This window comes from Chironomus tepperi, unplaced genomic scaffold (assembly GCF_022539635.2).
Source record: "Chironomus tepperi strain 1889 unplaced genomic scaffold, CSIRO-AGI_Ctep_v1 contig_130, whole genome shotgun sequence".
NCBI lineage: Eukaryota > Metazoa > Arthropoda > Insecta > Diptera > Chironomidae > Chironomus > Chironomus tepperi.
In genome coordinates this window covers 1-57,946 of record NW_027226252.1, presented here as the reverse complement: position 1 = coordinate 57,946, position 57,946 = coordinate 1, and the positions used below count along the sequence as shown (strand labels likewise).

At 31.9% G+C, this 57,946-nt stretch overlaps 3 protein-coding genes across 3 annotated transcripts; 1 reads left to right on the top strand and 2 right to left on the bottom strand.

The window, feature by feature from the left end:
- Positions 1–12,019: 12,019 nt before the first annotated feature.
- On the bottom strand, positions 12,020–14,137 carry LOC139087703 (dynein axonemal assembly factor 4-like). The gene is made up of 2 exons (XM_070636595.1): positions 13,724–14,137; positions 12,020–12,751 (listed from the first exon to the last, which is right to left on the bottom strand). Exons 1-2 carry the CDS (start codon positions 14,135–14,137, stop codon positions 12,020–12,022), a joined length of 1,146 nt encoding a protein of 381 aa, XP_070492696.1.
- An 11,481-nt stretch (positions 14,138–25,618) lies between these two features.
- Positions 25,619–26,770, top strand: LOC139087702 (MAPK/MAK/MRK overlapping kinase-like). The gene has a single exon (XM_070636594.1). It carries the CDS (start codon positions 25,619–25,621, stop codon positions 26,768–26,770), a length of 1,152 nt encoding a protein of 383 aa, XP_070492695.1.
- Positions 26,771–33,898: 7,128 nt separating this feature from the next.
- LOC139087694 (uncharacterized) lies at positions 33,899–45,760 on the bottom strand. The gene is made up of 12 exons (XM_070636584.1): positions 45,617–45,760; positions 43,335–43,618; positions 43,009–43,156; positions 39,708–40,389; positions 39,515–39,621; positions 38,338–38,460; positions 38,079–38,241; positions 36,967–37,004; positions 36,695–36,757; positions 36,493–36,606; positions 34,854–35,229; positions 33,899–34,029 (listed from the first exon to the last, which is right to left on the bottom strand). The coding sequence occupies exons 1-12, from the start codon at positions 45,758–45,760 to the stop codon at positions 33,899–33,901; spliced, it is 2,373 nt and encodes a 790-aa protein (XP_070492685.1).
- Between the last annotated feature and the right edge of the window lie 12,186 nt (positions 45,761–57,946).

Sequence of the window (57,946 nt, the reverse complement as noted above, 5' to 3'; positions counted from 1 at the left end):
CAAACGATGTCATACAGATTAAATTATAATTCTAAACGTTCTATCTACATTTGAGAGATTAAATACCAAATATTTTCATTTTAAAACCTATAAAATTTCCAAATGACGTATTTGCGAATTTGTTTAAGAATTAAATCAAATTTTTTAAGGCCTTGACACTGCTGAATATTTTTTATCTGATTTCATTTGGCTAATAAATGCTTTTTATTGGTTATCATTAGCGACATAACTGAAGACGGCTCTGTCAGGAACTTAAAAGGCTCCTCTTAACATTAATTGGAAGTCTCCTTAATATGGCAGCCATACAGACGCCTCGGCACAGCCTTTTTTCATTTGTGACTTTAAGATATCCATTTGAAACGCGTGTCAACGCCTTGAAATTTTTTTCTATTTTAAAAAATAATCCTTTCATTTTAAATAAATCTCAAAATTCATACATAAAAGCTCACAAATTTAAATGCAATTCAATTTATGATAAAAAAAAAGCATTTTCAATTTTCCTCCTCAAATAATCTCGAAAATTTCAATAGAAATATTTTAAATACAATTCATTGACATAACTTTGATTGCTATACATCAACGTATATCAAATATTTGTTAAGGGTTTGTTCATTTATGATGTAGGAGGTCTAGTTTTGGGTCTATTCTCAACAATTGTGTTGCATATTTTGAATTACGTCATAAGACAAGGCTCCCTAAATAGAATATAAATTAAATTATTATTTATTATTTTTTTTCTTCTTTTCTAAGGAAAAAGCCTTCTTATAAGGTACCTAAACTTTATAAGCAGGCATAAAAAACCTTATTCAATTACATATACATATAATAAGTTAATTAGAAGAGTTTCAATGTCAATGACCTTTAAGAAATCCCTTCGTTGATTTAAGTACTTAAAAAAGAAATCCTCCTTACTTTCTAACGGCTATTCACAATTTGAATTAATACAGTAATTAAGTCTCTACAATAAACAAATCTATACAAAACAACAACAAAAAAAAAAAAAAAATGTGTCTTCTCGGTAGTTTTTTTTTTTTTTACAAACATAAGACATTTTTAGTGAGAAATTAATGTTATTACTGAGTGATTTTCTGTAGTGAAGTGAGTTACTTAAGGTTCTATTTGGATAACTTGCTGCACATAACATCATCATTATCAATTTTCCGGTAAGTCATTCTCTTTTTTTTCATTTCTAACAATTTTTTCTATTTATGTTTTTCACATAAAAAAAACCATATGCTTTTTTCTCTTTTCAGCTATTCTTAAGTATATCTCGCCAGAAAATCTCCGCTAAAGCATGTTTCAACCAATTTTTCTTGACAACAATGTTGAATATAGGAAAGTGAATTGATATATTTCCCCCTCTAAATTTATCATCAATAAAATCAATTTATTTACATGATATAGACAGGCTGTTATATACATTTGTCATCATTCCTCCACTCTGCCACGAGTACGCTTTATAATACAAATGATATTGCTTCTAAAGCAATTACTTTATAAAATATGCAGGCACAATCGTATTCACTTGTTGTTTTGAGATGTAAGATTTACTTTTTAAGCAATCGACGTCAAGATTTAAGGCATAAAGAAGTTCTCAATGCTGTTTTCTTTCTGTCAAAAAATTATTTTAATCAGCATTGAATAAAGTAATGTAATCAAATTAAAGAGGCATGAATATTTACTTGGCAAACATTTTGTGCCACGTGCAACCAAGCTACAATGAAAATTTGCAGTCACAATATCCATAATTATGACAATTTACATAATATATTGGCAATATCCGCAGGCAGGCGAGAAAACATAATTTTTTGTTGGCACTCATCCAATGACATTTGGGAAGCATTGCAAGCTCTTCTTTAAGACTCTACTGATTATCAAATTATATTAAGCCACAAGATATGGCACTAATCCATTGAAAGTTAAAAGCCTCTGTAATAATTTGTTGTTGTTTTCTTTTCTTGGCAGAGTATTCATGTTGGTGTCTCACATCTCAACTGGCAGCACGCATATTGGCATCAAAAAATGTTTATGCTTTCATCCTCTCACTGTGTGTACAATATATATGGCACAAAATTGTGGAAGAATGAAAATTGATGAGCTTATGATAAAACAGCAATTGACACAATATTTTTGTATTGAGGAAGGGATGAAGGAGAATGAGGACTAGATTTATGACAGTTATTGTCATTTATTTTCGATGCCAAGGAGCATTACCGAGGAGGATATGATGATTTTTGGACTCCTTTGATATTTTCTGAATTGGTCGGTGATGAGAGAGGTAAAAAGAGGATAACATAGGTACAGGGCATGCCCTATTGTCCTAGAGCTCATTTGTCTGTAAGTGCCTCAAGTGTCCCTTCTCTCAAATTTCACTATAAATTCCTTGAAAGCTTCAAATAGTCTTCAATTCCAAAATTCCACCAACTTCAAGAAAATCAACATCCAGCCATCAATTTGCTTCTCGGTACGTCATTGGAAACAAGATAGAGTACAGATCCATACTGACGTTATCCAAATACACAACACACTGCCTTCTGTCGTAAATAAATATGGCATCAACTCATGTACATTATAAACATTTCAATGCATAAATTACTAAGCAATTGATATTGTGTGCTGTACAGCTATCAAAATATTCAACTAAATGCAATTTTAAGTGTTGCAAAATGTCTAATGTTCGCAATCACCAAATGCATTCAAATGTTTATGCTTTCATCTTTTGTGTCTGAAAATCTATCAATTGAGTTTATGAGGAAATGATGAATAGTTCCACCATCAGTATATATGTGTCTGCTTATTGATTTAATGCTAAATGTTGATGCCAAAACGGAACTCAATAATGTTCTTGTACAGTTTGAGCTTAAACGTCATTTTACAATTTAGGATTTTAATGCTGTTGGGATTGAAGTTTATTATTTGGTATTTGCTAGATGTGTGTTTTTGGATGTTTGATGATATTCGTACTGATGAAAGCAGAATGGTTTATTAAATATTGATGAATTCAGCGCAATTTTAATGAAAAGGATCTGTTTATTTCAATGCTTTGCTCTTTTTGTAGCATAGAATAACACGACATAACATTACAAATCCAGAAATTCCAAATAACAAGAAGTCATACAATATTTTAGGTTAAGAAGTAACAATTCCAGCAACAGGACCAATACTTATACACACAGATATATTCAAAGAAGAGCTTTTATGCAGCAGATTTTCAGATAGCATCAATTTCTTAAAAAAAAGACAAAATTCAATATTAGTTTCAAAATATGAAAGAGTTTTTATGTTACTTCACTTTATAAGATGATATGTAGATAAATTATTTTTACATCAAGCTTCAAAACGTTACGTAATATGTGAAAACTCCATAGAGTGTTATATTTTCAATTGACATAGTTTTTCCATAACATAACATTTCATTTCCATAACACAAGTTATACACTCATACTTTGAAAACTACCGACAAATTGAACAAAGTAGCTTCAAAACTTGATAAGTGGAATTTCCGTTTTCTTTGATTAATGCTTTTTATTGATTTATGAATATCTCTTTAATTTAATTGACATTTGTTATATAAATTTAATATAAATTGTGTCATGTTGAATTTTTATTAGTTTTCAATTTATTGTTTTGAATGATTTGAAAAAGTTCCCAAGTATTCATAGTCCCTGTAACAAAATTTATGATCTCATCCTAAATACGTATCTGTCATGAATGCTTTATATATATTAATTTTTTTCGTATTCTTTAGTCATTTGTGTCTCGACGATAAGACGATGAGGTCTTAAAAAATGTGATTTAAAAGTTTTAAGTTCAAACATTCAATTTCTATTTTTTTTAAAGAAATAAGAGTTGTGAGTTTTTTTATTAACAAAAAAGTCTAAGTGGTAGGTTGAATTAAATTTTTTTTTATCAAATATTCTATTTGATTAGTGAATTTGTACAATAATCTTCATAAAGAAAATTTATATTTTTTTGAGAACATTTATCTCAATAATTGTGAAATCACTGCATTTATAAGTTATTCGTTTTGGCCAGAAATGATTCTTTTAAATTGAAGGATCTTTACTAATTATTTTAATTTTTTTCATCACAAATTCTAGTTCAGGGAGTGCCCGACTGAAATTTTTATTTTAAATCTTACACTGTCCTAGTTTATATTATGAAGCTAACATTGAAAATTACTAGTTCATGTGTATTTCAAGTGCATTCTAATTTTCGTTTACAATAGCAACTCAATCTTCAACTGAACAATATTGAATTAAATTAAGTAATAAAGCTCTTTTGTGGAGCGATGAGATTGGAATTTTGTCGTGCCGCAAACAATAAAAAAAATTTCATTGAGATTTTTTGTCATAGAGTCGATTTTTTACGCTATGTAATAAGTGAACGACCCTAGGTCAATATAATTAAATCATCATAGTTGCTTATTGAATTTGTATGTAAGTACAGTAAGTGCAGTACTGTATATTGGAGTGTCGGACAGTTGCTAATCAATAATTAAATATTATACATGTCTTATATCAGTTAGGGACATAGCCGGGTGTTGAAGTTAGAACTAGTCATTGTCCAGTCGATAATATTCAACTAGTGATATTATGTAGCTAAAAAAAAAAACAGTTTTTAATATTTTTAATTATTTTTTATTTTTTAGATAATTTGAAACAAAATTCAACATGGATTCAGAAACTAATCTTGATATTTTGAACTCAAATGTTGTCTTAATCGACCAAAATGTTATCATCGAATTGACCATGGAAAACATCGAATGCATTGATGATGAATCATCAAATGGCTGCAAAATCATTAAACTATCTTACTATGATTGGGAATTTGATGAAATTTTGGATATCATTTCAAATTTACAATCGGAAAACTATCCAAATTTGTTCGTTTTTGTAATCGAAGAAATAAATTTTGAATTTTATCATTCAACAAAAAAGAAACGACCGGATATGGTGAAATATCTACTAGAATGCTTAATCAAATTCGATGAAAATCGTTCAATGATTGTTCAATTGACATCAACTGAAGAAAAAATCACAAAAATTTATAACAAAGAAGACAATACCAAAGTGTTTTTGGACGTCAAATATCAATTTGCAGATGAAAATTTTCTTAACTTCTCAACATCTTTGAAGGCATATTTAACAGGTGGAATGGAAAAGTTTGAAGATTTGATGATTGGTAAATGGCCAAACATAAAAAATTCTATGCTTATTTCAAAGTTTTTGGGAATTTTTCAAAATTCTGATAATTTTACTAAAAGTCTCTTAGCTGCCAATTCCACATTATTTAATGAAAATGGAGAAATACAAGAAAATAACCTCAAATCGTTTCTGTCATCGAAACGAAAAGTAAAGCTGTTTCTTACCCTCGCAGTTAGGACACAAAATCACACTGTTATTAAACTGTTATGCCAGAATTATTCCAGCATTATTCATCAAATTTCACTAAAAAGCTTAATTAAAATATCGGACATTGCATTCTCAATAAATGAAGAAATTTTATGCGATCTCCTTGAACATTGTGATTTTTCATTTCCCAGCAAATTTCATAATGAGTCTGCAACTAGTGAAAGGCTTCGTGAAATTGCGAGTAAAAGAATTCAATTCCACAATGATATTATCGATGAAAATTTATCAAAAATAGAGCAATTTGTTTTATCCAATCCTAACCTAAAATTTGCATACAATTTGGATAATGAGTCAGCTTTAAGTCATGCTTTGAATTCAAAAAAGTTTAAATCATTTTTTCGACTTAAAGCACATAGATTTCAAGACAATAAAATTAAGAACTATAAAGACAAACTTAATAATGAAAAGGATCGGGATATAGCTAATACATTTGCTGGTGTCCAACGAAGAGAAAATGTGGAAATATCAACAGCTGATAAAAATTTACCAATTTTATTGCTTGCAACGAAATCATTTATTTACAACAGAAAAGATGACAGCACAGCAGAAGAAGAACATCGTAAGAAAATTAAGCAGTGGTACAAGGAAATTTATAAAACTGAATTCGGTTCTAAGATCATCGATGTCGCTTCACAATGCAATGAGATAAAAATAATTTTCGACTTTGAATGTGAATCGGTAAGTAGTGACTAATATGAATAGTGTGTGTGTTTGTAGACACAAAATTGTTGACGACCTAAGCTTAATTTATTACAAACGATCAACAAAATAATCAAGGTTAATATTTTAAATCATTTCAGGTAGAGAATATCGATGTATCACAATTTTCACATGTCAATGGTGTTACATATCCAATAAGTGAGTTGATATTCATTGGTGCAATGTATGCAGGTTCCAAAGAGAAGGAACAAAAAATTAAGGGAGTTATATCTCATGAAATTTGTCATTATGTTATTCGTATGGTGTTCCAAAATGATGACTATCCTTTTTATAAGAATAATGATGAAGCTGAAAGAAAATTGGAGAATATTGTGATTGAAATTAAGGAGATGCTACTTCCTCCACAATCTGATCAAAAAGTAATAAACGAGGATATGGAACATCAGTCGAAAGAAAATTTAGAAAAAGAAGAAGACACAAAATTCGAGAGCAACTCTGAAGAACAAAGTGATGATTATGGCTACAGCGACGATGATGATGACCACAGCGACGATGACGATGACCACAACAACGATGATTATGAATGCAACGATAATTACGGCGATGAGTGCAATGGAATAATTTCGAATGTTTTAATCTACCCAGATGCACTTCATCAAATAGAAATGATTGTCAGGCCACCGCATATTCAAGCACAGTATGGCAACGATCGGGAAAAAACCAAATATCTAGAGAAAAAATATGAAAATCTTTTTAAGTTCTTCAAAAAATTTGTTGTCCCTGAACTTAAAAAATTTTGCTCAAAACAAAGAAAAAATGTCGAAATTTTCAATAAAATTACTGAATTGATGGCTGAAACAAGGAAATCAAAACTAGAGCTTGAAAAAGTAAAAGATGTAAGTACCATCTTTGATGATCAACTGAGCATAATTACAACAAATATTCCAAAATTATTGATACTTAACTTATTTGACTATCTTAATAATAAGTATGGAGATTTAACGGAATTTCAAAATATTTTCATCAACTCTGAAGCATTAAATAATTCTTATATTTTGAGAAGTTTCAAGGATATTTTAAAACAGGAAAATATGCTTAATATTATCGTTGATTGCTCTAGTGGATTTGGAAAGATAACCAAATTTGTGAATCAGTCCCAAAATATAAAATTCTGTTTTATCGTACAACCTGAAAATGAAATTAAGGACTTTTGTGATGCACTAGAAGTAAAAAACCTGACAACAACTAAAAAAACTTTCAACTTTACCTGGACGGATCTTAATTCTAAAACTCACACTTTTTTGCTTAAAACAAGGATTAATTTTCAAGGAAACTTAACTGTTCCACTATCTAAACTGATTGCTGAAACACAAATGCCAACTGATTCTCTAAAAGAAATAATTGACAGTCATCTGTTGAAAGCACTCATTGAGGGATCGGACATTCTAATAAATTCACAAAACGAAGAAAATATGAAGGAAAAATATTTTATACTTCTTTTCCAATCAAGAAATGTAATTAAAGTTGAAACTGAAGAAGAGCTGATTGATGATTTTGATGATAAACAAATCCAATTACAAGAAAGTCACATTTTTAACAGATTATTAAATATAACTAAGACTCTTTTAAGTAACGCAACAAAAGAGTCGACAGAAGTTGAAACCACCACTAAAATTGTATTAAAAGAAAAAACTAAGAAAATGTCTCAATTGAAAATGCTTGAAGATATAAAGACCAACAAATATGTCTTAATTTCAGATCAGGCTGGTTCTGGAAAGAGCTGGATGCTTAAAAGCTTTAAAAATAAATTGAAAGAAAAGTATCCAAACAAATGGATAAGTCTTGTTGACTTAAAGCAGTATATTGATAAGTTTATGATCAACGATCTTAATATTGAATTTGAAATATTCATGATTGAGAAAATCTTGAAGCTTAAACACAAATACGAAGTGGAAATATTTAAGCATCTATATAAAAACGGCAAAGTCTGCATTATATTCGATGGATTTGATGAGATCGCTCCAGATTGTGCAGAGATGGTCACAAAACTATTTCAATCATTCCAGCAAAATGAAGGTAATCAGCTTTGGATTGCATCTAGAGATTATTTCGAGATTGATTTAAAGGAAAATTTAAAACTTGATGCTATTTATAGACTTGATAAGTTCACAGAAAAACAGGGAATAAATCTGATTAAATCTAGTTGGATATTTAGTGAAATTGTGCAAAAAAATGAAGACTTATCATTGCATGATTTGAAAGAGCAAATGGATACCTTCGAAAGTCAACAAGTCTACGAAAAAAATGCAGAGAAATTAATCTTAACAGTTCCAAAAGGACAAAATAAAACAATTGGATTTCCTCAGTTTTACATAATGATGGCAAACATTTCAAAAAATAACAAAAATGCAATAATAGGTAAAACATACAAAATGTTTCATACATATGTAGGAATTAAATATGAAAGATGGTCCTCAAAAGAAGGAGAAATAAGATCACGTGTAAATACAGATAGTCAACTTAGAGAACTAAGTTACCACAAGATTCACCAACTTATTGCAATTCAAAGTTTATTTCCAAATCATAGTACATATTGCGATTTGAATCCTAAAGATTTCCTCGATTGGCCAGATAACGATATAATATCTCTTGGTTTGGTATATAAGAAAGAAGACCAATATTTATTTAATCATGAAACATGTAGGGAATTTTTTGCTGCAGCCTTTATATTAAGAATCCTTACACAACAAGAATATGATGACAGGATTTCGAAATATTTTTTTGAGTTCTTGACTGTCCCAAAATATGGAATAATTCGAATGTTCTTAAATGAAGCTTTTGGAGAAGCTGAAAATGTGTTAAAGATTAGTCCAAAAATAGATAATATTACAAAAAAATTTAGCAACTTTAATGTGTTCGAAAATTCCTTTGAAGTTTTTGGTGAAGGTTTTGAGCATCTTGCAAAGTTCATTTTAACAATGCTCGTATCATCCGGGACGACTCAAGTTAAAAATATTTTAAATTCAAACCAAAATGTTATTATTCTTGCAGTCAAACACAATGAATATTTATTCCTAAATGTTGAAGAATTCATCTTTAAAAATTATAGTGAATTAGAATTAAAGTATTTACTCTTTAGAAATTCAATAATTTTATCAATTATTTCTGAAATGCAGAATGATCATGATATTTACAATTTTTTAGCAAAGGTTCACACTTTAACTAAAGATTTAATATTTACGAAACAATTAATGTTAGTGTTTGATGAAAAACGAGAGAATTTACTGTTTTATATGGTTCGATCTAAAAGTGTTAATTCTAAGAAAATTCAAGTAATATTTAGAATTTTAAAATTATTCTTTAAAATCAAAATTATAATTGATTTAACACAAAAGAAGAACATGTATGGAATCAGATTTTTACACGTATGCGTTGCCACAAAAAATACTGAATGTACTAAATTCGTTTTGGAGGAACTTCATGATATTTATAAATCATATTATAATAATTTTATTTATGAAAGCTTATTTCATAATAAGTTTATGGAATATTTGACACAGAGAGAACCAATTAATGACAAAACTATTCTACACATCTCTGCAGAATGCGATCAATTGGAATATCATAAAACTTTATTAGATTTTATTAAACGTACATTTTCATCTATTGATTTTTTTAATTTCATCAATCTGAAAGACAGATACGACGATAATTATATCCATTGCCTGATCTATTTTAATAGCGGTGAGGTTATCAAAGAAGTGCTTGGAATACTTCTTACCGCGCTATCAAATGAAGAATATTTTAATAGCAATTTGTATCAAAAAATTATCCAATCAAAAGGATACAAAGGAAGAAACTTACTTCATAAAGTTTTATGTGTATCAACAGATATCGAAAAGATTAAAGTTGTTTTTGAAAGTGTTCATAGTTCTTGTGAAGATGAATGGGAATTTTTAAAAATCCTTAAAGAAACTGACAATTATAATAACAATGTCCTTCATACAGCCGCCATGTATTCAAGTAAGGAAACTTTTGATTTCTTAATTGAAAAATTGTCCCTTTTCGATTCAATTGAAGAACACAAAATTCTTTTAAACACATTGGGCAATGATAATCAAAACATTTTCCAGTCAGCTCGATCAAACATGTCCGTTGAATTTCATACACGTTTATGGGAAATAATGAAATATTATTTTGATTCTTTTGAAATTTTTAAAATGATAATCCATGAAGATAAACATAAAAATAGTTTCTTATTTAATGTTGCTGAATATAATACAGCAGAGATTGCGGAACTAACATGGAATGAAGTGAAAAAAGTTTTAATTCCTAGTGAAGATTATTTAGATTCTTTAAAAACATGGATTCAATGCACGGAGCAATATTTTAAATTTTTAGCAAACAAAAATGACACAAGTTTTAAAAGTGATTTAAATAAGAATATTATTCACCTGATAGAGATGTGTAGCATTAATCATAGAAAAGTTGAAGCAATGAAATTTGAAAATTCAATTAAAATAGAACAAGAATAATAAATTATAATAAGATAATAAAATAGAATAAATTATTGAAAACTAAAAAATTGACAAAGAAGATTGTATAAGAATTAAATAAAAGGCACTAGTCATATCATCAAGCATATGGAACAGTTTTAAGTTGTAACATTTATTGTTGTATTTTTGAATTTTTTCTGAAGGTTAAAAAAATGATAATAGCTGAAATTAAAGTCAGTATCACATAGTTTGTTAATGATAATTAACATTTTGATTCCTCATTTTGGATTGAGTACGAAGAGGATCATCATCTTCTAGTTATTGTCAGTTTATATGATTTGAAAGGATTTCTGTGTCAAAGTAAATGTTTTTAGCTAAATAAGCATATTCTCCACATTCTACAGTTCGTATAAATTAGTAAGAAACATTGAAACTAAGTTGGCAGAAGGACATCGATATCTAAAAGCGAACATTTCTTCTTAAGCCTCTTTAATTGCTCAAACTTACGAATTTCCTATTATATTGTTATGAATCTGTAGAATTACTATAGCCTCATTTCATAGAATAGCTTTTCCTTTACATGCTCCAAATAATATCTATTTTTTCGTTCATTAATGATGATGATAATTTACTTGTAAAGTCCCTTCGTCATTAAAAAGAATGGACGACATTTAGAATTGAAACTTGAAGCTTTTTGTGATCAATTTTCAAGATTTTAGCTTTATAAATTATCTTAAATTTATAAAATGAACAACAATTTGTTTCTTTTTTTTAAACAACTTTATCCGTCCATTTATTAAGTTGCTTATAGCAATAAATAGATGTTGCAAGCAGGCATCATGTTTAATTAAATTTGTCACTTAGAATAAAAGAGTGATTGTGTTATTTATTATGGAGGGAATGAAGGAGCATGTTGTGGTAAGTGGGACATGTTGTGGTAAATTTGGCAAGTTAGGGTTAGTTGGGCATATTGCAGAGATTTGGGCATATTGGTGGTGTATAATATTGATATGATATTTTGTGGATCAAATTTGATTTGTCAATTCAAGGATTCGTTCAAAAGTGCAGGCTTGCAGCTTTGAATGAGCTATAAGGTACACCAAAACACTGAAGATCTGAGTATCTAAAATCAGGATATACAGGCCTGCGGTTCTTTGAGTAGTCTTAATTTAGGTTTGATTCTTAATTATTAATTCAGCATTCTTATCAAGCAAAAAGAAATGCTCAGCTATTGGACAAACATAACATTATGCTACACAACACTCAAAAGATCCAGCATAATCAGTATAAAATGCAAAAAGAAAACTGACAAGCTTAAATTTCAACTTTTTAATTTTATTTGAGAGAACTTATTCCTTGTTCTCATATTTTTCGACCATCAAAATACATAGCAAACAAGATTAAAGCATAAATAAGAAGGATCGGACTATAAAGAGAGAAAAACATTTTTTAATCATTATCATCCTCACTCGAGTAGTCATTTTCAATTTTAGCTCTTAGCATTTCAGCATCATGTTTAAGGAGCTCATCTGTCGGATCTAATTTGACAGCAGCTATAAATTCCTTATAAGCTTGCCTAACGAAACCCAATTTACTTAAAGCAGCACCACGTCTAGTTAAAGCTTGTAAGCGAGCCTTCAAATTAGAAGCAACTGGCGGATCCAATAATTCTAAAGCTTTTGAGCAGTCCTCAACACATCGTTGATAATTTCCTTGTGCAAATTGTGCAGCCGAGCGATTTAAATACAATTCAAAACAATTTTTTGCAAGCTGTATACCCGTCGTGTAAGCTGATATTGCGGCAAGATAATTCTTTTGCCGGAAAAAATCATCTCCTTTTCCTTTCAAATACATCGGATCACGTTCCTCGGGGCGCAAATCGTCAGGAACAAAGCCAATTGATTTTCTCGCATTGGATGCTTTATGAAGCCATTCTTGCTCGGCTGGATCTTGCGATTCTCTTTTTGGCGTTAAAAAGTTTCGCTTACTGAATGAGATTTGAATTGATCCTGACTGACGAACAGGCGGCGGTTCTTGATATTCAATCTTCTTCTTGACATCAATTGCTCTTGATGTTGCTTTCGGTGGAATTTCCTTTTTCTTTGACTTTTTTATTTCCTCAACTTTTGAAATTTCACGTTGAATTGCCTGCTTTTGAACTGTTTCAATTTTCTCACGAATCTAAAATTAAAGGAGAGTTAAGGAGAGGATATAAAAATGTTCCTTTTTGAAGGTTATGTGTTGTTAGAAGGCCTGATTAAATGCAATGCGCACAATTAATTACCACTACTAAGTCATTAAGGCAGTTCTTTTTCACCATTTTAACGTCCAAAAAATTAGATCTGTCGAATTGTACACATCGTAATATAATCAGGCTATATCCCGCGCACCACATGACGGAAAGACGCGAAGCTAATCTGACGGAACCGTGACGACTGATTTAAATCTTTTTAATGGCTTAAATTAACATGCGGATGGCAGCGATAGGAAATAAGCCGCATTGTTCCGCCCGTGAACTTTTCAAAAGGTTTCTTTACTCCTTTAGCAATTTCAAGATTTATTCTTGTGCAGAAGTAGGATATGTCTCTATAAAATCCTCCTCCCTTTGTCTACACGCCTGGACCTACAAAGTTCTTAGGCTAAAATTCTAATTGTGAATGTGTACCAATGTGTATGTGGACACAAATATGTTGCAACTAGTTAATAGCAAGGCAATTTCCAGTTGATGTCTAATTCTGACGTATTTATATCGAATTGGGATTGCACTGGTCTTTTAATTTATAATTCAATATACGAAATTAACTTTATATCCAACAAAGAACAAGAAGACGTCCTTAGTACCTGACGTTTTTTATAGACTTGAGACTTCAAAATGAAAAGAATTTCGTGACTTTTTTATTGATGAAATGTGTCTAAAAACCTCTTTTTATGACATTTTATTGCTTCTTTTAAATTATACCTGCGCAGGATATTGCAAAAAAAGAAACTTTACAAGGCTTGCAAAATAACCTTAAAAGTAAGGTTGTCATAAAGAATATTTTTCCCCTAACGTCACGTAATCATCAAACTAGTTTTTATATTTTATGCAATAAAAGTTTCAGTTCTGAATGAGAAAATTTCAGCTAATAAAACATAAAAAAGTATGTTACTTACCTCTGCATCCTTAGCCATTGCGTTTTCTACTTCACTACGTCTAATTTTATCTTTCAACTCCAATCTCTTTTTGATCTTTTCCTTTTCATTCTCTTGAATTCTCGCAAGAATTTCATTTTTAACTTTAAGCTTTTCAATGTTGTCAATAAAATCTCGTTCCAATTTTTCCCACTCAACCGGTTCCGTTTTCACAAGAATGAATCTCGCTTCATCGCTCATCAATTGGCAAATGCTTTTATCTTCAACAATAGTGTGGAGTAGAAATGCTTCAAAATAGTATGGTGATGCATGAATTTTTATAAAATTTTCATGCGTCACAATATCCACTTTATCCTTCGATACATTTTTGAGTGGTACTCGAATGCAAATCTCATCTTCTGTTTGTGACCACTTAAAATCTTTTACAATCAGCATTTTAATGACTATTGACTGAAATAAACAATTTTTTTTATTTTATTCGTTGTTATGGAAATTTTTTTTTTCATGAAAAGATTGCTGCGATGAATGAATTTGTATTTGTTTATTGTTGTATAAATCCCCTTATATGTGGTAAATGTCCATGATAAACAATAAGCATCGTTGTCATAGAGACACAGGTTATTGTTTATAGTCTCTCATTCATTCAGAATTTATGCAATGAAATATAATCATGCATTCGATCATATTACGTACATTATATACATTCATATGATGTAGGATTTTGATGAATATGCGTAGTTTTAGGGGGATTGAGGTTGAAATGAAAGTTTTGAGGACTACTATAAGTTTATTGAATTTTGGTATAATTTTTCAAAATTAAAAGAAATTGAATTTTCATTTAAAAAATCAAAAATGAAAATTTTTGAAAACTGACTAACTGTAATCTATAGAAAGTAATATTTAAATGAAAAATTGCGATTAAATACATCATTTTAATGGAAAACTTAAACAAGCCGATTATAAAATTCATACCGAATGGCACAATACAGTGAATCGTATTTTTCGTCAAAATATGGGTTGTAATTAGCCATCATGGTGTCAAATATAGCGTCCACATGCTGTAGATATCTCGTCGTTAGGTTGCGCTATGGTCAGTAAGTAGACCAGTGTTTTGTCGACACTTGCATTTAAGCAAGAGCTATCTGTAAGCATTGACTTGTTTTCCGTAATATGGCAACGAACCGATGTCCAAACGGACACGTTGTGTGGTTCGGGATGTATACATATTATGATGGAAGTTGAATATCATTCGAAAGTTCTTCAAGTTGTTCGTTTTAGACTTTTATAGCAATCTTTGTTAAACTGTTTTTAGATTTCTTTGGATTGCATGATATGATTAATCTGTATTTATCTGATTGCTACAAAGAGCAATTTTATTTTGTAACATTTGTATTCGTAGTGATGATTTATATCAGGTTTTTCAAGCTGCTGATATCATTACAGTTCTTCGAATATATCACTTTAGATAGGCTGGACGGGAGTGACTTTTTACGTCGACAGAAGTTCTGCAGAACTTCTGCAGAATTTCTGCAGAACTTCTGCAGAATTTCTGCAGAACTTCTGCAGAACTTTTGCAGAATTTCTGCAGAACTTTTGCAGAATTTCTGCAGAACTTCTGTAGAAATTCTGCAGAAATTCTGCAGAATATTTTTCATAATTTTCACACTTTATCAAAAAAAAAAAGTTTGCTCATGCCAAGACTTGAACTCATGACCTCATGTTTCAATAACCTTAACTTAAACCATTGCGCTACCAAGACATATTATTTCATATTTGACTGTAGCAATTTTTCATATATATAGATATAAAAATATTTATGTGATATAATTATAATAAATATCAAGAAATTTAAATTTTTTTTCACATCATTAAAGAATAGATATAGCATAGATATTATATACTTCACAAAAGGGTAGTTTATCAAAAATTTTGTATGAAATTATATACTTCACAAGAGGAAATTTTTAAGGTTTTAATTGTAATTTTTCCTTCTACAAAAATTCCTCTAGTGAAGTATATAGTTTCATACAAAATTTCTGAAATAATAATGAACATTTACGTATGCATGCATATATGCGTATCTATATATATGAAAAATTGCCATTAGTCAAATATGAAATAATATGTCTTGGTAGCGCAATGGTTTAAGTTAAGGTTATTGAAACATGAGGTCATGAGTTCAAGTCTTGGCATGAGCGAACTTTTTTTTTTGATAACGTGTGAAAATTATGAAAAATATTCTGCAGAATTTCTGCAGAAGTTCTGCAGAAATTCTGCAAAAGCTCTGCAGTAGTTCTGCAGTAGTTCTGCAGAAGTTCTGCAGAAATTCTGCAGAAGTTCTGCAGAAATTCTGCAGAAGTTCTGCAGAACTTCTGTCGACGTAAAAAGTCACAATCAGGCTGGACATATATAAGAAAAGTAAAATTACCGAGCGACACAAATGAAGAAGACTTTTATTTTGACCGCCAAAATGACTCCAAACGAAGGCGACTTCCGTTTAGTATTTAAAAAAGAAGTTAACTGAAGCCTTAAAAGCTCCGTGGCTTCTTCATTTGTGACGCTCGGGGGTAGCAATGACAGTTTAGTCCTGTCAAAAAGTTTGCGAAGATAAAGCTCAATATTCCACGCGACATTGGGCAACGTTATTTTCTGTTCATTTGATTTCACCAAACCACAAAACTCCATTAAGTCACTTCAAATCACCAAAAAATAAACAGTTGTGCCTTGTCAATTAATAAAAAAAACAATGATTTTTTGATGTCATTATAACATTATTTAGAGAAGTTAGTACAAACCACATAGACATCAAACTTTATTATCAGCAAATTTGGGACCACAAATTATATTAATAATATCTCATCATCATCTTGATGTCTATCGCTTAACTTAATATGGTGGGTTATTATTTCATAAAGTGTTAGAATATTATGTACATAGAGTTGAATGATTATTGTAATAATAAAAAGAAAATGGCACAAGATGTAACATTATGATGGTTTTATAAGGGCATTAATGAGTGTGTAACGTGTTGCTTTTGATGGAATGTTGAGTGATTTTTGGTTCAAATGATGTTGGAATGCCTTAAGTTAATTTTGAACAATGAACCCATTTACATCAGTCATTAGCCGCATTGTTGTCTAGCCAGCAAAATGTCTTCCGGAAATTTTAAGTCATTAACAACAATGACGTCTACGACATTACATCATGAGTGACATTTATATAAATATCTAAAAATATCAGACTATAACCACCCACGTCACAATTAACAAGCAAGTTTTTTGGTGAGAATTAAGGATGTAATTTTGTTCTAGTCGTCAATTTACTAGCAAAATATCCTGCTCGAGTCATTAACATATTGATTTTAAATTTACATGCGAAATTTTTGATGAAAATGGTTTTTCATCGTCATGACAGGCAGATGATAAGCTTATAAGAAGTTAAACTGATGAAAATATGAGAAAATTTTTTGAATAGTAATAATTTAGGTATGATGTCATGCTGAGCAGGGTTGGTGGAAATGGTTTAAATATTTTTATGAAAACTATCAAATAGAGCTATAAGCATTCTCGAAATTTGTATGAACAGGTCAACTTAAATCGACTCGATTTCATGTAAAATTAAAGTATACCTTGAGCACTGCTTTCAAGAATTTAAATGTTCAGAAACTGAAATCTAACTCACTGTTTGATTTTTGAAGAATAATAGTCTATGCCATACCCAGCAATACCTTAAATCCTTCAAATCATTCTCAATTGACTAAGCAATTAACATAAAATCTCTCACGAAAAAATCCAAAACCCAAATGACACGAAGTTACACAAAATCAATTCCATCTTCCGCTCAACGTGCCGTGTAATTTCTTCCATCATGTTAAATTTTTTAACTACCTTCCTATCCTTTTAAATTATATTTTCATCATGTATCGAGAACAAAATGGTAAAGTATGTTAAACCGAGTAAGAGCAAAATAAAAGTTTGAAACGAAAAACTTTCTGACTTTTATAACTCTTTTAACGTGATATCCACATCAAGTTCGTACACACCCAATTGTGTCATTTTTGATTAAAAAAATGAATTTGTGTCCGATTGGCATATATTGAAATGTTGCAACCACGAGAACAATAAAAAATACGTCCTGGAGCTCCAAATATAACATGTTGTATGAAGGTTCTAATCCTAACAGGAACGGAGCATGCTTGAATGATACGGAAATACTACTACGATACTTAAAAGCGGTCTCTTTGCCTGTTGGGATAAAAGAAAGTCAGTTAGATGCAAACGGATAATTTTTACTAAATTTTTCATGAGGCCAGCAACCAAGGCTCCACAACGGACCATGGTTCATGTTATGAGAGCCAATTAAACCTATTTGCCAATTGGTTGTCACTTAGTAGTAAGTATACTGTCGCCTCTCCAAAGTAGTGGCAAAATTTGTATGACTTTTGATCGATGACGCAAATTGAATAAGAATTAGGCACATTTTTAGGGCACAGAGATTAGTTAATGCAAAAAATTTAGATGGGGTAAGGAAATAGTATTTCCAAAGAAATACCAGAGATCGAAGTCACTTGGGTCGGCGGCTAAAAATCGGCTTAACTAAGCCGTTTTTCTAGCCGGCTAAAAAAACGGCTTAGCTAAGTCGATTTTTTAGCCGGCTAAATATTTCGGCTTAGCTAAGCCGATTTTTTAGCCGGCTAAACTTTTTCGCTTAGCTAAGCCGATTTTTTAGCCGCCGCCGACTAAAAAGTCAGCGGCTTCGATCTCTGGGAAATACCTTCGTGAAGGAATCATGACGTAATATTCATAATTAATAAAAATTGCTAAATTGCTTCAGAAGCTAATTTCTGACCTTTAACGTCGAAAACTCGATAAAAATTCTAGAAAACACAAACAATTTCCCATTCAAATCCATTTCCTTACCGCCTAGACTCATTAATTACAAGAGGGGGATTTGCATGGCGTCGACATAATTTATGCATAAATTATGCACAATTTATGCATAATTTTGCGTGAATTATGCATAATTTATGCATAAATTCTGCATAAATTGTGCATAATAATTCTGCATAATTTTTCAAAAAAATTATGCATAAATTATGCATTAATTTTTTCAAAATCTAATTTTCTAATTTTTTTTTCAAAATTTTCCCAAAAATTATGCATAATTTATGCATTAATTATGCATATAATTTTTTTAAAATTATGCATTAATTGTGCATAATAATTCCACACAAAATATGCATATATTATGCATAATTCTGCACAAATTATGCATAAATTATGAGAAACGCATGCATAAATTATGCAAACCGCATGCAAAAATTATGCAGAACTTTTGCAGAATTTTCAAACTTTATCGAGAAAAAAAAAAGTTCTCCGAAAAAAAAATATTTCATGCCAAGGCTTGAACCCAAGACCTCATGCATAGACTTAGTTGCAAAGCTTAGCCTATTACCACGGCGCCATCAAGACAAATTAACTCATATTTAAACAATGGCAATTTTTCATATATAAAGAATTTATTTATTATAATGATTTTAATTATAATCAATTTAAATTTGTTTTCACATGATTAAAGAATAGGTTTTCCGTAAATTTTCATTATTATGGCAAAAATGTAAAATTATATACTTCACAAGAGGAAATTGTTTCAGAAATTTTGTATGATATTATATACTTCACAAGAGGATATTTTTCGTAAATTTTATATGAAATTATATACTTCACAAGAGGATTTTAATTCGGAATATTTTGTAAAAGGAAAGATTACTAAAACTAAACGAACCACTTCGGGTTCGCAATGAGTCTTGTTCCAAAACTGCCTCTAGTTCCGCCACTGAAGAAGACTCTGAATCAGAGTTGCAAAACAGACAAAAACCGTACAAATTCTCGATAATTTATATGGTTTTTCTAACAAAGCCATACAAATTATCTACTAGTGCTGACAACGCTATTGGTCCTGATAACGTTCTCACGTTTCAGCTACTGAGTTTACAATCGTTAATCGGTTTTCATTTAGCCTTGGTCGTCATTGATAGATGTGGCTTGAATTAAAGCCTCTCGATACGAGAAGGTGGGGTTGGTACTTAGTGGTGCTTCATACGAAATTTCCGAATTAAAATCCTCTTGTGAAGTATATAATTTTACATTTTTGCCATAATAATGAAAATTTACGGAAAACCTATTCTTTAATCATGTGAAAACAAATTTAAATTGATTATAATTAAAATCATTATAATAAATAAATTCTTTATATATGAGAAATTGCCATTGTTTAAATATGAGTTAATTTGTCTTGATGGCACCATGGTAATAGGCTAAGCTATACAACTAAGTCTATGCATGAGGTCTTGGGTTCAAGCCTTGGCATGGGCGAACTTTTTTTTTCGATAAAGTTTGAAAATTCTGCAAAAGTTCTGCATAATTTTTGCATGCGGTTTGCATAATTTATGCATGCGTTTCTCATAATTTATGCATAATTTGTGCAGAATTATGCATAATATATGCATATTTTGTGTGGAATTATTATGCACAATTAATGCATAATTTTAAAAAAATTATATGCATAATTAATGCATAAATTATGCATAATTTTTGGGAAAATTTTGAAAAAAAATTAGAAAATTAGATTTTGAAAAAATTAATGCATAATTTATGCATAATTTTTTTGAAAAATTATGCAGAATTATTATGCACAAATTATGCAGAATTTATGCATAAATTATGCATAATAATTCTGCATAATTTTTCAAAAAAATTATGCATAAATTATGCATTAATTTTTTCAAAATCTAATTTTCTAATTTTTTTTTCAAAATTTTCCCAAAAATTATGCATAATTTATGCATTAATTATGCATATAATTTTTTTAAAATTATGCATTAATTGTGCATAATAATTCCACACAAAATATGCATATATTATGCATAATTCTGCACAAATTATGCATAAATTATGAGAAACGCATGCATAAATTATGCAAACCGCATGCAAAAATTATGCAGAACTTTTGCAGAATTTTCAAACTTTATCGAGAAAAAAAAAAGTTCTCCCATGCCAAGGCTTGAACCCAAGACCTCATGCATAGACTTAGTTGCAAAGCTTAGCCTATTACCACGGCGCCATCAAGACAAATTAACTCATATTTAAACAATGGCAATTTTTCATATATAAAGAATTTATTTATTATAATGATTTTAATTATAATCAATTTAAATTTGTTTTCACATGATTAAAGAATAGGTTTTCCGTAAATTTTCATTATTATGGCAAAAATGTAAAATTATATACTTCACAAGAGGAAATTGTTTCAGAAATTTTGTATGATATTATATACTTCACAAGAGGATATTTTTCGTAAATTTTATATGAAATTATATACTTCACAAGAGGATTTTAATTCGGAATATTTTGTAAAAGGAAAGATTACTAAAACTAAACGAACCACTTCGGGTTCGCAATGAGTCTTGTTCCAAAACTGCCTCTAGTTCCGCCACTGAAGAAGACTCTGAATCAGAGTTGCAAAACAGACAAAAACCGTACAAATTCTCGATAATTTATATGGTTTTTCTAACAAAGCCATACAAATTATCTACTAGTGCTGACAACGCTATTGGTCCTGATAACGTTCTCACGTTTCAGCTACTGAGTTTACAATCGTTAATCGGTTTTCATTTAGCCTTGGTCGTCATTGATTGATGTGGCTTGAATTAAAGCCTCTCGATACGAGAAGGTGGGGTTGGTACTTAGTGGTGCTTCATACGAAATTTCCGAATTAAAATCCTCTTGTGAAGTATATAATTTTACATTTTTGCCATAATAATGAAAATTTACGGAAAACCTATTCTTTAATCATGTGAAAACAAATTTAAATTGATTATAATTAAAATCATTATAATAAATAAATTCTTTATATATGAGAAATTGCCATTGTTTAAATATGAGTTAATTTGTCTTGATGGCACCATGGTAATAGGCTAAGCTATACAACTAAGTCTATGCATGAGGTCTTGGGTTCAAGCCTTGGCATGGGCGAACTTTTTTTTTCGATAAAGTTTGAAAATTCTGCAAAAGTTCTGCATAATTTTTGCATGCGGTTTGCATAATTTATGCATGCGTTTCTCATAATTTATGCATAATTTGTGCAGAATTATGCATAATATATGCATATTTTGTGTGGAATTATTATGCACAATTAATGCATAATTTTAAAAAAATTATATGCATAATTAATGCATAAATTATGCATAATTTTTGGGAAAATTTTGAAAAAAAAATTAGAAAATTAGATTTTGAAAAAATTAATGCATAATTTATGCATAATTTTTTTGAAAAATTATGCAGAATTATTATGCACAAATTATGCAGAATTTATGCATAAATTATGCATAATTCACGCAAAATTATGCATAAATTGTGCATAATTTATGCATAAATTATGTCGACGCCATGCAAGACAATCATTACAAGATAATTTATTCAAGACAAATTAAGGTTCAAAAACCCAGACAAATTGCATCCATCAACATCGCCTACCTTAAAACAATCGTCCACCAACAACAACAACGTCGACGGAAAATAAAGAGTGGCAATTTAACTGAGTTTGCGAAAAAAAAAATATTTCATCATTAACCTAAACAACATGATGATTTGACTGAAAGACGACATTTAATGTGAGACAGAAGACTGACACAAGAAGAAATTTAACGTTTAAGTCTCCCAAAAAAAACAGAAATAACTGGCTGATGTCACTTTCGTTCCTTTTTTCTGTACAACGACAAAAACATCAACCCATCGTAGTCTATTGTCACAGAGGGAAATTCTAATTTTTTTTTTCAGCACAAATTCGCATTTTTTGGTGTGAAAAAAAATGGAAGTGAACGAAGAACGTGAAAGACATGAATGGAGAGGAAATGTTTCTTTTATTATTTCCCAGTCATCGCCTTTTCTTAACACTTTGACAATGGAATTTCCGTTTTTATTTTTGCATCTTCTTCCTTTAAATGTCGCTTGTTCTTCATTTGCTGCTCTTATGGGAATTTTAAGGCCCACAATGTGTAAGATGTAAGCAACTGATGATGATTCCCTCTGCTTATGATAATGATAAAAATGAAATTTTATTTTTGTTCGTGGCATGAGACTATTTTTTTTATTCTAAAGTACAACTATTGTGCTGAATAATAAATTCATTCATTTTTTTGTTAGCTGTTCTATTGTGAATGCGGTGGATGAGGAAAGAGGAACAAGTTCAACACAATGAGAGAGGGTTGCGAGACAGAAAGTTTCAATTTCAATGGTATGCCGCATGGTGGAAAAGAGAGCACAAATGAAGAAGAATAAAATGCGGCACTTGAGAATGAGTAGCAATGCCGAGTTTCGTAATAGAAAGTGTTTTGCTTCCGCCTTTGGTTATATTATTTTTTTTGGTTGGATAGAATGAGGAAATGGAGCAGATATTTTTATGCGTGTATAAAAAAATGTGAGAAAAAATGTTGGCAAATTTTTAGCAGACATCGGGGAAATGTAGGGGTTATGAACTCTTTAAGTTTTAGATTGTTGAAGCTTCTGCAAATTGAATGAATTTGTCATGTTTTTGTATAACCATTTGAATTTGAGGATAGTCGACCATCTGCTGCTAAGAGAGTTAGAACCGTAGCTTTAGATTTTAACAACATGAAGGCATTAAAAATGGACAAAATTATCAAAAATAATTAAGTTTCCCGAGCGACACAATCCTTAAGTGGACAAAAATACGTTAGAATTAGTCATCAACTGGTCATTGACTTGCCATCAACTATTTATTATGTATTTTTGTCTACTCGGGAATGCAATGAAAATGAGTCGAATTAAGTAATCAAGACGACAAAATGAAAATGTTGTGCTGTTCAGGTTGATGTCTATGTGACTCCACATTGTGAAGTAATCGGAAAGATTCTTGGGGAAGCAAATTCGAAGTGGTTATTTGAAGATTGTTGGTTCAAATTGTTCAAAGTTATAATTTTTCAGAAGGTTAGATACTTTAAGGTGCTGATAAGGACGCTAGAATTCTCAATATCTTAATAGAGCTGTCTACAGACGTTCTTTAAACACGGCAATGAGCCCTCGCGCCCCCCAGCCAAGGAAAAAAGTAAAGTAAGATACTTTAATTCCAAATTGCATGAGATCAACTTGAATCTGAAGCAACACTTAGTAACACTGGATTAAGAAACGGGTCAGGAACATGAAGTTTTGTGAGAAAACTCAGAGCTAACTCAGAACGTGAGTCACAACACCTTCCAAATGGAATAAAATTAAAACTTCTTGCAAATCAGTCAACTTTAAGCAACAATAAGCTATTAACACAACTCGAGTTCACACTCCTAATCCCTAATAATAACACTTGATATCGAGACATGACTATCTCATTGACACTAAGTTTTTTGTTTATCTCAAGTGTTATTTTCACATTTTTGATACTAAATATACATTTATTGATAAACCATTATCAGTTCATTTCACTCAAGTCAATCGTCATCCTTCTTTCTCTTCTTACAGCACGGATAATGATGATGATGATGTTTCTTGTTACGTGCCTACAATATTTGATATTATCGATAAAAAATAATAATAATGAAAGTCAAAGTTAATAATTGTAATCAAATTTCATCTTCGAATTATTCCCAGACACGACAATATGCAATAATAATCTGTTTTGGCTCACATTTCGTGGGAAAATTTGCTATAAACGGTTGCTATTTGGGTGAATTTATATGTTGGTTGGACACTGCTGTAAATTTTCGGTTTCTATTTTTACAAAAAAATTAATTTTTTCATTCCAGAGTTGGCAATTGCTAAAAACTTTTCTGTGCCATTCCTGAACAATCCAAACCGCTGAAAACTTTTCTGTGCCATTCCTGAACAATCCAAACTGCTAAAAACTTTTCTGTGCCATTCCTGAACAATCCAAACCTATACTGTATGGAACAGTACTACAACTTAGAGCCTAGATTGCTACAAAATGCTTTTAATCTTACTCTTATGGCATAATCACAAAACTTGTACAAATTCTCAGTTTTTACATCCAATAGGCATTTTATGATTACCGTCCTAATCCATGTTGCTCTTGGAGCAGGTAACGATCACCGTTAACACCTGCCATCGATCACTACCGGTAGCCGGTGACAACTTAATGCGATAGCAGACGACCGTTGGCAACGATGACCGATAGCTGGCCGGCGGCAAGTCGTCATTGACTACAGTTTGATGAAGACAATAAATGCCAGAAGACAGCCGTTTACCACCTCTGTTTCAGTCATGGAAAAGCTATTACTATATAATTATTATTATTGCTGACATTATGACCGAGTTGTGGCTTCATTTGGTACAAAATTGGATTTTAAAAAGCAGATGCTTTGCATTGTTTTATCCTTACACATGGCACGGGTTAATGTATTCATATGATGAATAATTTGTTCTATTATGAAGATCCTTTGTTTGCATGACTTTTAAGAACAATTGAATTGCTAATAGAGTAAAGTAAATGCTTTTAACATTTACATGCGTCCCATATGACTTGAATTATCATGAAATTCAATGGAAATGAGGCTTGTTTGCAGATTTGCTTGCAGCAACAGGTGTGAATGCTTGCTGGAATTGAATGTAAATTATTGTGAAAGGGATTTTGCTAAATCAAACAGATTTATTCTCTTTTGAGGAACAAGGGTTAAGCCCGCAGCACTAGATTGAGTTGGATGATGATTATCTCAAGATCCAGGATGACAAGCTTAAGAATTTTGCAGGAATTTGTGAGGAGAAGAGTCTGAAAATTGCCCTTAACTGAACGACAATGACGGGATTTTGAATATAAATCATAGCAATCATGAATTTTCAAAGTTAACGTTTTATAAATTAATCAAAAATAGCATGTTATGTTATTAATATGCTCAAATCAAAAGACAACGAGGAATACACATTTGAAAGTAAAATTGGCGAAGGAGCATTCTCAGAAGTCTTTAAAGTGAAACAAATGTCAACAGGACAATATTTTGCAGCAAAACGATTAACAAGACATTTCGAAAACTACGAAGAAGTTGAAGATTATACAGAGCTTAAAGTGCTGAATAAAGTTTCATCTCATAAGAATGTGGCTTGGATTGTCGATCATATTTATGAACCTGATTGCGCAAGATTAACATTAATATTTCATTTAATGGATTATTCACTTTATGACTTTATTAAGGATCGTAAGAAGACATTATCGGAAACACGTTGCAAGAACTATTTATTTCAACTTGGACATGGATTGTTGTACCTTCATCACATTGGAATCTTTCATCGTGACATAAAGCCAGAAAATTGTCTTTTACGAATTGATCCGAATCTTGCGAAAACGAATCTGATGCGATCTGAACTCATACAACTTGCTGATCTTGGTTCTGCAACATTTTTTCAATATCCACTTCCTCGTTCCCAATACATATCAACAAGATGGTATCGTTCACCAGAATGTTTATTAACACGAGGCTATTATGGATCAAAAATGGACATATGGGCACTTGGATGTGTTTTTTATGAAATGCTTACTCTTCATCCACTCTTTCCTGGCATAAGTGCAATCGATCAGCTTGATAAAATTCATTGTATTCTCGGAAAACCAAGTGATTCAATTTTGGATCGATTCAAAAATCGCGAAATTTTTAATTTTAAAAATAGAGCTCCTGTCGACTTGTATAAGCTTGTGCCAATGTTGAGCTCATATGGTGTTGATGTACTTAAGAAGATGCTTGCTTATCATCCAGACAATCGAATATCAGCAAAAAAGTTACTCGAGCATGTTTACTTTGATGATTTTAGGAACAAAGGAAATGGCGATATTATAACGACGAGACTGCTCTTTACGAAGTCTGACACAGGATCAACAACAAAATTAAAGAAGACAAGAACTAGTGTCAGTAAAGTCAGTTCAAATAACAGCAACAGTAGTAAAGTCCAGGCAATTAATGAATTATCAAATCATAAACTTGAACGTAATTGGAACAATCCAAAAGGATCAATTAAAAATTCTAAATCGTCTATTGTTGGTTCCGACTGAAAAATATTCTCTAATTTCATTTTATTATTGCTTTTTTTTTGAAAATTGATATGAATGTGGAATGACTTTGAAAAATCATATTGTTGTGTCTGTAGATTGAAATTTTATTTTACTTTGACATATTGGAGACTTTTATTGATTTTGGGTATATTGTGGAATTCTGTTTTTTATTGAAAATTGATGCTTTGCAGACATTTTTCTCAGAATAATAATATTTGCTCGCAAAAAAATTATTTCAGGTATTTATCAAGAACTCATACACTTTTGACCTTGAACTTGAATGGTTCTACCGAGAAATAATAGCTGGGCGAATGGATAAAATTGAAATGTTTATTCTTTGAAAATCAAAAACAAACTATTGAGGGGACTAGGAACCGTACAAGGGGAAAATCAACTAATTAAAGCTCAATGGATGATTTTTACTTTATTTGAATTTAAAACAACCGTTAAAATAGCACAAATCGTTTAATTGATGAAAAATCCGACTCCAGGATAGCAATGACTTGATTTTGGTTTACATCCAGCATCACGCCAAAGTCACGGCGGCCTAGTACCGGATTTTGAATCGACTAACTGACTCAAGCTATTCTGGTATTCTCAAAAATTACAGTTAAACCATTCTTTACAGTTGCAATTGTTGCTGTTCATAAAATCCGCAAAACTATCGTCATCATAAGTCATTTACACCACACATAAACACGTGTTGATCATCACGATGAATATTATACAGACTAAAATATTTCATCCTTTTTTTCGCCTTAAAAACTAAACAATACAGCCACTTGAAGTCATTAAACAGAATTGTTTTCAACTTAGTTTATATATAATCCAAATGCTATTTGTTTGTCACTTCTGTGCCTTTTTATTTAGTTGGTGAACTTCGTAATGTTGTGTGTATTATAGACAGAAAGAAATAGGAGGACGAGGGGCACTTCCAATAATATTTATTTCCAGAGCAAATGTAATTGAAAAACTTCCGCAATTCAACAACTCAATTTTTTTTTGTGCTTCCTTTTTCTACCTTTTTTATTTTATTTTTCTAGTTGCTTGAGGCTTTCCGGATGGGGATTCTAAATAGAGGATGAAAAATTTTCTTCTTTTTACATGGAAATCGTAATGCGGCTTCATCAAGTTGACTCTTTTAGGCTTTCCAAGACGTGGTGGATTGAAGAGTCAGAATTGTTGACTTCTTGTCTGGTGATAAAATTGATTGTTTGGACTTAAAGTTTGTTTAAAAAATGAAGAGATGAAGGCTTCTTGGAATTTGGCATTTGTTTTTGTCGATATTGAGGGAGAGCGAGAGTTCTGAGCTATTTTAGTGACTTTATAGTGATTTATGGAGCAAAAAGTTCTCGAATATTGATAGTGGATAGCAACAGACAGTGGGCAGGTAAAGTGATAGCCTAGGGCTATTTATATTTAACTGCTTAAAAAAGAACCAAAACTCTTTGTTACCCCACTGTTCTCCTAACAGGCAAAGAAACCGCTTTTAGGTATCATAGTGATCTGTCTGTATCATTAAAGCAAGCCTTTTGTCTGTAAGAACTCGTTGTTCGTCCAATCCTGTTTACCTTGTGTTGTTTTCTTTGGACAAGTTGATTTCTGAAATGATCGGTTCCCAAACAGGCAAAGAGCATGTTTTCCAAAGCTTTCATGGTACACAAAGACCACTACATTACCTAAAAGGCGTCCCTTTGCCTGTTAGGGGTTGTAAGCCATATTATCCTTGTGAAGTTGCCTGACTTATTATCAGTGGTAAACAACCTTTTATTTTTCGTGGCAAACCTTGGTTATAAGCCTTGACCGGAATGGTACACAGCATACGTTTCATGGTATTTCATAGAATTTTTCGCGACTAGTGTGTCGCGGCATACAGGTTGCCCACCCCAGCTTCTGACTCTTCCACAATCCCTCAATGTATTCTCACACAATTCCATTATACAACTAAACAAAATCAAAATTACTTAAAAGAATCCTATTATCACCATTAATTGCAATCAAATCCTCACTGGCCCCCACCACAACAAAAATCAAATTAAATTCTAAATAGCTCTTCTAATTTTAACCACATTAAATCACAATGCCACAGGACATTTTCGACTATTCAGAATCACCACAATTTTATTTTCTATCCAATATCTCAACCACACCATTCACATTCGTTTCTTTCTAGCCTAGCCATTAAGCTCTAAATATCTCTCTTTTCCTCAATTTTCTGTGAAATGTTGATAAAATTGCTGTTGCTTATGCTGTATATGTTATTTTGTTGTGAAACAGAAAATCCTATTTTAATGAATTTTTTTTAGAATCTTGCCTGCTTCTTTTTGGTTTGAAAAAGGAGAATTGATTCGCATTTATAGAGAAAAGCGCTCGCGGATAGAAGAAGATGCTTCAACACAACATATTTCACAAAAGAGTCTTAAAAGCACAGAAAAGAAAATTAACAAAAAAAAAGCACAGATTATAAATTAAATTTTTGCGACATCATCATGCACAGCAGCAAGTAAGGCAAAGAGAAAAAAAAAGTCAAGAAAATGATTCAAATGATACTGTTATCATGAGTAGGGGCTGAATTCGACTGAATAAATGGAAGATCTATGTGATTGAGTGGTGTGTCACGAGATTTTTATCATTTGATTACACTCATCCATACTATGCTATACAATGCCTTTCCATCTTGTTACTTAAATTCGCTTCAATGCTTTCGTTACGATTATTTTCTTCAACATTCGTCACTAAATTGATTTAAAATACTCTCATCTCATTTCCCAGAGCTTGATAGACATGAAAATTGAAAAAGTTTTCTGTTATCTTGTGTGTGAGTTTGTTTGAATGTGTCTAATTTTATTATATAATTTTTGTTGGATGTCTGTTTGTGATTACGCTTAAATGCGCATAAGATATTTTAGGTGGGCTGATTTTATCGTAGGCTATGTCTTGAGAAAAGCTTCTCATCTCAATTTTTGACCATAAATCTGAAGATAACCTAAATCATTTATAGATAGAGCATGACTCAGCTAGCTCTTGAAGTCATTTCGAACTTCATATGGACTCGAGTTGACTTTTATATACAAAATTCGAGTTGACTCTGAGTTTTGAATTTTGTAATTTTATGCTCAGTGAGCATCTTATGGTGAGCCTAGTGAGTATGCTCATTGGTACCGTATAATGCTCATTGAGCGTATGCTTGTATGTTAGGATCCAGATTCAAACCAAATCCTGTAACAAGCCAGAATCACGCCAATTTTGAACCAGTTTTTCGATATATTATCCAATTTGAGCTATTCATGCACGCGTCAAATTGAAGCTGACATAATAAAATATTGTTGAAGAACATGATGAACCACATTTCTAGTTTTTCTTCAGCCTTTTCTCTGAAAAAATTTTGCTTCAAGATAAAAAATTAGATGTAGAAAGATAGCGCTAGCTAAAGAAAGTGTTGTATACAGCATAATAACAATGATAATGCCAATATAGGATTAGATCCCGAGCGATGTAGATAACGAAGGTTCCAACATCGAGCTTTCAATGCTCTACAAAAGCTCTTTTATTAACAACGAAATTGGGCACTGAGCTTTCTTAATTTTCCGGTCGTCCACGATTTTCATGATGCGGAACGGGACAAGGATAAGCGAAAGGGACTTGTTCCCGTTGTCGAAAAAGCCTACATCAAATGAAAGCCGATTCTATGTTACCTGCATCCAAATTGAAGCTTTACAAGCTTCGTAACGGAGTCTTCTTCATTTGAAGCTGTGTCTGCTGAATCGTTCGGGCAATGGAGATACAAAATGAGAGATACGATGAAAATTATACGGATGTACAGTTTAATGAAAATTTATATAAAATAATTCAAAACAATATTCGCTAAATTTAACAAGTGAATAAATGTAAAGCTATAAAATAAGATGAGATTAGGATTTATTGACACGAATTATTTATGGTGAATTAACAAACTAAACGCAATTATTTTTATTGAAATCCTCATAAATTTTGAACAATGGAATATTATTTTTAATTATTTAAGATGTAAGCATGATCATTTATTTAAATGAGGAGTTTTCAGATGCGGAGAATTTTCTGGGGATTATGAATAGATTGGAATAGATTTTAGATGGAATTGAAAATATGACGTCGGAGTCTATTGTGTCTTTGGTGGAAAGTTGATGACTGAGTGGTGTGCTACTTGTTTACATACCTTGTTGCTTAGTCGGATATTTTTGAGAAGAGGATGGGGTTAGGTTTGCATCTTTTGTATGGATTGCTGAAATTTCGAAGGTTTTTGTGATATTTTTTCCAAAAAAGGAGATTTTGACATCCAAACCCCTAGCCCACTCTATTTGAATACACTCTTACTTCGATAGCCATAAGGATTAAATGTGATATATCCATAGCTTCCCTCAGATGACACTTGAAAGCCTGGCTCTATGAGTTCAATGGGCTCTGTCAGGTCAAAAGGCTCTATGAGGTTTATGAGCTCTATGAAATCTATGGGCTCTACAAGTTCTAAGGGCTCTTTGAGTAGCTAACAGTAGTTTAGTTTATGCTAGAGTTCGAAGTCAACTTAAATAACATATAAAGTTTAGTCGACTCTAATCGAATTTCCCATACAAAATCCAAGTCAAACTCGAGCTCTGGTTCATTGTGTCTCTATGATTCAGAATTCTTATCCCATTCTTTTCACCCTCGTCTCTAACTCACAGCAATAGTAAATAATCACGAATTCTTGAATTTTCATTCTTGACCTTTAAACTAATTTCTACATTAAGGTTCCTCAGACCATTAAATTATCAAAATAAAAAAATCCATCCCCTCTGAAATAAATCAGAGACATTAACGAAACGAAAAGCTGAAAAAAATTTATTCAAGTCAGGCTAATGATAATAAATTTGCATACTGTTTATGAAAGAAAGTTGTACATATTTAACGATGAGTCCGACGTGAATTTAATTAGCGCTCATTAAAATTGAATGGAAATGGAAAACAAGAACTGAATTTGTGCCTTTTGAGTTTACAATAAAAAGCCCAAATTTGCTGTTTTTTGTTATAGGTTTATTATGTTTTATTAGAGTAATATTTATAGTCATGTATATATAAATAATAGCACCAAAAAATATAGCACCAAACTTTATTCATTCACATATTATTCTCTCATTTAAATTTATGTTATTATTACTTTCATGTTTTTTTCATTCTTTTTATTTTGAGTGCAATTATCTTAATAATATATTAGCATCAATAAAACTGAAAATGGTGATATTCTCGAGTGTGAAATAAACTAGAATGTGTGTATATTTAGCAGCAACAATAATACTAATGAAAATTGTAGGATGATAGAGGCAGTATGAAGACGAGAGTAAAAAAATAAACCTTCGACAAATGATAAAATTTATGGCAATTCCCTGTGAGACTTTAGAAATAAATTAAATGTGAAATTGAAGAAGAAATGGCAAAAAAGCTTTAAAAATTTAAATTTAAATTGAAAATTGAGTAAAAAGCTCTTCAATAAAATATTGAGCAGACACATCAATTTAAGGCAGTTGCTCATTTCTAGGAACATCAACTTTAACAGAATAAGGTTTAAATTATTTGGTGAAAAAATGTCTGAAGATAAAAGTCATATTTTTAGGAAAATTGGGTTCTCACATTCAGAGGGGAGAGAAGGAAGAGAAGAAGAAGGAAGGAGGGAGTAGGAGGGAGTAGGAGGGAGTAGGAGGGAGTAGGAGGGTGTAGGAGGGAGTAGAAGAGAGAAGGAGGGAGGGAGAGATGGTGAGGATAGAAGGAGGAGGGTGACGGAAAGGGGATAAAAAGGGGAGAAGGAGAGAGGAGAATAAGTGGGGGAAGAGGAAGGGAGGGGATAAGATCAAGAGTGAAGGGATGAAATAAGTTTTCTCGTTATCGAGTTCAGGATTTCCTGGGAAATATTAGATTTTTACCCGGAAAATTACAAAAACTTCCAGTCCAGAGCTCAAAGTCGATTTTCATTTGATCGAGTTCACTTTCAGGACTAGGATTTCTTTAAATTTCTTTATAAAAACTATAAAGAGAGGGGATCTCAATCTGATTTAAACAATGTAAATTCTGAGAATTCCACGATTGCTTAAGGGACCTATTATGTTACAGAATAACGAAGTTTTAATCAAAAATGAACAATGAAATTCTCGGAATTTTCACTGCTTAAATTTGATTCCCAAGCCCCTCACTAAACTTAATTAGTGGACGATCCGAAGACATACTCCTTAACAATTTTCTCCAAATTTCTGCTTCTTACGTACTAAAATTTTAAAAATAAAAGTTTGAATAAAGCTCACCCACCAAGAAGACTTTAACTAATAAGAACCATGTAAGAATCATCAAAAAACGAGCGCAAAACATCTCTAAGATTACACTAATGAAAAATGAAAGAAATGAAAATAAATACATCCAACAGTGCGTAAAAGAAGTAAAGAAAAATTTTAAATTATATATCATACAGCATTAAGAAAATTACGAAAAATTGCATTTGTGTGTTCTTGTCTAATTTTGAATGAAATTTATCTGCTATATATATGTGCACAGAAAATAAGGTCTAGAGATTTTTTTAAAACGGAAATCTTAACGACGTCGTTTAAATGGAGCAGTGTTAGTGGATGAGATTAATGGCTTTTTTATTTCTACAAGGGCGCTAATTTAAAAAAATGATGAATAAGGCAGAAAAAGGCAGTTAATAAAAATAGAAGTTTAAGTGCTGATGTGGGAGTTAAATGGAATTTAGAACTATAAAGCTCAAAAATGTGACTGATTTCAATATTTAAGTATAGCCTCAAAGCTCATAATCCACAATAAAAGGTACAAAAACGACCACAGAAATAAAAAGCATAAAGTACAATCCTAAGCTTAATATAAACCCATATAAAAGTATAATTTCTACATAAAAAGCTGAGCAGGGGATATTAAGTAATGCTAATAAATTCATTCAATGTTAATAATATTTTCGCTATTCTGAGTAAGTTACAGTGAGCTGTGCCACTTTTCCATTTCTTCTTTTAGGTTTTATATTTATGTACTAAATAAAAAAATGTAGATTCCGAACATATATTCCCATTGACTAAATATATTCTCTAATGTTACGTAAAGCAACTGACAACAAATTTATGTTATGACGCTAACATTATTGACGCTTGTGCAGATACCGAAACGTCTAGGACGTCTAGCACGTAATGCAAGCCATCTTGTTTGATTGGGAACAAACATTTCTGCTGGTAATGGCGCTTTATCTTCATCTGAAAATTATTACATGAGAAAAAGAAGAGAGGAAATGATGTTAGAAATGGTTATTGAATGTTTGGAGATGAGAGCGCAGTGTTGTTGGCCTTTTAGATGCTGTTACAATGTTTTAAGGCAGTCCTAAACTGTATGCTGTGACACACTGGTGTGCCTTAGAACAAGCTCAGGTGTGCAATGGGACAATCATGTGCCTTAGAACAAGCTCAGGCATGCTGTTACATACTGGTGAGCTGTAAAACAGATGTGCCGCGATCATCAATTTTAACCAAAGTGTGCTAAAATTCAAGAAAGGTTGGACAACACTGCTTTAAGAGGTACCAGAAGCCAGAAATGTGACTTACTCCAGACCCCAGGCACCTCCTTGGCACACCTAACATTACAGTATGTCAAACTTCATCCAAAGTAACTACATAATCCCCTTTTGTTTCCACAAACAAGCTCTCATAAAAAAAAAAAAGTTGAAAGCTTTCCATTGAGTTTTGTCCCAAAAGCATAAATGCGTATGCTTATTATTATTATTGGTCTTAAAGCTCATTTTTATGATATCTATTCAACTTTTTTTTTACGTCAAATAATGCAAAAATATTCACTGATTAAAGCTACTGCCTTATGGGAGCTTTCTTGTGCTTCACATTTATGTGAAAAAATATGAACGAAAAGCTAATATGGGTCAGTGGTGGTAAAACTGTGTTCTGTGGTACATTAGAGTGCTTCCAACAAGTTTTGAAAATAGCATGAACCGTATATCGAGGCTTACCATCAAGCTGTACCACTTAACATAAAAGATTGTCCACCACTGCATTAAACTGATGTCACTTACCTTCATCTTGTGATGATGCCATGCGTTTAGCCTTCGTCGGAGATGGAAACATTGAAATAACTTCTTCCGGTTCCCTCAAGAGAATTTTTCCGACCCCTTCGCAATATCTCAGCACTTCATGTTTCATCAATTTTTCACGATACGCGTCAGGCACTTCCTTACAATTTTCAATCCACTCGGCAATCGCTTCAAAGTCTTTAAGAAGATTTAAAGCACCACAAATTGAAAATTTGATCTGTTTGTTGTAAATATTCTCAAGTAATGACTCGCAAATTATTTTCAATGTTAAATTGAGAATTTCAATATCTTTCGTTGATTCCAGAATGGGTAAATACATTATATCCAAGTAAATTCCAACATATTCGTTGCACTTTTTCTGTGATGATGATAACAAGCAGAAAGGATAATATTTAATCGACAATTACCAACAGGAGATTTTTTTCTTCCTACATTCATTATTAAATAAATTGCAGAAATTGAATTTAGAACGAAAAATAAATTCAGAAACTTTTTTTATTCAGCTATGAGAAGAATTTTGTTCTGCAAAATTGTAGAATTTTTTATGATAATCCGTAACATTTTGTTTGGTAGAGGAGAGAAGAGGAAAGAAGAGATGTTTTAACGAGATTTAAATTCAACTTGATGGGATACTAAGAAGATGAGCAATGAAATAAAAAGTTGAAAGAAATTGAACGGAAATTATGTTATTATGGCGCATTCTTGTGAGGATGTGGCTTTGAATTTAGTGCTTTTGGTTTCCTTTTGAAGACGGTCAAACTTCAATTTATGGTTTTAGTTAGAATTTCTTCATTGTTAAGGTCCCGAGTAACAAATGACTACCCAAGCGACATAAATTAAGGAGACCTGGCATTAAGCTTCCGCTAAAGCTGCCCCCACGCGGCATCCATACAGTCGTCAAATGATTAAAACAGGAGTATAGAAACAATAAATCGAACTATTAAAGGAAGATTAGAAACAAAATTTGATATGGAACCAGCACCAAGCTTGTCCAAACCTGGATCTATGCAACCGCCTTAGATTTATACAAAGCAATGATTTTCAGTCATTTATGCTATTGTTTCTAGTCCTAAACCGTCAATCTCTGGTGTTTCTAGTTGTCTAAAGTTATTCTCAATTGATCCCTGTCATTCCCTTCATCCTCTGTCATTTCAAATTGTTTTTAGCTTCCAGAAAAACTTATCATGTTCTTTAAGACACAAATTCAAACAGCATGTTTTCATGGTGTACCAATACTACTACGTTATCTAAAAACGATCTCTTTGCCTGTTAGGGTACTTCGCCGTATTAATAGTAAGACATGAAGTTGCTCCAATACCACTGTCACTACTGATTTCGACTTCCTCTTTTAAGGCAGTTTGCCATATTGTTTCGCTCAAGTTTCCCTCGACCCAGTCATCCTCATTTCTCTACTATTTGTTTCCAGTCATTAAGACAAAATATCCCCATTTCCCCTCTTCTCATCTTCCATTCCTGCTCTTATTACATTTCGTAAATAAAACAAATGAAAGGAAAATCTTCAAAGTTTTTCACAAAAAGATAAAGTAAAGCAGGTTTAGCTTTAAATAATAAGAATAACAAAAAAAATTATGCATAATAAGATCTAATTCTATATCCTTACATTCATAACTTCACATTGCCAGATGCGTTGTGGTGGAAAATACAGCGAGAGTGTTGCAAGTGATGTCGTTTCACAAATGGCTGCAAGTATCTCAATGCATTCATAACAAGTTGTCTAGATGATGCGAGAATGAAAGTAAAAAAATAAAATTCATATTTACTCAAATCGAAAGCCATGAAAGCTCATTGACATTCCATCGTACCTTAACTTTAATAGTATTCTCCTTAATCTCTTCAACTAGCTTCGCTCGCAATGCAACATTCACCTTTATTTGCAGTCAAATTCAATGAGATTTAAAAGACACAGAGTAAAGTATAATCAGTTAGGAATGAGATATTATTGGAGATGAAGCTTGAATAGGGGTGGATTCAGGTATCTTTGGTGGGGTGTGTGACCTTTCAAAGATTCATCAGCATTTTCCCCAGATAGATTTTCCGACGTCATGACAATTTTGCTACTTAACATAAATCTTACCTGAATAATAACTTCCAATGGATCTTCAGCAACGAGAACTTTAATGAAAAAAATGCACAAATTATTTATTTTAATAAATTGCAGACTTTAGATCATCATTATGCATTTAAGTAAGCATAAAATCATAAATTATTTTATGAATAAAATGTCTAGGTATTCCTCATTATAAGCAGAAAAAGAAATTTTATATCACATTTTTTAAAGCTTAAAGTTTGATGGCTTATGAAAGATGTATAAAGGAAATTGATATGCTACTTTGTTGACATGATGTTACGTGGTGTTTATACAACAAAGAATGGATGGAAAAAAGTATTCATGAAATGCATAAGTAAGGAATTTTTGAGATTTAAGGGTTAGAGCGCGTTTTTTTGGATAATTGAGGGGTGCATTTTTGGGGAAACAGTTGTTTAAATTAACTAGAATTATAACCAATATAGTGTAATGTCGTAAGCATTTTGCGAATCCTTGTCATATTGACAGCATGACATCATTCTACGAAATGGTTGAGAGATCGGTATCTGGTGGGAATCGAGAACACGTACTCCACAAAACTCATGTACTTTACGCAACAGAACGATACAAATTTCCGGTATGTTGTCTTACTACGCTACCATAGAGGCCATACTCTTACACCGGCAAATTCATCTAAATATGTCTCGATACCTCAAATGTCACTCTACTCATACACGACAATATAGTGTCCCATAGTGTCAAACTAAGGACTTGCAAATTGATAATATACAATATATTGAGTGACAGAGTCTTAAATCATATTAAGCATTTTTCCGAACAGACAATTAACATACTCACGTAAATGAGTCTGTTCATCAATATAATTGAACATGCTCAATTTTGAAAGCATACTCATGAGCATGTTCCTTGTCTGTTTGAGGTTAGAATATTGCTTTTGACAAAATGATGCACTAATCAACCCAAAAAATCCAAAAATGCTCAAGGAAAGAAATTCCTATGTATGCCAATCATATTAAGTTACAGTAACTTGATACATATAACTCTCCTATTCTCATAAAACAAAAGGAATAGAAAAATAGTTGATGCCAAAAGAAAATGAAATTCATGGCACATGAGTTGTTCATATATTCTACACTTACCTGGAGCGCGCACTTCATTTAAACGTTCCAAACATATCCCACTCATATCATTATGTATGAGACGAAAAAACATGTTCATATTCCATTCAGAACACAATTCCTTTGCTTTCGTATTTGCCCACAAACGCATCGTGTGTATGGAATGATCTAAGCGATGTAAAACCTAAAGAGAAATGGTATATATATGGATATATGTAATTTATTACATCAGAACCATTTTTTTTTCAGTTCACAAACACAAACATTTTTGCATACTAACCGGAATTTGTTCAACAATAGGCAGTTCATTAGCTATCGTACCTGCCTTGTCGCATGAATTTGTTATATGAACTAACGATTGAATCAGTTCAGCCCAGAAATATCCACATGTTGTCCCAATCAACTACAAGAAAAAAATTCAGTTTTTCAATATTATTGTGAGTTTTTTGCGGACACAATCGGTTGAGGCAGGGGAGATGAAAAAAAAATATTGAATGGCACAAAACTTTTTTTGTGTGTAAAATAAAAATTTCCGATTGAATTCGATTCGGGTCATTGGATGCGTTCAATCATGAATATTTTATATGATACACAAACAGGAAGAGAGAATTTATTTGTTATTTTTAGGATATTGTAATGTTTGCGGATTTAAATTGGAATTTAATCTACAAATGTTATGATAGACTTTATGTAATATATTAACTGAAATAACTGCAATAAATTAAATTGCATCACTGGTCTAAATGGTTGAGTGTAGGCTGAATTAACAAAATGTTTCTGGGTTCGATTCCCAGCAAAGATTATTACCCTATTCTATTTTGTTGCAAAGATTGACAGTTTTTTTTTGGAAGCACAAAGTTTTTTTTAAACTCCAGTTCCGGTTAAATGACATCAGTCGTTGGCCTTACGTTGGCCTTATATGCCAAAAGTCATTAATTCAATCACAATACGAAATCTAGCGAAAATGAATTGTTGTTGGGCACATTGACAGGTACATCAGGTATTATGACTAAATCATGTCTTTGCAATGTGCAGAGCTTGCAAGTGGCCTAGATCCTATTGTAAACTGGAGTTCTACAGAAGTGGTAGGCAACCTTTTTTGTGTTACAGCACACTTCTGCACTAATGAAGTAGATTATTAACGTTATATTGAGAATAAACCTGAACTTGAACATAAACCTCAACGAAATATCAGTGTATCGCGGTGCACAGGCTGTCCACTGCTGGCTAATGATTGTTTAACGAATGAGGGTGCACCAGACGTCTGCACTTAATAGACCTAGAGTTTAAAATGGAATCAGAACCATTGATCCACTTCAACCCTCACTACGGCTCTAAAGAGTGCTAAATTCAGCTATATGCTGCCATTCTCAATTTTGCCTAGTATCTCCCCAACTTCTCTCACACCTCAATAAGCTAACTATCATAATAATATTATTAACATCACCACAACATACCTGTTCCTCTGGCAAATAAAATTCCGAATTCTTTTCATGTGTTTGATCAACCTTTTGTGAGGCTAACACTAAGCACATCCGAAAATCCTTATCCCAACATGTTCCAACTAAATTAGATTACATTTTGTTAGTAAAATAAAAGATATTCAATAAACATTCACACTTTAATCGAATTGACCTTCATTGCATTTACCTACATGTACAGTCAAAATCTCGCCTAAACTTTTAAGTGTTGATAAAATTGGTTCTGCTGCATCATCTGGTTGTAAAAGCATTAAATAATCTCGTAGATATTTTGTACAGCTTACAGGACGACAAGCTAGTGGAAATTGACTCCACCATAATAGAAAATGTTCTAGTGTTGCTCCGACATTCGTCCATAAAAATTTTGATGCTCGACTGATTAAATTCATTATCTCCTCTTTCGTTATTTCGTTCTCGAACGCACTCGGGCATAGTTTTAAGCATTTAGCAATCATTGTTGCGATAAAAATCTCTTCAATGCGTATTAAGTCATGAAGAATTTCACCATCCGTTGACTCTTCACGTACAAATGCCTCTTTACGTTTCGATTCCTTTACCAAATTGTCGAAAAATGTCACAGTTGGCTCCACTTCCTCTGAGACGTCTGTTATCATTGATGGTTTTTCAATCGGACGAATCTTGATGGATTTTTGTTGTGGACGTGGCATTATTGCCATCTGTTGTTTCTGTAACTGTTGTGCTTGCTTTTCCTGTAATAATCTAAGTCTCTGTTTCGCAAGTTCCTCTTCTGTTAATTGCTCTGTCAATGCCAAATAAATTTCGATACTCGAGTCATCGGATTCTGTTTCATCATTCATTTCGGCTTTGCATGTGGCTAAGAGGCACGATATCTAAGAGACAAATGAGTGTTGGAAATGTCATTACAAGGATTTTATGGATAGCACTTAAAATCAATGTATTGTTTTAGCATAAGCTGAATTTTGTGCATGAACATGAAGAGATGGATATAAATTTTGAGGAAGCAGTTGGTCGTTCATGGGATAGATGTTGTTAATAGACGTGGCGACTATATTTTTGGGAGAGTGGTAATTTAGTCAATAACGTAACGAGAGTTGATCAGCAAAAGTTGAGGCTAAGGCAGCTAAAATCAGGTCTATACCTCATTTATGAACACCCTTCATGCATTTTTATGCAAGAATATTGTAAAACACCCAACGGTGCATGAATGAACAGTAATTTTTGTAAATGAATGTGGTCTTGACAGGATTGTTGCTTGAATTTTAGGTGGACTAGCTTGAATAGCTGCCAAACCCGAACAGCACAATACAGTCAATCGCTTATTAAGCCTTAGAATTGAATCGAGATCTATCATGGTCCAATCAAGACAATTTCGCGTCTTTAACATGAGTTTGCAGTGCCAAAGCGAATGCGTGCTGCTGTTCGGGAAGAATTTGAATGAATAAAGTCGATTAAAGCACATCTGCTGTATTCGGTTAATAAATTTAAGTCTGAACATTTCATAAAGATTCTATGGACATTAATTTACTGGAATTTACATCAAAAAACTTTGACATGACTCTTTATAAAGCTGTACTATATGTTTCTATAATCTGCACTAAGATAAATAATCTCAAAACATTTCCCAAACATTAATCCTGTGCATGCAAAGCTTTCAACAAAATATATTAAATGCAATAACTTCCCAAAAGACAATAAAACATTTTGCTTATCATAACTCACAATGTCACCATGTTTGATCTAATTTATGAAGATATTAAAAGATTTTTTTGTCTGTAGACAATTTAACATGAAAGCATGTTGTCAAACGATTCATGTTATTGCTGTTTTATATCAGCACATATATTATCATTATTATTAGATCGATTCCGTAGTGTTAGTTACTTTATGATTATATAAATGTTAACTTCCACGCTCAGCATAACTCGCATACTTAATATTCATAAAAAAATATATGAAATTCACGTGGATTTAGCTTATTGCTTATTTATAATATAACTTTATGGATTCTATGGCAATAAAAATTTCAATGCTCAATGATTTATTGATTTTTTTAAGTTCTGTGTCATAACCTTTTGAGTCAACAGAACTGAAGTTGGTTTTAATGGGAATCAATGAAATGAGTGCATGTTGGGTGTCATTAATTAAGATTAAGGATGGCGACTTGGAGTTTTGCAATGTTTAGGCAATCCCGAGCGACTTAAAAGAAGAAGCTTGCGTCACGGACTTCTCAAGGCTCTCTATGTCGTTCAAGTGTGTCAGCTATTTGGATTTCTCCTAAAGGCGGCTTTTGGCTGACTGAGACGGCTTCTTTGTAAAAGACGGAACCCTCTTCATTTATGAGGCTCAATAATCTCTACAAATCAAGAATATCTCAAAATTCCAAATTCCAATCCCGAGAAACACAAGTAATGTAAAAGTCACACTTCAAGTAAAGTTTAAAAGTAAAGAAGTAAGTGATAATAGGCAGTCTGATGTACTGACTCAAGACATACTTTGTCCGCGCGCAAGCTAATCTTCAATACATTATCCTATGGTATGTCTTATGAATTACTTATACTGTAACCTTGAGGTAACTTTAAGGTAACATTACGTCAACTTCAAGCTTATTTAAAATGCTCACTTCAACCTGACTTCCAAGTTAGCTTGAAGTCAACATAAGTGTAACTTGCAGACATGACCCATTGCTTTCCTATTCCACCATATTCCCATAAAATGATAAATTAAAAAACACTTAATATTTATACTATAAAATTTGAAAGTTTATTAACTAAAAATTGATACAAAATTTTATTATTATTGCACGTACACTTGCAAAATTTATCCTGAAAAAAATATAATTAAATAACCTAAATAAACTCCTGAAAAATGAAATGTTAATTAGAATTATAAAATTGTAAAACACTATTTAAAGACCTAAAAAACGAAAAACAAAAGAGAAATATACCTATATAAAAATGACAAAATTATTAATTAATTGGATAACTTTAAAAATTTTAAAAGTTTAAGTATTTTAAAATAATTTTGCTCACCCAATTTACGAATTACCTATTAATTTGATTTAGTAAACACTTATACACTTCACTTCAAATCTATTCAAACACTTAAACCACTATTTATTAATTATTTTATAACACATTCACTAAGCACATTTTTCTGTAAACAAATAACTAAAAAAAATTAAAAATTACAAAAATGTCCTTAATTGTCTTTTTGTCGGGATTTACTTGAAATGCTCAATGTTACCCCAACTTCACCCCAAAGTATCGTCAGAAGTCAATCCTGAAAGTATTTTATGTGACGCATAAGAAGTAATAATAAACGGTCATATTTTGTGTCACATATTGGTTGTTGTATTAAAGGTAATTTTCATACGCAGTAACTTGAGACATTACCTAAAAATCGACTTTCCTCAACTGGTTTCTCGGGAATAGACGTCACTTCTGAATAAGCCCCCATAAAAATTCACAAAATAAAATAAAACTGCTCACCAAACTCTCACAGCACTGCTCAGTACGATATCGTGTAACCATTTGTAACAAACTATGTATATGCATAACCCGAGGATTAGACAACAGAGGCGGGAATGTATTGGAGATGACAAGAGTTCCGCTAGCACTTTTCGTATTTTGTAATGTCCTATATCGTATGCATGCCATGAAGAGATAGGAAGTAAATGAGAAAATAATGAGAATTAAATTAAAGTAAATAAAACAACATATTTTCCGTCATGGTTAATCCATGAAAGATCCACATCTAATTGATTACATGTTTATCATGATTAAATGGTAAAAATATAAAGGAACTGAATATTTACAATATAACAGCGTTATTTAATAATGAACACATTTGGAAGGCAGCTTCGAAGACTCCATTGCACAGCATTAATTTGATGAGCTTTGTTATAATAGCTATTAACTGGAAATGACGGCGTTTTAGATTCTGTCGGATCTGTAAGGCTTTCAAATTCAGCAAGACTTTGAAACTTGAACGTTCGACATTTTTGTCAGATGATGAACTTCTCATACGATATAGTTTGAAAAATGTTGAAGCACTGTCGGTTAATACTTTATTTCCTTCATCCAGTAAATCTTGATAGCCCTGGGGAATAATATTAATTGATGTACATAGTTTATAACAATTTGGAATTTACTTTAAAATAAGTTAGGAGAAGAAATTAAAGTTTGAGTCTGAAATGGGAAGATGTTCAGTCATGTCAATAAAAGTGAAATGGGGTCATATCATGAAGTAATCGTTTAGGCACTCAGTAAACTTTGAAGTAATGCATCCAAAATAATCTATATTTAGCATCATCGGGATAATACAAAGTGGCATTAGCAAATAAATCAGTTATTCTCAAACCTTGGTCCGCGACACACTACTATCTTTAGAAGGCATAGAGCATGCTCTCGAGAGCTTGCTTTTCTTAGACTGGTTGAGCATGCACGCTACCGTTTCTCTCACTTTACTTGCTCTGCTCCTGAGGACATGCTCTTTGTATGCTAAGGTCTTTATTTTGGTATGTCACTGCCTCAAAAATTTGAGAATCATTGATTTATAGAATTGAGATGAACACTTATAAAGTCAAAAATCAGAGAAGCACACTCTAGCGAGCCAATACTATGTAATATTAACGGTAAGACACGAATTTGCATTGTATTGCTCGGAAAAATGTGTAGATAAAAATTTGAATTTTCTGTAAATTATAAAATTTTGCTGTAAAATCCAATTTAAAATCTCATAATTTTGATTAAAAATGCCAATTAGGTATTAAAATATTATCATTTATTTTTCAAATTTATTAGATAAAATCATTTTTAGACGTAAGCATCACCACAAAAACTAATTCTGCATTTCCATGCAATTTTCATAATTAATTTTTTTAAACATTAGAATTATTTGATGCAAATTTGCGGTAGATTCAGGATGTTTATTTAAAACACATTTACCGTAAATCGATGAATTAGTTTTATCATGTTGATGAATAATCAATTAATTAACACATATTGTTGCTATCAACACATCATTATGCACATTTTGGAGTGCATAAATTGCATTGAATTTATTTGAGCTGTTGTGGGTTGTCATTAGGTTTTAACTTACATGGTAATAAATTTTATCATTAGTTGTTTAATGCTAATATATGTAACCATATGTTATATTAAAAGTGCGGGATTGAGACGGGGAAAATGTGGAAAGTAAGCAGAACTTTTTTAAATGGATAGGGATTCACTTTATCAAGATCTTTAACTGTCAATTTTATTAGAGGTTTCTGAAGAAATACCCCCAAAAATCGTTGAATTTAAACCATTGGTGATCAACTTTTTGTCGTGCCATGGTACAACCTGATCATAGAAAACTTCTCATAGGCACAGACAAAACACTTAAAAAATTTGTCATTATAAGATACCCCTTCTGTTCACCTTGACTACGCTCCTGGAAAAACATCTGGAAATTTCGACTCCCCTGGTTCCATCCAATATCTTTGCAGTAATCCAGAACTTCTCATATCACTCAGTTAGAAAATAAGCCCGATTTTGTCCTTAATTGCACGAACATCGAGGGACTTTGAAAATATTTCGATCACTTTTTCAAATAATTTTGATTTTACATGAAAGCTTCATTTTTCTGTCTGAACTTGAACAATTTTGGATTGAAATTTTCTGTCTGTAAAACTTTCAGTTTCGAAAAATGACCGCAAATTATTAAAAAAAATCCAAAATTGTCCATGAATTTTATTTTTGGAAAATGTCAACTTTTGCTCATTAAACCTTGAAATTCATTCTTTCTTGCTGCTTATATCACCCACTCCAAACTACACAAATTGAATTAATTTCAACTCAAATATACAACCACATTCAGCATCACAAGATTCATCAATTATTGAAACTATTGAAAAAGAAGTCCCGATAACTTCCATACAGGATCATCAATCAGATGAAAATGTTCGTATTCACATTAATTAATTTGAAATTCTCGTATGAAAAAGGAATATAAAGGATATAGAAAGAAACTTCAATTTCACATTACCATGTATACTTCAACTTATTTCTTTTATATTTTATTTATATTCTCTTTTATTCATGCGCATCGACTTACATGTTCTGGATTTTGTGTATAATTGATGTTTGTTGCAAACATCTTTCCCAATATTCTCAGCTCACGTTCGATATTTCTTGTTTCCGTAAAAATTTTGTTCATGTCATTATTCTGTTTTGGAAGCCACTTGGCTATATTGCTCATGATGATGATTGAAGAGAAACAAGACTGACTTGAAATTCTTATTTCTTGTTGAATGAGCTTTTTTTGGGATATAAATTGAATTTATTCGCGTAAATAATTAATTTACTGACTTCACTTCCTTACACAACTTCTTTTGGACGAGAATAAGGAAACAATAAAGGAATAGAAATGAATTTAAGGAACTCAAAAAACTTAAATAAAAGAAGAAAAATTCACCAAATAGAACGGAAAATGAGAGAGAATGTTAATGTTATAAACAATAAAGAATAAGCTTCCACGCAAATAAAAAATCTGCACGAGACTGAAAGCATAATTTCACTCACTATGTCGTCGTCGCCATAAAAGTGAGAGTATTATGAATCGAAAAAACATTTTTCATGCCATTGCCATGGTGAACTGCTTTGGTTTCGCTTTAAATGTGGAAATTTATTTCTTCTTCTTTTGTTTCTTTATGTTGGCTTTCTCTCTTTTTGAGCATGAAGGCTCGAAGCTTGATAAGCTTTTTAAAAGCATTTTGTCTACAATGTTCTATTTTACTTTAAAATTTCAAAATTTAGCTTGGCATTTGGAAAGTATTTTAGTGAATTTTTGTTATTGACAATAGAAAATTCTTTGAAATTTCAATCAAGTTGTTGCTAGTAGTGACAGAAATTTCATTATTGTGTACTTTTTACAATCTTAGTCTTTGTTGATAAATGAATTGACAACTTCTGCAAGAAAATAGCCTTCAGTTATTCAGATCATGTAAGAATTAGGGTTGACAATGATGCTAACCTTAGTAAATGATGACATGGTTTTGGTAAAATTTTGCATGCTTAATGAGTCGTTAAGCTTTTAAGGACATACTTTAGATCGCGTCATAACACATTCGAGTGTCGCGGAATATACTTCGAGTAGCACTTTCCTTGTGAAAGTTTGACGAGTGATAATCTGACTTACTTTAACTCGATTTAATTCGTCTGCAATTCAAATTAAATCAGAATTAAATTTACTGCGTATTTTGTGTTCGTCTTTCTCTGACTTGATACTTAAAACAGACTTCGTACTGTTTAATCTCTTAAAAGAGTGTGAGAATTAGTAGCATAACGTCTTACATCATTATGTACCAACCCAAGTCTTTCATGAAGCGGCATCTAAAGATTTCTTGGTTTTTATTACATGCATTAATCTAATTTTCTTACCCAGGTACGGAAACTTGACAATACGCAACTAAATATCCAAGAGTGCACAAAAACACGTCATAACTATAAGGAATTTAATGTTCAGTTTTATAGTTTTAACGTATTTGTTTTCACAAGGGATCGCTAAATACAACCAATGTGCATTAATACTATCGATAACCTCTTGTTTGAAGGCTAAATTGCATCATCTACATAAAATACTGAACTAAATAGGTTAATACTAGTACCACATGACCTACCTACACATCACCTGCAATGAAAAAACATGCAAAGTTGATCAAGTTTAACTCCAAACAAAAAAGTCAACTATGAACAAAGTGAACACTTTCTTTAGCTAATTTCAACATTTTATTCAGTAAAACTACATATCCTCAAGGTTATTAATCCCCCTCCTCCCTTAAAACTTCATGAAATATTCAACATTTTTCACATTTTCTCCCCGCTTCCAACAGCTTTCCCAACTTATTTTTTTCTATTTGTGAAAAAAATGATATCAAGGACATCACAGTGTTGAATGTTTTCAGTGTTTTCCTTTTTATATTCCTCTCTCTTTCTCTCTCACTCTCTAGTTCACTCTTGTAGTTGTAATGTTCATACCAAACAAATAATCATGTCGATAACGTAAACGTAAAATAAAAACAATTTTTGGCAATGAGCTCTTTTTTTCGATGGTAAAGCTTAAAATAGATTTATGAGCTTGTATATATTGGGACAATGTTTTTAAGGATGTCAATATACACATTATAAATATTTATATAGGAAATTTTTGAGTTAATTTATCGTTTCATGCTCAGTTGAAATCAAATTTTTTAAATCAACCAACTTTGTGATACAAAATTGGATTCACGAGTGCCTTTATTATTCAGATTTTTTATCTCTTTATTATAATAAAGAAAAGTTTTGCAATAAAATCGGGGATTGTTTTCATTGTCAAAGAGAAAAAAGAACTAAAATTTGCTTGAATGAACTAGTTTGTTAAGCTTAAATAGCTTAGAAGTAATTTGCTTAGAAGACGGATGCTATAAAACTTCCAGGCATAACTTTGGTGTCGCTTTACTAAATTACTAACTAAAGTGGACGCGTGTTGATTATCATAACTGATGATCTTTGAATAAATTTGTTAACCATTTATGAACATTTGTTGGATGATTTTCACTTTAATTATTTGTAAATATAGGGTCATTGGATGAGTTTTGTGATTTTTTTGGAGTGGCTTTTGTGTTTAATTGTTAAAAGGGGTGGAAAGGTGTTGGTTACAAAGTGTATTTGACAGACAGTTATGTCAGAAATTAAAAGCTAGTTCAATTCATTTATGACAAATAGAATTTGATTGTAGAGTTATGAGCTTTTGAAAAACTTGTATAAGCTTAAATTAAGGGTTATCAAGATACCGACAACAACTGATTTTTGGTATAAAATACTTCCGAACATACTTACTTCGATGACCGTACAGATCAACTATGCTCTATGGCCTCTCTCAAATGTCACCTAAAGCTGGTTCTATCGTCGACTTCCGCCGGAAACTTGCCAATACCAATTGCAATACTGTCTGCACATCATAGTTGCTAGGGTACCGCTCCCGAAAAGCACACCGTAGTTGCTAGGGACTCGTTACGTCACCATATTAAGGATACCACGCACAAAAATGCGGTTCACAGGAATGTCCCGCTCGGGGATTAGCCGTATCTACGATGAGATGAAGGCTACGTATCCAAAAAGAATAGATTTCAATTAGTCGCAAAAAAGTCGCAACTTTAGAACTAGTTACACAAATGTCAAATTCTATTCACAAAGTTGATTATTCGTAGGAAGAACGGGTAATTTTTGGTAACACATTTTGAATGCAAAATTGAATATTGCTGCTGTGTATTGTTAAATTAAAAACTTTTCCGATATTTATATTGAAAATCCTTACAAGTTTGTTCATAAATAACGTTAGTAAAGTGATTTTTTTTGTATGTTCTCACAGCTGCACATTGCATAAAAAAAGCATTTCTGTTGTCAATGCAACCACACTCTGTGATGTCGCATCTAATAAGTATTGCGACATGGCGATGATTCTGATGATTCTTTTATAAAATTTAGCTTCTATTCACTTGCCTGAACGAAGTTTTTAGTTGAATAAATTTAACATAGTCACATCACTGCTGAATGAACCCCATATCAATTCACAATATCAAAATTCAATTTCCAACATCAAAAGGAATTTCCAAAGTGCTTTAAATTCATGAAACTTTAATATTTATACTAATATAAAAAGGTTTCCCTTTGTTATGTGCTTATTGCTATCCTTAAATTATATTGAGTTTCAATTTTCTAAATTAAACCTTCAGTCCTTCATTAAAACAACACAAACACTTTCTAAATAGGTCATGATATTTAATTTTAGAGCACTTCTACATCCATAGTATCTTAAATTACGACGAAAAAAATAAATTCCATCATCATCACACTTACTTTCCAAAAGTAAGAATCCTTCCGAAAATAATCATTAACTTTTAATAGACTGTTTTCTATCTAAACACATCCAAAGTATCAAATATAATCCTTTTGTAACATTAATTCACTGCTTCTAACTTTTTCATTCCTAAAAGCTTCTATAGCCTCATTATTGCAGACATTTTATAAAGCTTCTAAAGGATCTTCTAATTTTATCGAGGTTTATAATTAAATCAAAAGAATCTTTATGTGGCGGATCCATGGATGCTTTCAACTTATGTTTCTTTCATTTGCTGTATTTCAACAAGCATTCAACTGTAAAGCACTAGATTTTCTTTAATGCACGATGCAAGTACAATGATAATAAGAAAAATGCACACAAAAAATGAAAGTTAAGTACACTGATGTTATGGTTTATATAGTTTCGAATAGATGTTTGTGATATGATTGTGATGGATTGAATTTGTGGTGTAGACTAAAGAATTAGGTACAAAAATGTTATTGCTATGCTTCACATCTTTGCCTTAAATTGTTCTTTTTTGGAATGGTATCAAATGATATATGGCACGACTATGATCACAATATCCAAAAAGCACAAATATGACATCTGGTTTGGGACTTGGGTATTTGATGGATTTAGCATGCTCGAATCACACCAGCCTGATAGCAATTTTTGGATTGATTAAAGAACTTGTGCTATTCAGGAATATAGCAAAAACTATTTTAATACTTCCGTTAAATGCACTATCAAATAATACTAGAGTAGGACCGGAATGAGGAGAGATGCATGGACCTGACGGAATATTCCGTGGAAGAAAATGGGAAGTTGAGGAGGCTGTGAATCAGATTCGATGGCCAACCAAACGTCAAATGTTTCATCTTTCTATGGTACTTCCTATTTTCACTTATAACAACGCTAGTGGTCGAAGCTGTGTCGAGATAAGCACTTAGTAAATAATATATTGAAAGCCTTTTCTAATTACTGGCCTGTAGGGTGGCAGTTTTACAAACAGGCTAGGTTTAATAGGTTTACAACCTCATATAGTCAAAAATAGACTGAACAAAGAAGCTTACAAAAGGAGCAAGTATGCATATCTGATCTATCATCTTAATCAACTTCAAATCTCAAGATTTAAACATTTTAAAATATTTTCCTATTAATTTTCAACTATCCCGTCCACTAGTATAAACAAAAAGAAGGGCAAAAAAAATAAACAACAGACTGCCATTAGCTACAACGATTCATACAGTAGAGCACAGCAACAAAAAAGAGAACAGAACACAGAGGAGTATAAAAAAAGAGGAAAAAATCTAAACAATTCAATTAGGAATTAAGGGGAAAATGGCAGCAGTAATTTATCACAGCGATAGTCGAAAGGAGAGAGGAAGGGAAATGGAGAGGTCAATTGAAAATGTCAGCGGAGGTACCGTGCACAAATAAATAAAATCGAGTTGTGTAGAATGAGAATTTTTTTTCACTACACTAACAATAATAATCTAAGTGAAATTTTATTGACTTGGGCTGAAAATAATTTTTCATGAAATTGTAACTGAATTGAGCATGATTTCAATCTTCTTGTTGCCTTTCCTTCTTGTTTTATTCAATTTTCTTAATTACAAAAGAAGAAAAAATTTTCTTTCTATGCCCACACGATTGTTCATTATTGCCAATAAAGGTTAATAAAATATGCTATACATAAATGTACAAGAGATACATAATTTGAGAGTATCGTAGGCTTTGTTTGACAATTGATTGATGCTTGGATGCATTTTGTCTTGGGGGCAGTTAGAATGACATTTAAAGGTGTTTAGGTGATATTGTAGGAGTTTGGGGGCAACTCCTAGTAGGCCACAAGATATTGACAATTCTATCGAAATATAGACCCTGGCTTACTGCTGGACTGGCTTGATGCTGTAGTGACTTGATAAGAGTGTTTCACTGGCTTGATGCAAGTGTTGTATTGGCTTGATGCAGGTGTTGTACCGGTTTGATGCTAATTTTGTGCCAAATTTGAGCTGCAATAGCTTATTATTGGCTTTATTTGCTTTTGTACTTTTCAGGTTGATTTTACCAAGTTGTAAGCATTTCAAACGTCTCTTGTCTCTAGTTTCGAAGAATATGTTGGTTTGATTCCCAGCAGAGTAGATCTGTCAAGCAGTACACATACTATGGTCGACTTATTCACCTAAACCCCTCCTCTACTCATCCTTTGATTAAGTTGTTCCAGAATCGCAGACCCCACTTCCTCTCTAGTTTGTAAAAAACGAGCGAGACCTTGTCGGGGCTCAACCAAAAATCAACCTAAAAATAGAAGATATTACCTTGAACTTCAATTTCTATTGCCCAAATTGACACTTGTCTCAATAACCTTCATGTCCACAATCTCAAAATTCCAATATTTCTTTTAAAAACTCCATTAAAGTCATGTTGTTCAAATCAATTTCTGTAAATAACCATAACTTGTATATAACTTGTATATCTGTCATATAAAGTAGTTCCGGTCAATAGATCCAATTCAGGAAACAGCAGTCTTAAAAGATTTTCCGATTTCTTCCATACAACATAATCGTATGTCTGCAAGTAATTATAAGACTAGGAAAATTGTGTCTTAACATTCCACAGTAGAACGATACTAATGGCAGACGAAGATGCGGATGTGAGGGCTTCAAAAGAAAATGCGCTAAAAATCTTACGCTCACACAGAAATAAAAAATTGGGGAAGTAAAGTAATTTTAAGAATGAATGTATAAGATTAAGACTTTATTGCTTGTCTTTGAACATTACTTTTCGAAGTGGACAGCATAGAATGGCAATTTTGGAAATAAGAAATAAACTTTTGCTATTGATAATTTTTCATAGAAAATGGCAAAAGTTGGTGGTTGATTTCTGCTCTTTATTTTCACATCCCTTATCCGCTTTTCTCTTTATTTTTTGGGTATTTCCTTTTTGTTGATGTTGGATTTTTACTTAAAAATTCACTTCTGAGATCAATTTATAATTCCTTTTATTTCTTTCCCTAGTTGGTATTTTTGTAGCTTGAAATATGGTGGGATGGAGTTTGTGGTTTATCGCAGTTTGTCAGTTCGACTAACATGAGTTGGAATGGATTTGTGTAGGAATGAACAAGAGGGTTGGTAGTTAATTAATAGGAAAAAGGTGAAAAAATCATCTGCAGGTTCGAATCCTTTGTTAAGCAACTTTAAAACAATTGAATGCCAAGAGTATAGCTAAGAGATCTCAAGAATAATTTCATTGTCCTTACAAGAATCAAGAGAGTCAGCTAGTTCGATGGAAGACCTGAATGAGGATACAAAGCTCCTTACTCATGCCTCAATCAGAGTTGGTCATTGGCCGACGACTATCGGTAGAAACTTGCTAAAAACCACTCGAATATCAATGGTAGTCAATGGCAATCTGCCTTGGGTGAAAGGTGACAGTAACGGCAATCAACCCTCGCCAGTGGAAAATAGCCGAAAACAGTCAAAAGCCCACTTTGGTGTCAATCCAACACATGCGTCATATTCCATCTCAAATTTCCACTAAAAATCTTAATAATTTTAGTTTACAACTCTCAACGCTCTGTAACTTAAAGCTTATGAGTAAGAATAATGTCTTTCCCTCCTTTACATATGGCCCGTGATGTAATATTTAAGGTATAAGTGCTTACAAAAATTTATTATATGATCAAGGAAAAATAAAATTTGTGCCTTCAACTTTTTCATTCTCACACGACAAAAGATGAATGTGCCAATTTAAAGCTGTGTGTATGTGTTTGTGTGAGTGAGGTTTTGTCATGAAATATAAAGTCTTGGATGTAAATTTTTAATGACACCTCAAAATGATTGATGAAATCGTTAAAGCTAATTAAGAAATTTTTCATATAAAGCTTTTATTTATTTTATACATGAATTTATGAGTGCATAATTAAAAGTTTTGATGAATTTTTGTGAGTTTGTGGAACTTTTTTTTGGGTTCCTTGTGCTGATGAATTCAAGGTTTGGTTTATTTACGAATGTAACAATACATAATGTCGATAAAAAATTTAAAAAAAAAATCAATTCTAAAAATTTCTAAAATTTCAATTTAAAAATTCTTTAATTTCAAATTTAAAATTTGTGAATTTCAATTTTTAAGAATTTCTAAATTTCAATTTCAATTTTCTTTTAAATTTCTCAGAATTGAAATTTCAAATTTTTTTGCTTTTACTACTTACAAGACTGCAAATAACTAAAGACAGTACTTTCTTCAAAAAAGCTATTTACTGATAACAAACTGCCATTAAATCATGACCTTGCATGCTAAACACAAATTTGATAGAGTTCCAAACTTTTTTAACTTTTCATTGCGCTTTTCAACAACAAAAAGTTCCAGAAAATTCAACAATATTGTCATAAACTTGAAAACTATCGTATGCGATTCTTCATTGTGCTGCTTATGACTGTTCTAGTTTCTCAATGCAATATTACAGAAATTAAACTTTTCTCATAAAAATTTAATTCAATTCACGAGAATTTAATAAATTTTTATTGCTTTCAAAATAATTTTTTTTTGCACTGAAAAAGTCTCAGAGGATTTTTTCTGAAAATTAATCTTAAAAATGTGCTTAAAAATTTATCAAGAAGGTTTGAACTTTTGGATCTCCCACTAGGAATGACTTTATTCCTGTTGGATGAGTTTTAATTTTCTCAATTTTTCTTTAAACGAGAAGTCAAATAAAAAATTAAGCTTTATAAAGTTTATTTAATTTTGGGAAAATGAAACAGACCAAAAGACCTGTTTAAGTTCGGGCACAAACCTGTTTAACTGCATTTTTGACGTCATATGAGTTCAAAAAGAATTTACCCAGAAAGCACACGAAGTGGAAATATCCGAAAATCCGATCTCAGACTGACTTAACTCCTGAAGCTGGATTTCATCGAATTCAGCCTAGCGCTAGAATCTTGCTGGCTTTGACCATGGAACACCATAGAAAACCATGGAATTTGAGATTGTCAGCATCAAATTTTTAGGTTAAAAATATAAAAATTGCAATATTTTGAATTTCTTCAATTTAAATTATTGACAAATCCGTATCAAACCGTCATTAACCTTAAACCAAGGGTGAATTATTCTCATTCCTGACATTCAACTTGCACCCCAACCTCATCCTCCCTTTTTCTGTAAATTTTTCTTCAATTTTCTAAGGTTTACGAGGCAAAAATCTAATTTTTCAGTCTCAATTTTATTATTTTTTGCACCCTACCCCTCTAGTCGACTTTCCTTGCAATCCAGCTCTGCTCATTAGGGTAGCTAGGACGATACTCTAACCACTACGCTACTGTTTATTCACTGCCTTCAATGCAATAAATATCAAAATTTTACACCCTTCTCTCTAAAAGTGTTCAAGCTAAGTGTTTCTGCCATGAACATTCATTGATTATATTTTATTTCTCATTCAACTTGATTGAATCAAGGTCACATTTTGAAGCTAAATAGTTTCTATTCATTCAAAAAGATTTAATACTTTTCTCAGCAAAGACTCTTAAATTCATTCAATATGAATCCTATACCGACCCCTTCAAAAGTTCAACTAAAATTTATTTCATTTGCTCATTTTACAAAAGCTCCAATAGCAATTATCCCAAAAAATACATATTTTTTCCTTCTAAGTTATCAAAGGCTTCATTACTTCATTACCACAGCATCAACAGCAATAAAAAGAAGCTTTCAGCTTTGAAAATTCAATACCTTTCAATTTCTAAAGAAAAGATTATTTTCAGTAATTATTTCACATACAGTAAACGACTTGATTGCTCATTTAAAGCTATTAAAATTGTAATTTCATCAGAATTAAGCACTTTACCGTTCCATACATTCATACATGCTTATAATGCGATAATTAAGAAACTTTTCACTTTAAAGCTCCTTTTTCATTCGGGCAGCATAAGTATTTAAATATGCAAATTTTTGATGGAACTGACAGTCGCAAGTAATAATTTTTCATAAAATAAAAACCTTGAACCTTATAAATTATGTATTATCTCTCAACAGAACATCTTCCTGAAGCATGAAAAAAATTTCTTTATATCTTCTCGAAATATTTAAACATAAAAAAGTGCCATCTCATCTGCAGTTAAATGTTGCGTCAATTTAATATAAAAAAATGTCTCATTAGCAATTCACTTAATGGCGTCAAGAAGCTCTATAAAGGCGGCTTCTTTCTTAAATAAAATAATATGCTGTTGATGCTATTATTACCATTACTCTTGTTCGTCTTCCTTTTCTTCTCTAGAGTGCGAGTGCTGTTGCAATTGATATGATACTGAGTATGACAATGGGTTTCCATTGCCAAGATGTACTGAGTGGCTCAACACTGAATGTCCTAATACTGAGTACCCTGATACTGAGTGACCTAATATTAAGTGACCTAGTACTGAGTGCCATAATACTGAGTGTCCTAATACTAAGTGATCTGATACTATGTGACCTAGCCTTGAGTGTCCTAATACTTAGTGTCCTAATACTTAGACCTAGTACTTAGTGACCTAGTACTGAATGACATAATATTAAGTGACCTAATACTGAGTGACTTAATACTGAGTGCCCTAGTGCTGAGTGCTTTTGTTCTGTGATTGACTAAACTAGCACAAAGCAATTGAATTTTACTGTCTTGTCCAAAAACAGCAAACACAGAAAAAAACACAGCGTCCCATCTAAAAACACATCAAATGCCAACCAAACTCTCAACTAACTCACTTTTTAATTCACATTCTTTCAAGTGAGAGTTACTGTTACTTTCATTGTTTTTAATAGAGTATAAATAACAAACTAACTTTTCCTTTTTTCATGTTGGCATGAACTTTTATTCGTGTGGTGTACGGCATGCCATTCAACGAAGTTGTGACGTTGTGCTAGTATTAAAAGGTGAAAATGCATTCGAATGCTCATTTATTATTTTCAAACAAGCTTTTGAATTTAAAATGCTAACTAAATGCTTTACTATGGGAGAAAATTAGGTGAATAGTATGATTATTTATTTAAAAATATTTTCACGTGCTTTACAGGTGGAAAGTGCTGTGAGAATTTTGTTTATTTATTTACTATCGTTCTAAATTAGAGTCAACAGTTTACATGCAATAACAGCAGGAATGATATGTTAATAATTTAGTTTTGATTGCTTTTTATGGGTAATTTTTAAAATAAATATGTAGTAATTAATTGGAATTATGACAGGGATTGTGAGCATGTTCACATAGTATGTGATTTTTTAAGCACAGTTGGATCAATCAGAGTTGGTTATGGGCTATCTTTGTGGCAACATTTCCAAATAACACAAGTATGTTAATCAATAAAAATTCAAACAAGAGGTCGTCGTAACTCTGGTATGGTGCAACATTTAAATGAAATAAAGTATAAATTAGCGTCCTCGATTAGCAAGCTCTTGAAAACATACACTTTTCCTGTTAGGGATTTACTCTTGCTTGGGACCGAATTTTTAATCCATGATCTGTTTACGTTGGCATTTGGTCACATACTTTATGTCTCGCTATGTAGAAATGGACTCTTAGTCAGAGTTGCAATCTGTGACAGGTCAACAGAAACAGTCCACCCGTGACAGGTGGTTACCTGTTGACAGGCAGACAGATTTGACCTGTCGACAGGCCATCACCTGTGACAGGCGATACCTGTGACAGGTCAGGCCTGTGACAGGCAGACAGATTTGACCTGTCGACAGGTGAAGACCTGTGACAGGCGACACCTGTGACAGGCGACACCTGTGACAGGTCAGGCCTGTGACAGGTAGACAGATTTGACCTGTCGACAGGTCATCACCTGTGACAGGTGACACCTGTGACAGGTCGCGCCTGTGACAGGCAGAAAAATTTCGCCTGTCTACAGGCCATCACGTGTGACAGGCGAGACATGCGACAGGTTAGACCTGTGACAGGCCAAAGAAATCTATCTGTCTACAGGAAACGACCTGTGGCAGGTCATCTTTTGACAGAATCTGTCACTTTTACCTCCGACAAGTACCTGTCATCGCAACTCTGCTTTTAGTGGATGAAAGTTCAAGATGCTAAGTTAAGTTGTACTTCTTCCTACCTAGAAAACTCTTATATATGCTCACAAAATTGACCATGCTCAATTATATTGATTGAGTATACTCATAAACATGCTCATTTAAATGAGTATGCTCATTGTCTAATAGGGTATTTGTACTTACCTGAATTAGTTCCAAATTCACCTCACAAATTGCTTGTAAATCGCTACAGAAGCTTTATAAGAGTTCAAAATTTAAAATATACATATATATATATAAACAAATTTAAATCTATTTTGTTCTCTTTGAAATAATCTTTTATTAGACTCATTTTGGATTTTTTTTTCAAGTACATCAAGTTATCCTTTTTTAACTTTTATGGCATTTTTTACACGTAAAATTTCCATAATTTCTGTGTTTTTTTACTATTAATTTAATTTTTTTCACAATAATATCCGTAATTGAACTTGTTTTTCTTTATTTAATTTTTTTTGTGTGTTATTGTTATCCACTTTGAAACTATACAAAGAGGTTGTTAATGATCG

Bases quoted from the DNA above. Each gene is read 5' to 3' on its own strand.
- LOC139087703 (XM_070636595.1), bottom strand. From the start codon at position 14,137: ATGCTGATTGTAAAAGATTTTAAGTGGTCACAAACAGAAGATGAGATT. The intron at 12,752-13,723 runs GTAAGTAACATA...CTTTAATTTTAG, and splicing joins CAATGGCTAAGGATGCAGAG to ATTCGTGAGAAAATTGAAAC.
- LOC139087702 (XM_070636594.1), top strand. From the start codon at position 25,619: ATGCTCAAATCAAAAGACAACGAGGAATACACATTTGAAAGTAAAATT.
- LOC139087694 (XM_070636584.1), bottom strand. From the start codon at position 45,760: ATGAGCAATATAGCCAAGTGGCTTCCAAAACAGAATAATGACATGAAC. The intron at 36,607-36,694 runs GTACGATGGAAT...CGCATCATCTAG, and splicing joins AGAATACTATTAAAGTTAAG to ACAACTTGTTATGAATGCAT. The intron at 35,230-36,492 runs GTAAGGATATAG...TCATCATCACAG, and splicing joins GGCAATGTGAAGTTATGAAT to AAAAAGTGCAACGAATATGT.